At 44.0% G+C, this 72,089-nt stretch overlaps 1 protein-coding gene across 2 annotated transcripts; it reads right to left on the minus strand.

The window, feature by feature from the left end:
• Positions 1-23,832: 23,832 nt before the first annotated feature.
• TNFSF8 (TNF superfamily member 8) lies at positions 23,833-55,806 on the minus strand. 2 transcript variants are annotated; one of them, XM_065946908.1, is made up of 4 exons: positions 55,361-55,806; positions 43,381-43,423; positions 29,759-29,830; positions 23,833-28,277 (listed from the first exon to the last, which is right to left on the minus strand). In XM_065946908.1, the coding sequence occupies exons 1-4, from the start codon at positions 55,553-55,555 to the stop codon at positions 27,883-27,885; spliced, it is 705 nt and encodes a 234-aa protein (XP_065802980.1). In that variant the 5' UTR covers positions 55,556-55,806; the 3' UTR covers positions 23,833-27,882. The 2 variants fall into 2 exon arrangements, with proteins under 2 accessions (XP_065802980.1, XP_065802981.1); XM_065946909.1 differs by lacking the exon at positions 29,759-29,830.
• Between the last annotated feature and the right edge of the window lie 16,283 nt (positions 55,807-72,089).

Consider the following 72,089-nt stretch of genomic DNA (forward strand, 5'->3'; position numbering starts at 1 on the left):
TCTACTAGCTTTGTTCATAGTGGTGCTTCCTAAAGCCTACTTGGCTTCACATTCCAGGATGTCTGGCTCTAGGTGAGTGATCACACCATTGTGGTTATCTGGGTCATGAAGATCTTTTTTGTATATTCTTCTGTGTATTCTTGCCACCTCTTCTTAATAGGTTCTACACTGTATGAAGTTTTAAGCAAACCTTCGTTCAACCACACCCCACATGGGCCTTCAAAGGCATCTTTGCTTTTGCACGCATCACTTTCCTGAGCTTGCTGGGCTCTGCGGCATTCATCAACCAGCCTCTGAGTGACTCCATCCACTGGGACTTCCTCTGTTCTGTCGCCTCAGCTGTCACTCCACCATCCCACACTTCTCACCAGTCAAGATTCTGGTGATATCGCATGCCTGTTGCTGTCTCCTCTGCCACTTCCCTCCTCCTGTGGGTTTATACTTTGTATCTCTCTTACTCTTATTTTGGGCTTCCCTTGTGGCTCAGCTGGTAAAGAATCTGCCTGCAATGTGGGAGACCTGGGTTTGATCCCTGGGTTGGAAAGATCCCCTGGAGTAGAGAAAGTCTCTGTTCTGGCCTGGAGAATTCTCAGAGTTGGCCCTGACTGAGTGACTTTCACTCACTGAGAGAATAGCACTGTTACGTACACACTACCAGGTGTAACATAGATGGCTACTGGGAAGCCGCTGCGTAGTACCGGGAGCTCAGCCTGGTGTTCTGTGATGACCTCGGTGGGTGGGTGGGGAGGCAGGGAGGAGGCAACCAACCAAAGAGGAGAGATGGCTGGTGTGTGCAGGCAAGGATGAAGTGGGGGGGGGGGTTTATGGGGAGAAAGTTGAGGGCATTTTCTAGGAAGTAATTAAAATGAAACCCAGGAAATCTAGGATGGCCAAGACAGGAAGTGAAGTCAGAGGAGACTAAGAAGTGATGAACATGGTGGGGATTGAAGGATAAGGTCAAAGAATTGTTTGTGTGTGTGTGGGGGGGGCGATGGTCAGGAGGCTGTGATTTGAAGCGATGGGAGGTATGTTCAGAGTATGAGGTGTTTCAGTTGACATTTCACAGATGGTACGTGGTTTCTTTTGGTGGGGAGATCCAGGATGTAGCTGAGAATTGGTAGCTGAGATAGGGTGCAAGAAAGAGTGAAGGACCTGAGCCCAGTGAACATGATGCAGACCTTGGGGTGAAGAGGAAAACTGAGCCAGGAGCTCAGGTCATTCAGGACTAAGTGCTCAGGAGGTCAGTAGATTATAGCTACAAGGAAAAGGTGTGAGTTCCCAAGAGCCTGAGTGTTTTATAAGAATAAGGGGAGGAAGGTGGGAGAAGAAATGAGGAATGAGCAGGACACCCACCCCATCTCAGGACTCAGATGGTTTTGTGGGGTATAGGAAAACAACGTGTATCCACTGTGAGGGCCATGGGAGGAATGTTGTCTCAAAGAATAGCCAAAGAATAGTTTCAACAAAAACAAAAAGATCTAAAGGGCTCACCAAGAAGAGCCGATAATTTATAGATGTTTGCTGACCCCAGAATAGGGTTGCCAGGGGGTAACAGTAGAAGGGTTTGTTGGGGAGGGATTGGGTTAAATTACGGGGTATGGAGAGCAGCACAGCGGTCTGCACCCATCTGCTCCCCACTGTCTCTGTGGAGCCCAGTCTGCTGCCCAGGTTCATCACAGGTAACTGACCAGCCTGCAGGCCCGCCCAGGGGTGACCTACCCCTGGCCAAGCCGTCTGCCGTCAGGTCGCACAGACGTGGCTACCGAGTGCAGATTCTTGCGCTGAGAAGCCACCAGCTTCCCTCCGCAGAGCCTGCTAGGACTGCGCAGGTGCTCTGCGGGCAGGAAAGTCCTGTAAAACCATGACCCATCCCGACCCTTCTCAGGACAGCCGTCTTCTCAATAGCATGGTTATCAGTAACTTATTTTTAAACATGTTAAATCAATATGGTAATATTGTTGGCAGTTTCCGTCGTAGATATGTGGTTATTTTTAAATGCCAAAGAAATTGTCAGTGAAATGTCATCTAATCCCCTTTAGGTTAGCCAAAATATCTAAGACTGGTGGGACCCATGATGGTGCAAGTGTAAGAGGTGGGCAGCACTATGCCTGTTGGGGGAATAGTGAACTGGTTACCTAGGGGTGATAATTTAAGGTACGTGTTAGACTCTGAAATGTTCACATCCGGCGACATTAAATTCACTTCTAGGATTCTAATCTATACAAATTTCTCACTGTATCTTAGGCACATAAAGATGAATGTTTTTAGGGGTGTTGACTGTAATACTGTTGAAACAGCAACAAACTTCAATCTGTTTATCAATGGAGAAATGGTTTGAAAATTACCTCTTTATAAAATATTAGACAGTCATTTAAAAGATTGAAGAAAAACAACAACAAAGACAGATCTGGAATGTAAATTGATATAGCCACTGTGGAAGATGGTATGAAGATTCCTTAAAAAACTGGAAATAAAATCACCATATGACCCAACAATCCCCTCCCTAGGCATATATACCCTGAGGAAACCAAAATTGAAAAAGACACATGTGCCCCAATGTTCATTGCCACATTATTTACAATCTAGAACATGGAAACAGCCTTAGATGTTCATCGACAGATGAGTGGATAAAGAAGTCGTGGTACATATATACAATGAAATATTACTCAGTCATAAAAAGGAACACATTTCAGTCAGTTCTAATGAGGTGGAAGAGCCTAGAGCCTATTATACAGAGTGAAGTAAGTCAGAAAGAGAAAGATAAATATTGTATTCTAACACATATATACGGAATCTAGAAAAATGTTACTGAAGAATTTGTTTACAGGGCAACAGTGGAGAAACAGACATAGAGAATAGACTTATGGTCATGGGGAGAGGGGAGGAGAGGGTGAGATGTGTGGAAAGAGTAACATGGAAACTTACATTACCATATGTGAAATAGACAGCCAATGGGAATTTGCTGTATGGCTCAGGAAACTCATACAGGGGCTCTGTATCAACCTAGAAGGGTGGGATGGGGAGGGAGGTGGGAGGCAGCTTCAAAATGGGAGGGATATATGTATACCTATGGCTAATTCATGTTGAGGTTTGACAGAAAACAACAAAATTCTGTAAAGCAATTATCCTTCAATAAGAAATAAATTAATTAAAAAATAAATGTAAAATTAAAAAAAATACAGATCTGTAGGCAATGACTTGAGCAAAGGATGTCTTTGGCATATTATTAAAGAAAAATATAAATTGCAGACCTATATATGTATATGTGGTGTGTATGTGTATGTATATATATATATATATATTAGCATGATTGCACTTTTTGTAAAAGAAAATATATGTATGTATATGTATTATATGTGTGTTTGTGTGTATTTCACCAACTCTAAGGTAAAGTAATGCTCAAAAATCTCCAAGCCAGGCTTCAGCAATACGTGAGCTGTGAACTTCCAGATGTTCAAGCTGGTTTTAGAAAAGGCAGAGGAACCAGGAATCAAATTGCCAACATCCGCTGGATCATTGAAAAAGCAAGAGAGTTCCAGAAAAACATCTATTTCTGCTTTATTGACTGTGCCAAAGCCTTTGACTGTGTGGGTCACAATAAACTGTGGAAAATTCTGAAAGAGATGGGAATACCAGACCACCTGACCCGCCTCTTGAGAAACCTATATGTAGGTCAGGAAGCAACAGTTAGAACTGGACATGGAACAACAGACTAGTTCCAAATAGGAAAAGGAGTACGTCAAGGCTATATATTGTCACCCTGCTTATTTAACTTATATGGAGAGTACATAATGAGAAATGCTGGACTGGATGAAGCACAAGCTGGAATCAAGACTGCCAGGGGAAATATCCGTAACCTCAGATATGCAGATGACACCACCCTTATGGAAGAAAGTGAAGAGGAACTAAAAAGCCTCTTGATGAAAGTGAAAGAGGAGACTGAAAAAGTTGACTTAAAGCTCAACATTCAGAAAACTAATATCATGGCATCTGGTCCCATCACTTCATGGGAAATAGATGGGGAAACAGTGGAAGCAGTGTCAGACTTAATTTTTTTGGGCTCCAAAATCACTGCAGATGGTGATTGCAGCCGTGAAATTAAAAGACGCTTGCTCCTTGGAAGGAAAGTTACGACCAACCTAGACAGCAGACATTAAAAAGCAGAGACATTTCTTTGCCAACAAAGGTCCATCTAGTCAAGGCTATGGTTTTTCCAGTGGTCATGTATGGATGTGAGAGTTGGACTGTGAAGAAAGCTGAGTGCTGAAGAATTGATGCTTTTGAACTGTGGTGTTGGAGAAGACTCTTGAGAGTCCTATGGACTGCAAGGAGATCCAACCAGTTCATCCTAAAGGAGATCAGTCCTGGGTGTTCATTGACAGGACTGATGCTGAAGCTGAAACTCCAATACTTTGGCCACCTGATGCGAAGAGTTGACTCATTGGAAAAGACCCTGATGCTGGGAGGGATTGGGGGCAGGAGGAGAAGGGGACAGTGATGGACAGGGAGGCCTGGTGTACTGCGATTCGTGGGGTCACAAAGAGTCGGACACGACTGAGAAACTGAACTGAACTGAACTGAAGGCTTACATTTTTTTGTATTTTCATATCTCTGAAATCAAGATGTGTCTTATAATGTGTGGTGTGTTACAGTTTGGCGATAGTATTTTTTTCTCTTTTTATTGGTGTTACATAAATTAATGGTGCATTTTACAATCAACAGAGACCTAGACATGACAAAGTATGGTAGATGAATAGACGAATAGAGAGAAGGAAAGATAAAAATGTATGGGCATAGGAAAAAAAATACACATCAAATAGTTACTAGAGGTTATCTTTAGGGAGAATTTAAATAGCAGCAAGTGGGTGTTTTTCCTTTTTCTTCTTTGAAATATTTCTAAATTTAAATTTCCAAATGATTAGAAATGCCCACATCTTCAGTAAACAAAGTAAACAGTTTGATGAGTTTTGGGGGGTGTATATAACCTGTATAACCATCACTCAGAATAGATTTAGGTATTTTCATCACTCAGTCACCACCCCTCCACCATAAATGTTCAACTTCTATCAACAGATAGATTTGGCTGCTCTGAACTTTATATAGTTGACCAACCCAATAAATATAATGATATATGAATGTATTGCATTCATCCAATGCAATGAAATGGAATGGATTCTTTTGGCTCTGTCTTCTTTTGCTTAATAAAATGTCTGAGATGCATTCATATTGCTGTACATGGCAGCAGCTTCTCCCCCACCCCCCACACCATTTTTTTGGTGCCTAAGTACATTGTATGAATATACCACTATTTATTTATCCATTCTTCTGTTGGTGGACATCTGAATTCTTTTTATTTTGGGACTTATGAATAAAGGTGCTACATTCTTCTACCTGTCTTTCTGTAGACTATGACCTCAGTTCTCTTAAGATTAGGGCTATGAGTGTAACGGTTAAGTCATAGGACAAACATATGCTTGGCTTTAGCAGGTATTGCTATACAGTGTTCCAAAGTGCTTGTACCCGTTTCACTTCTCCTAGCAATTTATGAGATTTCCAGTTGATCTGCACCCTCACTGACACCTAATATCATCAGTCTTCTTAATTTTAGCAATTCTGATGCATGTGGTATCTCATTGTGGTTTTAATTTTCATATCCCTGACCACTAATGATACAAAACACCTTTTCATATCCTTATTGGTGGTGTGGATTTTCTCTTTTTTTGAAGTCCTGTTCAATTCTTTTGCCTATTTAAAAGTTAGACTGGTTTGTCTTTTCAATTGATTTTTAAGAGTTTTATGTATTGTGGATGTGAATTCTTTGTCATATATATGTAGCAACAGGTGAAAGTGAAAGTCACTCAGTCGTGTCTGACACTTTGTGACCCCGTGGGCAATACAGTCCATGGAATTCTCCAGATCAGAATACTGGAGGGGGTAGCTGTTCCCTTCTCCAGGGGATCTTCCCAACCCAGGGATCGAACCCATATGTAGCAAATGTCTTCCCAAATATATGTGGCATTTCTGTTCACTTTTATAATGTCGTCTTTTGATGAAAAGAAGTTCCTAATTTAAATGAACACCAATATATCAATCTTTTGTGGTTGTGTCTTTCATATCCTATATAAGATGTTTTTGCCTACCTCAAAATCATGAGAATTTTCTCCTATATTTTGTTGCAGAAATTTAATGTTTTATTATTTACATCTAGAGCCATGGTCCATCTCAAATAAATTTTTATGTACGGTGCAAGGCAGGGGGTAAAAAATTCATTTTTAATACCATTGTTTCAGCATCATTTATTAAAAAGAACATTGTTTCTCTACTGAGCCTTTTGTCACAATTCAGATGACCGTGTATGTGTAGATCTATTTTTAGACCCTTTTTTGATTTTTGATTACCTTTTTTGATTACCTTAACCTTATAGCAAATTGAAGTCTGATGGTGTAAGTCTTGCAACATGCTCATTTTCTTTAAGACTGTCTTGTCTATTCTAGGCTCTTTGCATTTCCAAATAAATTTCACAGTCTGCTAATTTCTATACATAAAATACCTCCAGGCATCTTAATGAGGGTAAAATTTATTCTTATAGGTCCATTTGAGGAGAATTTGTGTCATAATATATTGAGTCTTTCAATTCATATACCGGAAATATCTCTCCTTTTAAGTCTAATTTCTCTTAGCCATATTTTATAATTTCTAATGCAGAGGTCTTGTACATCTTTCATTAGATTTAGTCCTATATATTTGATATTTCGGGGTACTGCTAGAAAGGGTGTATTTTTGTGAATTTTGTTTTCTAATTGTTGATAGTATATAGAAAGATAATTGATTTCTATATGTTGACTTTTTTTTCCCACAACTTTGCTAAGTTTGTTTATAGATTATTTGTAATTTTATAATTATAAGATTTGTATTATCTATTAATTAAGATAGGCTCACTTCTCATCTGATGTCTGCACAGCGTTTTGTTTTTCCTCCCTTACTGCTCTGGCTAGGATTGCAGGTTCAGTGTTGCAAAATGTGGTAGTAATGGACATGCTTGTCTTATTGCCAACCAGTGAAGGAAGGGTCAGTGTTTCACCACTGAGTATGGTTTCAATTGTAAGCTTTTGTAAAGATAACTCTTCTGTTACTTAATATGAAATTTTTAACATAATGATGAGTGTTTATGAGAGCACTTCTCTTTTCCAGATGATTCTTTCACATGAAGGAACCTCACAGTGTAGCAGCTCCTTCTGTTCTTTGGTTCGTTCCGCCACAGGAATGGAGTGGCTTTATATGCTTCGTAAATCTGAGAAGAATATAGTGAACATGTTGCTCTCAAGTACTCTCTTTATCTTCCTCTTGGCAGACCCATGCTCTTGTCCAGGGTTCAGACATGCTAAAACAGGCAACTTTCTTTAGATAAGGTATTTAGCTAGAAGAGATGACGTACTTGACTCTGAAGCCAAGTGACATCATCTGACTTGGCCTTTCACAGGAACAGAGTTTAATTTCCCAACTGCCTTAATTTTTGCTTTAATTTTCTATTTGTCCCAGAGTCTGGGTGCAAAAACAAAGGTCTTGCTATTTACTGTCTCCTCTCACCCCTGAAACTTAGACAGGACCATCAAGGGATTCTGATACTTGTTGCATTATTTTTATATTTTTTAGAATTTTATTTGTTTATTTTTGGCTGTGTTGGGTCTTTGTTGCTGCACAGACTTTTCTCTAGTTGCAGCGATTGGGAGCTACTCTTCATTGCAGAGCCTGGGCTTCTCATTGTGGTGGCATCTCTTGTGGCGGAGCATGGGCTCTTGGACGTGAGGGCTTCAGTGGTTACGTGGGCTCAGTAGTTGTGGCTTCCAGGGTCTAGAGCCCAGGTTCAATAGTTGGCGGCTCATGAACTTAGCTGCTCCGAAGCATGTGGGATCTTCCCAGATCAGGGATTGAACCTGTGTCTCTTACACTGGCAGATGGATTCTTTACTACTGAACCACCAAGGAAACCTACGCTATTTTTAAATACAACAAGTTTGTCATGAAGAATTAAAAAAAAAAATCTGTTAAGACAGGATGTTTACAAGGTCTGATCTTCACGAGCCATTTGAGCATCCTTCCTCTTTTGCTTATCCTGGCCCTTTTGCCTTACCCTTCCCTTCTCCCCAGTCTTCCTGCTGTGCTTTGGTGAAGTTTCAGCCTCAGACAGAAAACTGCTCAACACCCTTCCCTCTTTTTTTTTTTTTTTTGGCTGCATCAGGTTTTAGTTGCAGCAAGGGGTATTTGTTGCAGCTCATGAACTTCTCTGTAGTTGTGACTCCTGGGCTTAGTTGCCCTTCAGCACGTGGGATCTTAGTTCCCCAGCCAGGGATTGAATCTGCATCCTCAGCATTGCAAGGTGGATTCTTAACCACCGGATCACCAGGGAAGTGCCAACACCGTTTCCCCCTTGAAGCCCTTGGTTTCTCCCTCAGAACCACCATACCTGCACAGCTGATTTACCTTGTGGATTGCCTTCTTCCCCGTGGGCCCGCAAAGTCACATCCACAGTGATCACAGAAATCCTACCCTCAAAAGGCCCTGAAGTAAATTAACCTCTCAGGGCTTCATTTCCATATCTTAAATTGACGATCATCATAGGACCGATCTCATAGGATACCTGTGAGGATTAAAGGGTTATTTGGATGCAGAGCACTTCTACGAATGTCTGACTCACTGTGCTCTCTTTAGAAGTTAGATATTATCATTAGCTGATATTATCACATTCGTTAGGCTTTTTAGTATATCATCTTTTACTTCTGTCTGGATGTTTTGGGTATGTATAACTTATTTTCCAAATTAATTTTTTTAAGCTCTATAAAAGCACATCTGAGTCTTGTACTTTTCTTACATTTCTTTGTGCCAGTCAAATTTACTGTCTGTAATAGAATAGCAAAATGGTCGTATGGGGATTTCAGTACTTTTTTTCCACCTGTATTTTTAAAATACCATTAACATGATTCTTTTTGAAGTGGTGATATTTTGGGAATAATGGATGTATCTCTATTATGCAGAGATTTTACTTCTTTAAGTATTCAGAGAAGGAGATGAAGAAAGCGTCTCTCAAGAAATAGCATAAAAATTAATTTGATTCCTAAAAATCTGGGTTAGAGTCCTGGTTTTTCTACTTAGTATTTATTAACTAAGTGATTTTCATCACTGATTCTTAATAAAATAGGGACAATAAGGCCTACTTTTCAATGCAGCATTTACCTTTCTTCTGTATTTTACTGTTCAGATTAAAAATAGCAAAAATAGCAAAAAATTTTATTTATTAAACAAAAAGACTACTTAAAAATAGCTGGACTACAAGAATGCTATAAATCTGTACCACAAACACTAGTACATGTACACATTTGAGTATGAGATATACATGTATTCATACATGTATCAGTTCAGTTCAATCACTCAATTGTGTCTGACTCTTTGTGATCCCGTGAACCGCAGCACACCAGGCCTCCCTGTCTGTCATCAACTCCCGGAGTTCACCCAAACCCATGTCCATTGAGTCGATGATGCCATCCAACCGTCTCATCCTCTGTCGTCCCCTACTCCTCCTGCCGTCAATCTTTCCCAGGATCAAGGTCTTTTCCAATGTGTCAGCTCTTTGCATCAAGTGGCCAAAGTATTGGAGCTTCAGCTTCAACATCAGTCCTGCCAGTGAACACCCAGGACTGATCTCCTTTAGGATGGACTGGTTGGATCTCCTTGCAGTCCAAGGGATTCTCAAGAGTCTTCTCCAACACCACAGTTCAAAAGCATCAATTCTTCAGTGCTCAGCTTTCTTTATAGTCCAACTCTCACATCCATACATGACCACTGGAAAAACCATAGCCTTGACTAGATGGACTTTGTTGGCAAAGTAATGTCTCTGCTTTTTAATATGCTGTCTAGGTTGGTCATAACTTTCCTTCCAAGGAGTAAGCGTCTTTTAATTTCATGGCTGCGATCACCATTTGCAGTGATTTTGGAGCCCCCCAAAGTAAAGTCAGTCACTGTTTCCCCTGTTTCCCCATTTATTTGCCATTAAGTGACGGGACTGGATGCCATGATCTTCATTTTCCGAATGTTGAGCTTTAAGTCAACTTTTTCACTCTCCTCTTTTACTTTCAACAAGAGGCTCTTTAGTTCCTCTTCACTTTCTGCCATAAGGGTGATGCCCTCTTCATATCTGAGGTTATTATTTCTCCCGGCAATCTTGATTCCAGCTTGTGCTTTTTCCCACCCAGTATTTCTCATGATGTACTCTGCGTATAAGTTAAATAAGCAGGGTGACAATATACAGCTTTGACATACTCCTTTTCCTATTTGGAACCAGTCTTTTATTCCATGTCCAGTTCTAACTGTTGCTTCCTGATCTGCATAAAGGTTTCTCAAGAGGCAGGTCAGGTGGTCTGGTATTCCCATCTCCTTCAGAATTTTCCACAGTTTATTGTGATCCACATAGTCAAAGGCTTTGGCATAGTCAATAAAGCAGAAATAGAAGTTTTTTCTGGAACTCTCTTACTTTTTGGATGATCCAGCAGATGTTGGCACTTTGATCCCTGGTTCCTCTGCCTTTTCTAAATCCAACTTGAACATCTGGAAGTTCATGGTTCACGTATTGCTGAAGCCTGGCTTGGAGAATTTTGAGCATTATTTTACTAGCGTGTGAGATGAATGCAATTATGGGTTAGTTTGAGCATTCTTTGGCATTGCCTTTCTTTGGGATTAGAATGCCAATTGACCTTTACCAGTCCTGTGGACACTGCTGAGTTTTCCATATTTGCTGGCATATTGAGTGCAGCACTTTCACAGCATCATCTTTCAGGATTTGAAATAGCTCAACTGGAATTCTATCACCTCCACTGGAATTCCATCACCTCCACTAGCTTTGTTCATAGTGATGCTTCCTAACGCCCACTTGACTTCACATTCCAGGATATATGTATATTCATATATGTATGTATATATATATACACATATATATGTTCATATATATATTATATATGATATATATAATGAATGTATATGTTCATATATATGTATATTCATGAATATATGTGTATTCATATATATGTATATATATGAGATAGGAACAGTAAAGGGACAAGGTAGGTGATTAAGTAATTAATCCCACTAGGGGACTGTAAATAGAAAAATATGGGAGACCCCTGTAAGTTGACGATTACCCAAGACAGCAGGTTTTTAAAACACAAACCCAAGGAGACTTGCTTAGCAGCATAACCACGTGACGAAGGAGACATGCCCCAGAACAATTAAAAAAATGATGGCATGAGACTCACATGCTGCCCAGTGAGCTCAGTAAATTAGGACACACTCTCTGTAAACATAAAAACATAATTTGTGGACCTAGCTTGACCATGTAGGGACAAGAAAACTCCCCTCCTCAACCTGGAGGAGGAGCTGATGATGGAACCATGAAGTCTACTCAGGAAAGACAAAGACCTTTTTCTCCCCCTCTCCTCTTTTCATTTGATTATAAAACTATAGCCCAGTGAGTTTTCAGGGGATGCATTTCTCACCTGCCCACTTGTAAATCTCACATGCATTCTATTCTAATGAATCACTTCTTATCTGTCACTTTGTCTCTCACTGAATTCTTTTCTACCCTGAGATATAAAGGACTGTGGTACTGGCGCTCTTCAGAGCCCCTTCCCCAAATGACACCCAAAAGGGTTTCATATACATACATACATAGCCACAGAATGATAATCAGTTGCATTGCATGGAGCATAATTTGCATTTTTATGGACAAAAATTATTTGCATTATTCTCATTTTTCTGCAGCTTTAGGGGTTGTAAAAATAACAGAGACTGTTATAGCCAAGATTTCCGGGAAACAGACTCACTCAGAAGGACAATAGAGATAGTGGAGTGCAGTTTATTACACCGGCGGGCCCAAGGCAGAGTCACCTCTTAGCCAAGGACCCCGTCCAGCATTTGTGAAAATCTTTTATACCCCCATGTGTACGTGTCCAAACCCACCACCTCAATTCTCTTGAGACTTACATAAACAAAGGTAGGGTAAATACAACTACAATAACCCCATCATTCAGGTGTTATGTGTTCAAACAGTCAATAATCAATAAGCCCGTAGTTACATTCCAACCAGTTAATAATCGATAAGCCTGTGATTACATCCTGATAGATACGGAAAAAGTTTATGACCTGTCCGGAGACAGGGGTGATTACGGTATGCTTCCTCTTAGGCAATGAGCAACCTGGATGTGATCTTCAAGATTCCCCTGTCTGGAGGGGGTCTTATCCTTCCATTGTCGTTCCCACAGGCACTAAGCAGAGAGTTCAGAGTCCACTGGAGAGGCAGCCGAGCACGATCAGCACGGACAGGCCTGAGATGGAGTCCAGGCCCTATTAATTCCTTCTTCAAGACTACAAAAGCTTGAAATAATTCAAATTTAGAAGCTAGTTTTAATTTCACTAAATTTCAATCTTTCATAATTTTTTCCTATACCATGTTTTCTGAAGTAGAAGGCTATACTTGCCAATCATTTATTTAAAAGGAGACTTGAGTTAATTATTTTTTAAAAATATATGAATATAGAACTTAATGAGCTTTTGGATAGAATATTTTCAGTTTAAAAGAGATTATACTGAAAGAAATTGAAAAAATTCAATATAGGTAGTTTTTTTTAAGGTGATTTCAGCTTCTATTCAAGTCAATAAATACTTCATAAGTACCTACCGTCTGGTTCAAAGAGGAGTAATAATGATACCTTGTCTCTTGTTGTTGTTCAGTTGCTAAATCATGTCCAACTCTTTGTGACCCCATGGACTTCAGTACGCCAGACTTCCCTGTCCTTCACCATCTCTGGGAGTTTGCTCAAACTCATGTCCATTGAGTCAGTGATGCCATCCAACCATCTTATCCTCTGCTCCCCCCTACTCCTTTTGCCCTCAGTGTTTCCCAGCATCAGGGTCTTTCCAATGAGTTGACTCGTTGTATCAGATGGCCAAAGTATTGCAGCTTCAGCTTCAGCATCAATTCTTCTAATGAATATTCAGAGTTGATTTCCTTTAGGATTTACTGGTTTGATCTCCTTGCAGTCCAAGGGACTCTCATATTGGCACCAATAATATTCCACTACCCACAGTGTTGGGTTTGGCCCCATGTTTGAGTAGGACCTTATGTCTAATGGTTTATTTCTGCAAGTCTGGATAATTCAGTCAAGGAAATAGCTACATGTGAGTTTCTGTGATTCACATAGAACTCACTTGAGTCCACGTTACTAGTGTAAATTGAAGGTATGTTCTCCTGTCCTCCAGTTACCTGTTACTAGTTACATCTAGTCTCTGTATCCAAACTCCCATTGGTAGCTGATTGAAGAAAAATACACACCTCTAGGAGCAAACAACCATTTCCCTAGAAAGGTGCATTCTGAATCCCTATTTTAGAAAGAGACATCCATTTAAAAATTCTTTTCAAGAAACGTATCCCTGACTTGTTTAGTGTTCTTTATTCTGACAAGGTATAAAACTGTTCAGAACCATGATTTTTTGGAGCAGTTTCTCAGACTAATCTGGGAAGTAGGTGTCCAGACAAGTCCTTAGTTTGGCTCAAATACAACTCCTTTCTATTAAAAAAAAAAAATCTTTTCATTATTATAAAGAACTTTAAATCTTCACATCTCAATCTTCTTTTAGTTAGAAAAAGATCTTTGCTTTGTTTTGCAAACTAAATTGCTATTGTTGTTCAGTCTGGCTCTCTGCTGCCCCATGGATTGCAGCACTCCAGGCTGCTCTGCCCCCACCATCTTCTGGAGTTTGCTCACATTCATGTCCATTCAGTTGGTAATGCTATCTAATCATCTCAAGGGCTTCCCTGGTGGCTCAGCAATAGAGAATCCACCTACAATGCAGGAGATTTGCAGAAGACCTGGGTTCGATCCCTGGGTCTGGAAGATCCACTGGAGAAGGAAATGGCAACCCGCTGCAGTATTCTTGCCTGGAAAATCCCATGGACAGAGGAGCTTAAGCAATTAAACATCAAACAACAGTTTGCAATATCTAAAAGTCCCCATCAAATGTGTTTTTCCCAAAACAAAAAACTCATGGTCCTCAAAGGTTAATTCAGACTCTTGACTTAGAAAGCTCCTTGGCAGCTTTTTTTTTCTAACTGAAGTCATCAAGATTTAATAATAATTAGAAATAAGAATAATATAAGAAATATTTTTTAGCATCAGCCATATTACTACAAGACTGAACTGGGTCACTTATAAGAGTGTGTAAGGTTTTCACAAAACCGAGAGCTAAAGAGATCCAAGTTGTGATTTTAAAATTCTTCTCTTTTTTTATGGTTTTGTCTCCTCTTACTGGAAGTTGTTTTAAAATTCTTCTCTTTCTTTATGGTTTTGTCTCCTCTTACTGGAAGTTAACAATATTGAGAAGTTCAGATGGAAGCAGTGGCCAAATGGTTCTCTTTGTGAGTGAATTTAGAAAGTGTGTGTGTTGTATATAAATATGTACACCTGAACAGATATGGAGTCACCAGCAGTATATAGCAGAGTTGGCACACATTTTCTATAAAGGGCCAAATAGTAAATATTTCAGGTTAGCAGGTCATAGAACCTCTCTTACCTCCTAGCTTAACTGAAACCAACTGGTGTCATTTCAGGGGCTCTGCAGACCTCTGGTACCATAGTCCTTTATGTCTCAGTGAAGAAAAGAACTCAGCGAGAGGCAAAGTTATAGATAAGAGTGATTTACTAGAATAGCACACTCCTGAGGTTTACAAGTGGGCAGGTGAGAAATGCCCCTTACTGGTACACAGTTTTATAATCAAAGGAAAAGTGGAGAGGGGGAGAAGAAGGTCTTTGTCTCTCTTGAGCAGACTTCAGGATTCCATCATCAGCTCCTCCTCCAAGTTGAGCAGGGGAGTATTCTTGTCCCTCATGTAGGGACAAGAATTATGGTCCACGAATTATTGTTTCTTCTTTTCTTTTAATGTGTGCAGAGAGCACGTCCTAGGGATCATGACCTTACTGAGCTCACTGGGCAAGATGTAGGTCTTATGCCACCATTGTTTTATTGTCTTGGGGCATGTCTCTTGCTTCTGCTGCATAGTTTTGTTGCTAAGCAAGCCTCTTTGATTTTGTGATTAAACAAACCTGCTTTCTTGAATAATCATTAATTTACAGGGGTCTCCCATATTTTTCTACTTAAAAGCCCCTAGTGGGATTAACTATTTAATCACCTACTTTGTCCATTTATTCTGTCCTTGTCATAACTACTCATTTTGTCATCATTGTAGTACAAAAGCAGTAATAGTAATAGACTGTATGTAAATGAATGGACACAGCTGTTTTCCAATAAAACTTTATTTACAAAACATGCAACTGCCCCAAAGCTATTGTTTGCTGACCCCAGAATATAGTATAGTCTGGGCAAGAAATCAGAATGCCAGGGGCCCCCTACTCTGCCCCTTACCAGCTGAGTGCATAAGTTAGTTCCCTCAACTGTGACTTGAAAGAGTGGTTTGTAAACTCAAAAGTACTGTGCAGACACCTAAGATGGTATTCACCAAACCTTTCATTTAGTCAACAAATATCTATCATATGCCCATTGTGCGTCAAGAACTCTCCTCGGCTTTAGTAATGTGCATAAATCATCATTGTACAGCTCAGCAAAAGTTTAAAGTGAATATACCCCTGTATGCATCCCCTCCAGGTTGAAATATATGCATAATATGTACATAAATATTATCTTCGCTAGTGCCTCTCTCCAAAGGTTTAATAGCCTTTTGGATGCTCAAGTTGTTCTACCTTTGGTTCTTTCCTTTTTGGTTTTTGACTCCTATGTCTAATAAAAACTACCCCCAAAATGGAAAGAAAAAAATCTATCCTAGAACAACAAGGTGCTAGTAGATAAGGATGAGTTAGATAAACTTTAGGGGGGATGAGTTAGATAAACTTTAGGAGGGTACTGATATTGAGCTGTTAGGTGATTGTCAGGTTGGGGGTCACAGGATAAGATGACAGCCTGGTGGGTGGGGGTGGGGTTTTCCCTTGAAGGGAATGGATGTTCAGAGAGTCATTCATTTTTGGGAAGTGGTTAATTCTGGGCAGGAAATGAGTTGGCACTTTGGGTTGGGGGTGGTCACACTTTTCTCTGTCTCTCTCTGGGTCCAGGAAAAGTTGGGTTAGGATTCTCAGTCATGAAAAGGCCTGGATAACTCTGATAGTGGGGAGTGAGACGTTGCCTGACTGTGCAGGGTTAGGCCTAGAGTGACTGGTACCTTCAAGTTCATGGTTCTCCGCCTAGTAATGACAGTGATCAAGAGGAGAAGCAGTCAAAGTTTCTAGAGCAGCCAGAATGAACCATAAAGTTTCAGTGATGTAGAGTGACAGGCTTCAAGAATCCAAAGTAGGGTGTGAATGCTGGAGGATCATGCCAAAATAATTTGGAAGCAAAAATCACTTTATTTTGTAGACACGGGTGGGGGCATGTACTCTGTTTAAGCCTTTTCTTATTAAGAGGCCTACAAGCTTAACAAGTGAAGCAAGCACATAATCATACAGTTATGGTACAAGGTGATAAGTGTTTCTGATGAAGATGAGATTACCAAGGCCCAGGTTGGAATGCCTAACTTAGCCTGGGACTGGTTCTTGAGAAATACTGCTTGGGTTGAGATTGTATGAACGAGGTCAGTAAACCAAACTGAAAAGGAAGGGCACAGATTTTGTAGACAAAGAAATCGCATGTGTGAAGTCAGGTGGCTTCGCAGTAGAGCGGTGTAGTATCCTTTGGGCTGCGGTTCTCGAGCCAGGCTCTGGGCACGTACATCCTGACCTGCGTAAACCTGGACTTTCTGATGCGTTTCTTCGAGCCTCAGTTTCCTCATCTGTAACATGGGACTGGCAGTCTCTCCTAAGCTGGTATGAGAATGTAAGAGCCTGCAGTCTTTGAAGCCTTCCATATGATGTCCAGAACCTGGTAAAGGAGCGTTCAGAAAGTGTGATCAATTACATAGATTCGTACACTATTAAGCTAGGTGTGAATGAGGAGCGTGGACAAATCAGATCCAATTGAGACTGTGTACTCGAGGGTAAGACTGTAACTTTGGCTGTAGAAATTAAGCCTCCGTCAACACTTTATTGATTTTCCTCATCTTGCTGGGTCAGTCGCATGACAGCTGAACCCTTTCTTCGTTTGTCTTCTGTACACAGTGCTGGGTGCGTCAGGCCAGCTGGTGCAAGGAAACTCATTGTGAGAGCAGAAGGCAGAGTCAGGTCACGGCAGTTCTGTCTCCGGTGCCCGTGCCCCTGGTAGAGGGAACGGAATGTTGAAATACTTGAGCTGATTTTCCCTTGGAGCCTTCCAGTGGCAAGAGGCATAAAGCTTCAATTCAGCATTTTCCTGCTTCAAACCAGCTGCACTGATAGCCTCATCCGCTGATTCCCTGTCTTGCTGTGGGTGAAATCTGCTTTTCCAACTGCTGGCTTTGTGGCAGACACAGATCTAGGTACTGGGGGTTCGGAGAAGGAGTCTGGCCTTCCAGACGCTCTACGCTCAGCGGGGGATAAGACATGCCAACACCAGTAGTCCAGTGCTGCATGAGGGAGACCAGGGGAGGGACCCCCAACACTCTGTCTCCCAAGTATTCCTTGGGCTTATGCAGGCCAGTTTTCCCTGAAGCAGCGGTCCACAATCTTTTTGGCACCAGGGATTGATTTCATGGGAGACACTTTTTCCATGGACTGGGGGTGAGAGGAAGGTTTGAGAATGATTCAAGTGCATCATGTGTATTGTGGACTTTATTTTTAATCTAACGCCGCCACTGATCTGACAGCAGGTACTGGTATGTAGCCTGGAGATTGGGAACCCCTGCCCTAAAGTATAAAAGTGCCCACCAGCTGTCTGTCTCACGGATACCTTTGTTGGTCATCTCGCCACAGATGAGAGATGGCTTTGGTGAGTTTGAGGAACCTTCATTCACCTTCATTCCCCATCAGCATTTCCCCCTGCTCCTCTCCCCACCGTCAGACTCCCCCGTGAATGTGAAATACAATACAATTACTTCACGTCTGTGTACTTTTCAAGCTTGTGGTGTGTTTGTTCTCCCACAGCTTTGGGAAGGATTATGCTTCTCATTTTTCAGCAGAGGAAATTTCAGTTTAAAAAGTGTTTGTGACTCATGAAGCTCCTCATGTCAGTGATTGCCTGAGCCAGGATTCACACTCAGGTTTCTAAGCTGTCCTTTCCCACCTGCTGACCTCAGATTTATTTGCTGTGTTCCTTGGCCACAGGGAAAGTACGTACACCCCCGTCTCTCTACCGTGCCCAAAGCTTTCGACATATTGGCCAGAATTTTGTCCCAACTCTTGCCTAAGCTTCTCAAAGGAGAGAGCTGGGCCAGAAAAGCAATCTGAAAAGCTCAGTGAGAGGCATTTCACATGAATACCGTAGCAGTGGCTTAATGATGCCCTTGGCAGTGTCCAGACCCTCGCATTAGTATGTACAGCGTAAGGGAAGGGAGAGTTCGTTTCCCAAAATCAATTTGGGGGAAACTGGGAAGCATAATGGGTTCCGAGTATTCTCCACTGACTAGGGAAAGTCATGGAAACCGGTGTTGCTCAAACCATTATGTGCCTGTGAATCTTTCGGATCTTATTAAAATGCACATCCTGTTTTAATAGGTCTGCTTGAGTGTGAAAGTCTGCATTTTAGTAACTATCTTGTGATGCTGAGGTTGCTAGTTAGGGGCACAATATGGACATCATGGATTTAAACCACAGACTTTTAAACTTACTGTACACTGTGGGAGCTCAATTCTGGGGCCTGGGGCCTAACCCTAGAGATTCTAATTTAACAGATGTGAGATGTGGCCTGGGCATGAGGAGTTTAAGAAATCTTTCAGTTGACTCTAAGGTGCACTAAAATTTCATTTAAATTCTCCAGGGAGTGTGTTACCAGCTATGACAGGATTCCAATAGCATATAGTCTTATAGAGATAGTAAGAGAATAGCAAGAAGAGATAAGAAAGCCTTCCTCAGTGATCAATTCAAGGAAATAGAGGAAAACAATAGAATGGAAAAGACTAGAGATCTCTTCAAGAAAATTAGAGATGCAAAGGGAACATTTCATGCAAAGATGGCCACAATAAAGGACAGAAATGGTATGGACCTAACAGAAGCAGAAGATATTAAGAAGAGGTGGCAAGAATACACAGAAGAACTATACCAAAAAGATCTTCACGACCCAGATAACCACAATGGTGTGATCACTCACCTAGAGCCAGACATCCTGGAATGCAAAGTCAAGTGGGCCTTAGGAAGCATCACTATGAACAAAGCTAGTGAAGGTGATAGAATTCCCGTTGAGCTATTTCAGATCCTAAAAGATGATGCTGTGAAAGTGCTGCACTCAATATGCCAGCAAATTTGGAAAACTCAGCAGTGACCACAGGACTGGAAAAGGTCAGTTTTCATTCCAATCCCAAAGAAAGGCAGTGCCAAAAATGTTCAAACTACTGCACAATTGCACTCATCTCACACGCTAGCAAAGTAATGCTCAAAATTCTACAAGCCGGGCTTCATCAGTACGTGAACCGTGAACTTCCAGATGTTCAAGCTGGATCTAGAAAAAGCAGAGGAAACAGATATCAAATTGCCAACATCCGTGGGATCATTGAAAAAGCAAGAGAATTCCAGAAAAACATCTACTTTTGCTTTATTGACTATGCCAAAGCCTTTGACTATGTGGATCACAACAAACTGTGAAAATTTCTTCAACAGATGGGAATACCAGGCCACCTGACCTGCCTCCTGAGAAATCTGCATGCAGGTCAAGAAACAACAGTTAGAACTGGACATGGAAAAACAGACTGGTTCCAAATAGGGAAAGGAGTATGTCAAGGCTGTGTATTGTCACCCTGCTTATTTAACTTATACACAGAGTACATCATGAGAAATGCTGGGCTGGGTGAAGCACAAGCTGGAATCAAGATTTCCAGGAGAAATATCAATAACCTCAGATATGCAGATGACACCACCCTTATGGCAGAAAGAGAAGAAGAACTAAAGAGACTCTTGATGAAAGTGAAAGAGCAGAGTGAAAATTTGGCTTAAAACGCAACATTCAGAAAACTAAGATCATGGCATCTGGTCCCATCACTTCATGGCAAATAGATGGGGAAGTAGTGGAAACAGTGAGAGACTTTATTTTATTTGGGCTCCAAAATCACTGCAGATGGCGATTGAAGTCATGAAATTAAAAGACACTTGCTCCTTGAAGAAAAACTATGACCAACCTAGACAGAATATTAAGAAGAAGAGACATTACTTTGCTGACAAAGGTCTGTCTAGTCAAAGCTATGGTTTTTCCAGTAGTCATTTATGGATGTGAGAGTTGGACTGTTAAAGTAAGCTGAACGCTGAATAATTGATGCTTTTGAACTTTGGTGTTGGAAAAGACTCTTGAGAGTCCCTTGGACTGCAAGGAGATCCAACCAGTTAATCCTGAAGGAAATCAGTCCTGAATAATCATTGGAACGACTGATGCTGAAGTTGAAACTCCAATACTTTGGCCACCTGATGCAAAGATCTGACTCATTGGAAAAGACCACAATGCTGGGAAAGATTGAAGATGGGAGAAGAAGGGAATGACAGGGCATGAGATGGCTGGATGGCATCACCGACTTGATGGGCAGGATTTTGAGCAAGTTCTGGGAGTTGGTGATGGATAGGGAAGCCTGGCATGCTGCAGTCCATGGGGTTGCAAAGAGTTGGACACAACTGAGTGACTAAACTTAACTGAACTGAAGAGATGGATTATATAGCAAATGTTACACCTGACTTATAGAAAAGGTTCAATGAAGTAAGTCAGAGTTTGTCTTTTTCCACATTCTCTGATGGCAGAGGTGAATTTTGTTTTTTGAAAATTTGTCCTCTCTTTAATCAGCATTCATTACTCTCCTCAGTGCTGCAAAACATTCATAAGAGAAAAGATGACTTTCAATCTTCTTAAGTTTTAAAAAAATTTTGTGGCTTATTTGATATCTTGCCTCTAGAATAAGGCCCATGTTTACAAAGATTTTCTTTGGTTACTTATTTAAGAAATATAACTATAGAACAGCTGTCTGATATATCAGGAACTGTGCTAGACTGTTTGGGCTGAGCATTGAATACAACTGATGGGGTCCCGGCTGTTGCGGACTTTGGATGTTGGGGAGGAGCTCTAGGGAGAACCGGGGTGGACAGTGAAATGTCATGCAGTTAAGGATGCGGCAAGAGTGAATGGAGACCGCAGGGGATTAGGTGGGACCAGAAGAGCCGGAAGGACTTTGTTGAGGAGCTCAGAACAATGATAGGAGTTAGTAAGTAAAAGAGAGTAAAATGAGCATTTCAGGAAGAAGGAAAAAGCATATGCAAATATTTGGCAGTAAGGCTGAACACAGAAGGTTTGAGGAATTGGGAGAAGTTCAGTGTCATTTGAGCAGAGGACGTAGGAGGTGGGAGGTGGGTATACAGGTGTGAAGCTGAAGAGAAAGGCAGGATATATAGAGAGACACGGCTGGTTTGGAAAGCCTGGATTTTAGGGAGGCTGGGCTCATAGCAGCTGGTGCATGGATGTTGAAATGTGGATATTCACACACCAGGGCTTGAATCCCAACTCAGCCACCCCTGGCCTGTGTGATGTTGACCACACCTCTGTGTCTCAGAATCTCAGTGTCATTGCTGCCGGCAGTGTGGGGGTAATAATGCCTCCCTCCTAGGGCTGATTTGAGGAATGAGTGAGTACATGGCAAGTGCATAACATATAAGAGCTTGATAAATGATCATTATTGCTGTCAGTTCCAAGAACAACGGAAAGCTGTTCTTCTGTCTGGAGGTGTAATTTGTAAGGAGTGAGACAAGGATGTGAGTTAAGAGGGGATGGGAATGGTGCACACGAGGTGATGGTGGCTGGGACCAGAGGACTGAGAGATATTGGACAGATATTTTTGGGTGGGAGGTAGGAAACAAGGGTCATGGGAGTCTCGGGTAGTCCTTGGGATTTGGACACAGGGATGGTGACAAGTGTGGGATGTGTATCATGAGGTCGGTTGTATACATGTTGAGTTTGTATCCATCAGGGATCAGTTGCAGGGAGCAGACTTCACTCCAGCTCGTTTAGCAGGAAGGCATTTATCCCAGTGTATTAAATGGCTTGGGCTTTCCAGATGACACTAGGGGTAAAGAACCTGCCTGCCAGTGTAGGAGACGTAAGAGATGTGGGTTTGATCCCTGGATCAGGGAGATCCCCTGGAGGAGGGCATGGCAACCCACTCCAGTATTCTTGCCTGGCGAATCCCATGGACAGAGGAGCCTGGCGGGCTACAGTCCATGGGGTCACAAAGAGTTGGACACAACTGAAGCAACTTAGCATGCGTGCATTAAATGGCTTACAGATTATCAAGAGGGCTGAGGAAGCAGAATCCAGGTTGAGCTCTCAGGAGCAACCTCTAAGGCTGCTCCTTGGAACTGAGCCTCTGTGGTCCCTGCTGTCTCTTCAACAGTCTTGCAGTCAGGAAGTTGCCCCCTCACAGCCACAACACCACCGTCTCAAACAGGAAACCACGCCCAATAAGGAAGCCGCTGCTACTGCAAGCTCTAGAACCGACGTGAATCTGCAACAGACCATGTCAGCAGAATGGATGCTCCTCTCCTTACAGCCAGGCTCGCCACACCTGCTTATCTGGACACTGGAACCCCGGCAGACCCCTGCAGCTACAAGATAACCACAGGCCTCCACAGCTGTGCGTGCCGAGTGAGTGGATGAACATTCCAAAATCTAAGACCAAGCCATTCTAAAGCCTAAGCTGCAAGGGAATAAGGAAAGTCTGTTTTTCACTTTCCCACCTGTGGGACAGGGAAAGGCAAACTTGAATAGTTGTGGGATAGGACTCATGAGAACATCATAAAATCAGTTCGGGTGGTCACAACAAGAGTATTTCCTTAGTCACAGATAAGGGCAAGTGTTGCTTAATGAAATGTTTGTCTTCGGTGTGTGTGTGTTGTTTGTATGTGCACGCACAAATGCATTGTTTGCAAAGTAGGGTTTTCTTTTTTTCTTTTCTCCCCCTCGGGGTCACGGTCAGAAAGTGAAGCAAAGCTTGCGAGCCACTGCACCAGTCCCTGAGTTCAGGCTTCCACTGCAAGGTCTCAGAGAGAACTCGCGCACAATGGCTACTGAATGTATTGGACTGGATTTTCGGAAAAGAACCAAACTGAATGTAGAGATGATGCAGTCATTGGCATGAAAATGTCATTTGAAGGCAAGGGGGTTGGTTCACTCACCCAGGGAGACAGTGTGGAGTGAGAAGAGAAGAGAGACCTGAGCCCAAGGAACATGGATGTTTGGTCTCAGGGGAGAGATTTCCTTCTGGTGTTGCGCTTACCCCTCTTGCAGTCTGGATCTTTCATTCATTCTCCAGAAAGAGAACCATGTCCAGGGGAGCCCTGGAGTGCTTTGGCAAGACGTTCCAAGCACACGCTAACTGGAGCTGATTTCTCAGCAGCCTGGTGGAGCCGTGGCACACAGGCTGGCACCTGGGCTGGGGCCTGGCACCACACTGGCACCCAGGACTTTGTGTGGGATGGCAGCACAGAGCAAAGCGGTTCTTAGGAAATACAGAAATGGCTCTTTAGATTCCAAGGCTCCAGCTTGTGAGTTGTGACCTCAGAGGAGTCTAAACCCTCACTGGTCAAGGCGAACTTAGTAGCTTTAGGGTACTATTTCTAATTTTAAAGAGAATTCTTTTGCTGTATTGAAAACTGGCAATAAGGGATGGGAACTATGCAGGAAGATCCTCATTGCAGCAAGATCAGAAGGCAAGCTACATCCTTGTCCATAGGAGAATGAGCATACTCTGATGCTCATTCAATGAAATAGTATAATGAAATAGTATAATAGCAGTTAAATGAATGAGCTATTAATAGATCTGTGTGTGTCAGCTTAGATAAATCTCGGAACCTTAATGTTATATGAAAATTTCAAGTCACAAAATGCCATATAAGGTAGGATATCATTTATTGAAAATTTTAAAATCACACAGACTTGTACTATGTATTCCTATGGGGAAACAAATATAAAGCCATATAAGTGAACGTGTTTATCACTCAGTTCAGTCATGTCCAACTCTTTGTGACCCTATGGGCTATAGCCTCCGTCAGGCTCCTCTGTCCCTGGAACCCTCCAGGCAAGAATACTGGAGTGGAGATTCCCTTCTCCAGAGAATCTTCCTGACCCAGGAATCGAACCCAGGTCTCCTGCAGAATTGCAGGTGGATTCTTTATCATCTGAGCCACCTGGTGATGGGGGCATGCAGACGCCCAGGCTGTGGTTAGCTCTGGAGAGGGGGCAGGGAAGTGAACATACTGGGGCGGCTTCAGCTCTGCCTATACTTTTACTGTTTAAAGAAGCAGAAGCAAATATACTAAAATATTAATAGTTATTAAATACTGGTGAGTCATGGGAGAAATACTACTTTTTGTTCTTTTCATAATTAAAAATAAATACAAAAATATATAAACTTTGCAGTGCCCAGAGCAATAATCAGGCTTCTTCCCCTGACCCCAGTTTAAGCAGATGACCTGTAAAGCAATTATTAGGGGACAGTGTATATACATACATACATACACATATGCATATATAGAGTATACGTATATGTACACACATAGGTGCATACCTACTTACACACACACATATATATATACACTCACCTATCTATGTAACCTTAAATAAAACAAGCTTTTAATTTTTTTACTGCAAAACATTGTTCATATTATATATTTCTTCATTTTCTGAGCAATGAAACATTTACGTCATGGGACCCTAAACTTTTTCCATGATTTGACCATGTACAAAAATCTACAGACCACCTGTCTCACATTAGAATGATGATCCGGAATTGTTTTGAGAGTCAGGGAGAAACAGAGGAATCACTGATGATTGAGGCCTGCTTCAGGGCAGTGCTGGACGGATGTGACTTGAGGAATTATGAAAAGGCTAGAAGGAAATGGCAACCCACTCCAGTACTCTTGCCTGGAAAATCCCATGGACAGAGGAGCATTGTAGGCTACAGTCCATGAGGTCCCAAAGATTTGGACACGACTGAGTGACTTCACTTTCACTTTCACAGCGGGGGCAGAAGGGTCTGGTGGGTAGTAATGGGGTCAGGAGGCTGGGCTTAAATCCCCACCTCAATCTCTGCCCTGTAGTGGGCTTGCATTCCAACACTGGCTCAGCTGATCTCTCAGTATCTTTCCAGAGATGATACTGACTAACTCCTCTGTGCTCTTAACGGCTTTGTCCCCCAGGACAGTCAGCGGTGTTCCGGGGATTCTAGAAGGCTCCCTCGTTCGGTGAATCCTGCCCAGTTTCTCCTGCACTCCTTTCTTTGGTGCCTGATCCTATCAGCCCCCCTGGACCTGTGGGGCCCTTCTCCCTGCTAAGAATTGTGTGATGTGGGGATTCTGAGAAGGAATTGGATGAGGAGGCATCCATGTGTGATGGAGAAATGGGTGAGGAAGAAGTCCCCAAATGTGGAAAAAGGCAGTCCTGTGAATTTTCCCAAGGGCAGATATACATTTATCCTCGCTTGTTATTATTCATCAACTCGTCCATCACCCTCCTCTGCAAGTTCTACAAGTATAGTTTGTGTGTGTGTGTGTGTGTGTGTGTGTGTGTGTGTGTATTTATGTGTTGGGGATGGTAGAGGGCAGAATGAGTGAGCACCAGATGAATTTTTACCAAAGAGGCATAATTTTAGGCAGCCTGGACTCCCAGTTTGAAAAATGACTTATTTTACTTGCATAGATGGTGTCATTTGCTCACAGCATTTCCAGGGGCTTGGTAACCCTCAGGGAGTGGCAGAATTCCATTTTTAAACTTTCTAGGCCATCCACTCCCTATGGTTGCCATTTCCTTCTTCGGGGGTCTTCCCAACCCGAGGATTGAATCCAGGTCTCCTGCATTACAAGGCATATTCTATATACCATCTGAGCCACCAGGGGTTCCATATTATCCCCATATTGGGTTATTAATGATTATTAATATGATTATTATTCTCTTATAATTGTTTGTCTCACTACTGGATTCCTTTAAATTCTGTGTCTTCAGATGCTGGCTTTCAGGCCATTGCTCGACAGAGACTGAGATTAGGAACCCCTCAGGAGGTAAATGTCAGGTACCTCTGCTCTGGCGTGTTGGTTAAAAATGAAAATGGAAACTTTCTCAAGTTAATATATGAGACAGTAGAAAATTTACTTGGCTTCCACATGCTTAGGTTGCAGATACGTTTCCAAGAATGCAGGAGTTGGTTTAATCAGGATTAGTTTGTCCTACAGAGTTAGGGTGTAAATGCCAGGTGCCCCCTTATTCTGTGGCTTTGGGTCCTCAAAACCTATCTATGTTTTCTTTTTTTTTTACCACAGACCACTTGACTTGCTGAATTCAACATCTCTTCCAATGCCCACTCCTCCCAAAGAATCTACTCCAGAAAGTGTTGAAGAGAAATGTAGACTTTACTGAACATTTCTTAGTGGAGACCTAGGAAGCGGTCAGTCTAACACCTGGCTCAGCAAATTAATCTTTCCCTTAGCCATTTCTATTCTCTGAAGTCCCTCTCACCCATACCACCACTGCTGTTCTTTTTCTTCCCTTCTTTGAAACCATTTCTAGTCCTTCTCTGACAAACTCTCCTGAGTTCCTACTCCTTTCTCTTCTTTCCTCCTGATTGAGAAAAATGCAAATTTTACTCCCTTCCTTTACATAGCAGTTAAGGCATTCCTTTTCCCTCTGAAGCATAACTTCACGAGCTTATATTTCAAGTCAGTGGTCCTTCTCTCAAACAAGGTGCTCCCTCGCAGACGGACAAATGTAAACCTAGGTTGAAATGTCCTGACCATCCAGATCAGGAGAGGGGGCGGCTGTTCGTCAGAAGTCCTCACCATTTTCAGAGTCATTGTCTATCAACAACACAGTGAGGCCTTAAAAACCCTCCACAGAGTGGTTTCCTGAGAGCTGTTTGAAGTGGGGAAAGAGTTCATGTGGGAGACAGCAGCTGCTCTTCTCTTACCAAACGGCTGATCACCGTGACGGCTGCACGCGGGCTGAGTACCTGCCGAACTCACGGCACTTTCCTGACGGGAATCAAAAGCTGTGTGTCTTATTGTCACTCTCGGTTCCGGCGGAGTCAAGCCTGGCCGGGTGGTTTTCCAAATACCCGCAAGGCAATAGATGCAGGATGGTCAGTTTCGCAGACTTTAGATCCTACTGTTCAGTCCGTTTGTCAAGCAAGGTGTCCTGCCCCTCGTCCCCAACTCGCGACTCTGCTGAGGTGACGTGACAGCCGGAAGGCTACGAAGTGCCGTCACTAAGTGCCAATGTGGGGGCCTTTCCTTTGGCGGGGGGCTTCGGGAGCAGCGCCTGGGATCTTAGTTCTCAGGTCTGTGGCGAGAGAGGCTGCTCTTCTGAGATGGAGCAGACTTGGAAAGATTAAAACTCAGCCCCGTGGCTTTTCTGACATGAAATCCAAGTTCCAGGGGAGGGAAAGGACTGGCTCCGGGTCACAGAGTGAGTTAGTGATGGGGCTGGGCCTAAACCCATGCCTCCTGCTTCCCATGTGTGGCTCTGTTCACCATGCCACATTGCGTCCCTGCCTTCTGTCTGGAAGATACTTCACTCAAAAGTCTCTTTTTAACCCTGAGTTGGATCTTCCCGGGGGATGGAAGTGTACTATTTAATTCCCTTTGTGTTTTTCAGTCTTGGCCTAAAGTTTTCTTTTTTTTTTCCCCAAGTGTCTGGAAGGATAAGTGCTGTGTGGTAGGGAGTTGCTTTCTTCCCAAAGGCCAGGAGGGGTGGTTCAGTCTGAACTACTGTATAAGAAGATGGACAGCACGTTCTCAAGAGGAAAGGTGTTTGTATCCACATACTGGAATTTATCCACCTCGACCGATATGGTGGTGTTGACCTGAAGGTGTTCCAACAAGAACTGGGAGAGGTTCTGGTATATGTTCTTGGTTTGCACTCCAGACTCACACACTGTCACCAGCGTCTGCTTTTTGACATCTTTGTTGATGAGGAGCTCCAGCTTCAGGTCGACCGAATGCTCTGGGCACTTCACGAGAAACTGCAGTTGGCAGATGATGAAGTACCAGCCTGGGAACTGGATCACCAGGTTCCCGTCCTGATATCTGACTCCGTGGGTGATGCCATCTTTGTTCCAAGACAACTTGGTTTTGTTTATATGCTTTGACACTGGAAGGAGAAAGACAAAAGGACCTCAGAGTCATTAGGCAAATTTCAGATGCAGATTAGAAAATTTGAAATCTTTATTCAAGTTTCCCAATTCAAGCCCCATGTTTTCTGTAATAATGCCTGCTGGTTCAGCCATCTGGAATATCTTGCATGTGAGTCCCAGGCATTGCTGAGTGTTTAAGGTACAGGTAGAAAACCATCCCTCTGCTTTTTCTCTAAAGCATAAAGCTGGAGGGTCAGAAAACACACAGTCCTAGACCTTTATCCCCTACAGAGGTAATTGTTTTCCACTTAATCATTTTATCACTCTGTTATTATTATTATAAGTTCTACTTTTCCCTTTTCAGACCATAAGTTCCTGGACTGTTCTCCTTATAAGTTTTGGACTATCCTGGACATATATTCAATCAATCAATGAACAGTTGATCAATAGGGGACTGCTATTGGGTAAGCATTGCACAAAGTATCAGAGAAAAAGCATTCAGTTTTGTTCAATTAGTAACCAGTTCAGGCATCAAGAAGTCTAGGAGAACCTCAGTCTGTTCTTTCACATTCAGATGCATCCCTTAACTATTCATTTTCTGAAGTTTTAAATGTCTTCCTCTCTCTAAAAAGGGCAGCCAGACACCATTGTGTAGACCTCTCAAGTTCACATTATGGGATTCCTCCCAGCTGGGATTTATAGAGGAGCAGAGAATTAGCAGGCCCTCCAAGCAGACATGTTGGTGTCAGAAGCCAAGGCTCTTGAGTCTTTTCACTGACAAGTCAAAATCAGCCCTGATGGGTCCAGGTGTCTTTCAGAATTGGGAAGCTGGCATGTTCATTTTAATTGCTTTCCTTTAAACCTCGTTGCAATTCCACTGAAGAATGAAAACTAATCTAACTGCCAAATTGAATTTTGAAAATGAGCAGGATGGCTATTGCAGAGAATCTTGGCCATCTCTGCTGTACCTCATCTATCCTAGCATAAATGCCTGTTGTTATTTCGTCTCTAAGGGATCTCTTACCTGAAGCATGCTGCAATATGCAAGTGGGGCCTGTGCCAACATGGTCATTAAGCTATCAATCTGGACACCAGGAAGTTTTGTGGCTCTCTTGTGAATGACTTGATAGAGGCAGAGATTAAGAGCCTGCTTCCCACATATGAGGGAAAGGACAGTACCCTTGGCCTGCAGCCCATAGATGAATGAAGATGGGTGGGGGTGGAACACCAATTCCCTCACAGGCCAGGGAGGCAAACGTAAAGGAGTGAATGAGGTTTAGGAAGCAGGAATCTTGCAGCTTTTGAGAGTGATCCTCTCCCCTCTCCCCCTAAGCCATTTAAATTTAAATTATAAAAATGATCACACAGGTTAAACAGAATACACATGCAGGTCACATTTGGCCATGAGCCTCTACTTGTGACCTCTGGCTTAGAAATCTGAGAAAGGCCATAGGAAGTGACCCTCATATGGTTGGGGTTCCTGGTTTTGGTTACTGACCTTGGAGGTAGGCCCATGACTTCTTGAATGGAGCCCTTTCCAGGATACATGAGATGTCCTCTGAGCAATTCCCTAAAAATAAGAACGCAGGTTAAATGCCTCTCTCCGCTCTGGGAACTGGAGACACGAGATCTTTTCCCATGACCGTTTGATGGAGACAATTGCTATTCTGTTTCCATTTGGGGGATAAAAGGAAAACCTGTTTTTTTCTCATTTTGCCATCAAGTACCTTAGGAGTTTTGTTTTTTTTTTCTTTAAATTTGATTGCTTCCACATGGACTTTTACAAAAGATTGTGGAAATTGGAGGAAGGAAATAAACAGGGCCTGAGTTCCTGTATGTACCTGGTGCCATTCTTGTCACTTAATATACTCCACCTCACTGGAGTTTTGCAACAGCTCTGTGAGAGAGGGCTGATTAAATCCCTTTGAGAGATGGAAAAAAGCGCGGGCACTATACAAGTTCAGTGCATTGTCCTGTGTGACTCAGCCAGGCAGTGGTGGTTAGAACACTAAGGCTGGTAGTAATTATTGCCATCCTTCCTTTAAGAGTGTACTTCTGTGCTGATTGAATTCTCAGAATAGCTCTGCAAGGCTAATGCTGATGTCTGATGTGGTCAGCAATACAAGGTCATTGCAAGTTGGAGGAAACCCTGATAGCCACTCCCATGTCTATCTGATTTCAGAGACCAGGCTTCCTCCTCAAGGCCATTTTGCCAGACAGAAGAGGTAAACACATCCTAGTGTTCAATTTTAAAAGGATATTAGAGTGTATGCCTAGAAGTGGTATTGCTGGGTCATATGGCAGTTCTATTTCCAGTTTTTTAAGAAATCTCCACACTGTTTTCCATAGTGGCTGTACTAGTTTGCATTCCCACCAACAGTGTAAGAGGGTTCCCTTTTCTCCACACCCTCTCCAGCATTTATTGCTTGTAGACTTTTGGATAGCAGCCATCCTGACTGGCGTGTAATGGTACCTCATTGTGGTTTTGATTTGCATTTCTCTGATGATGAGTGATGTTGAGCATCTTTTCATGTGTTTGTTAGCCATCTGTATGTCTTCTTTGGAGAAATGTCTGTTTAGTTCTTTGGCCCATTTTTTGATTGGGTCGTTTATTTTTCTGGAATTGAGCTTCAGGAGTTGCTTGTATATTTTTGAGATTAATCCTTTGTCTGTTTCCTCATTTGTTATTATTTTCTCCCAATCTGAGGGCTGTCTTTTCACCTTACTTATAGTTTCCTTTGTTGTGCAAAAGCTTTTAATTTTCATTAGGTCCCATTTGTTTATTTTTGCTTTTATTTCCAATATTCTGGGAGGTGGGTCATAGAAGATCTTGCTGTGATTTATGTCGGAGAGTGTTTTGCCTATGTTCTCCTCTAGGAGTTTTATAGTTTCTGGTCTTACATTTAGATCTTTAATCCATTTTGAGAAAGAAACACGTGCACCCCAATGTTCATCGCAGCACTGTTTATAATAGCCAGGACATGGAAGCAACCCAGATGCCCATCAACAGATGAATGGATAAGGAAGCTGTGGTACATATACACCATGGAATATTACTCAGCCGTTAAAAAGAATTCATTTGAATCAGTTCTAATGAGATGGATGAAACTGGAGCCCATTATACAGAGTGAAGTAAGCCAGAAAGATAAAGAACATTACAGTATACTAACACATATATACAGAATTTAGATAGATGGTGGCGATAACCCTATATGCAAAACAGAAAAAGAGACACAGAAGTACAGAACAGACTTTTGAACTCTGGGGGAGAACGTGAGGGTGGGATGTTTTGAAAGAACAGCATGTATACTATCTATGGTGAAACGGACCACCAGCCCAGGTGGGATACATGAGTCAGGTGCTCGGGCCTGGTGCACTGGGAGGACCCTGAGGAGTCGGGTGGGGAGGGAGGTGGGAGGGGGGATCGGGATGGGGAATACGTGTAACTATATGGCTGATTCATGTCAATGTATGACAAAACCCACTGAAATGTTGTAAAGTGATTGGCCTCCAACTAATAAAATAATATTAAAAAAAAAAAAAAAAAAAAAAATAAAAGGATATTAGATCATAGAGACCTGCTATATGGAGCTTCCTTGGCAGGGAGAAAAGACAATGTTTATGTCATTGTGGAATTTAAGAAATCAGAATATTTTAAATGTATTCACTGGTGATGGCAGCTTCATTTCTTAGTATAGTAACTATTTTGTATGCACAGAACCAAGCTATACATTTCCTGGAACAACTCAGGAATTCAACTTATTCTGGGCATTTTTTTTCTTATCATTGGGTCTTGGTTTCCCTAATCTATAGAACTGGCAGATCCAGGATCTGACATTGACATCTTTTGGATGATGTCACCAGAGATGACAGAGATGACCGATGAGTCCATCTGTCAGAGACTAGGCAGCCATTCAGTCAAAGTGACCACATCCTAGCAGGCTTGCTCACGGGGATTTTAGAGTAGCATCTGTTGGACTCGCCACAATCTTCTACATTGCCCTCTGTCCTGGCCTGGGAAAATCCCTCCTGGCTTTCCTTACAGTGGGGGCTTGCAGTGGTAGAAAGTTAAGTGAAGAGTTCCCCCTGCTGTCTGAATGAGCTCACTGCTAGAGGCACCCCCAGCAGAAGCAGGGGTCTGTTTTCACTCTTATCTTCCCTGGAGGTGTAAAGAGGCTCGGGTCCACAGGTCTCTTTGGTGAGGAGGGCTGGAGGGCTAGCTGCCATTGTTCTTTTGATTTCATCTCTCACTCATCCTCCAGCTAGGGATCTTGTCCTGCCTGCAGCCCACTCCTGGGTTGTGTACAGTCACAGCAAGGAGGCAAGGAGGACTGCTCATTCTTTTTTTTTTTTTTTTTGAGCCATGCCCCACAGAGCTTATGGAATCTCAGTTCCCTGACCGGGGACTGAACCTGGGCCAAGGCAGCGAAAGCCCGAATTCTAGCCAGTAGGCCAGCAGGGACACTGAGCGCTGTTTATTCCCAAATGTGCGGTGGCTGTGAGCAGAAGGCCCAGCCTTCTTTCCTGGGGGGTGTGGGACATCAGGTCAAAAGGGATCGCAGACAGACATGTCTGGCTGTGTTTCTTCGCTTGCAACCCCTTTCTGACCCCGCTGTGACTGCAGGATCGGGGCCAAGCTCCTCCCCATGGCACTTGCGTTCCGTTGTGCTCTAATCCCTAATGGACAATGCCGTCTCCTCCCGCACCTCCCCTCCTCCCCTTGTCTCTTGTACTTGTCCCGGCAGCAGTGGTGGTGGTGCTGGGAATGGTAATACCAGCTGACGCACAGTGACTAATGGCTATTTTCTTTTTACTCTGCTAAGCCTGTTACATGCATTATTTTATTTCGTTCTCACCATCACCCCACCAGAAAGGTACTCTAGACACTTCTCTCTTGTACATAAGGAAATTGAGTCTTTAAAAGTTACGTGGCTTGTCACATTTTCATAGCTAGTCAGTGGTAGAGGAGCAATTCAAGCTGAGGCTGTCTGACTCTAATGCCCGAGTGGATTTTTGACCATTCTACTGGAGGTTGGGCCCTTGGGATGCCCCCACTTATATTATGTTGGTTTTCCATTTCATCTGGAATCCCCCTCTTCACTGGCAAGCTGTGCCTTGTTTAAAGCACTGCCTGGCAGCCACCCGCTCTGGGAACCCTTCTCTGACCCTCCCTTCCGTTTGCCTATTTGCCCTCTCCATTGGAGCATGCATCCTCAGGGCAGAGACTACTGTTTCCACATCCCCACTGCCAGCCCAGAAGATACTGTGTAAATGTTTGTTGAGTTGAATCATGTAGTCTGTCTGTGCTCCTTCCCGTGGATGTCAGCTCAGTTCTCAGGGCTTGAGGAAGGGAATGCGGATGCTTCGCCTGACCTCGCCTTCCAGGCTGGACGACACCTGGCCTCATTCTCTCTTTGGTCCTGCAGGTCAGGCTAGATTACACGGGAGGTTAAGATTCAAGCCTTTGGCTCAGGCCAGCACATCACACCGTGAACAGACTCTCCTCCTCGGCCAAGACCCCTCCCACCTTGTCACTTGTGGCATCTGTCAGTTGAGCCTCTCTTAACACGTGGATGTAGAAGTACAAGCCTGGACTTGCCTCTCACACATGCAGGTTCTTTTTTTTTTTCTTTCCCCTTTGGTCTTTGCATGTTTGTTGGGTTGACCTCAGCTGTAATTCTGAGAAACCCAAGGATGGAAAAAAAAAAAACTTATTTTGAAGCTTTTGCATTTCCTGAAGTCAAATGCCATGGTGTATCTTAGTTTTTCTTAAAGAATCTGTTAGATGTTTCAAAAAGAAGGATAAACAGAGGCAACTCTCTTGAAGAATGACATCACTGAGTTGGCCAAGGGAAGGGACTGGGAAGCAGGGCTCCGGAGGAGCTCTCGGTGGAATGGAACTGCTGAACGTGGAGAGGAGCCTGGAGAAGGCACACTGCTGGTCCTAAGCATCTTTCAAGGCTGTTAGGAGGGCCAGGGCTGATGGGGGCTGGCGCTGTGGGCCCAAACAACATGGCTTCTGGAAGTTTAAGGAGATAATGCACTCAGCTAACAGTGAAAACCGCTCTTGTCCCCATTTCCCGGATGAGTCAGTGGGAAGACTTTCATTAAGGACATACAACATACACTGCAAGTCACAGTGCTGGCAGCTCAAATATTGGACCAGTCAGTGATGTTCAGAACTGTGTTGGGCTGGTGCGAGAGTCGTGTGACTCTTGTCAAGACCTAGACGAATATTCCATGGGTCGTCGGCCATGTGCCTTTGAGTCTCGTTATTGCTCTCTGAGCCCATGATGTGACCTTTTTTGGTTATGAGACAGGAATCCTATAGTATTCCTGGAAGTTTGGATTTGGGGAGCATTGGGAGCAAAACATACCTCTGTTTCATTTTTTCCCAACCGAATTAGCTGCACCTAGGGGTTTAATTTGGAGAACTAAACCCTAGGGAGGGGAAGTGAGAACAGTCTGCACATCTTGGCAAGTAGATGGCCCGGGAGTTAGAATCCAGAACTTTCCTTTGTCTGGGTGGTTGTGTCTCAAGCTAGATGAAGAGCAGGGTGGATCAGATGATCCAGAAGGGTCCTTCTAGCTGATTCTAGCTGGCTGTGTAGACTCAAGTGTACACTGCGAAGCCTGCTGCAGAGACACAAAGTCAGTCCCAGCTCCAACTGTCTTATCTTTTGAGCATGTTTCTCTGCCCCAGCTAGGAGTCTGTCTACACGTTAAGATTTCCGGACACCTGCAGCAGTAGAACAGAGGGTTTTAGGTCTGGGAATAACCTAAGTTATGAACAGCCTGGTTCTGTAAGGGTTTTCATGGTTCACAGAACTGGAAGTTCCTTGAGAAATCATTCGTCCCAGCCTTGGTAACTACAAAACACACGTGCTCCCCAGTGTTGCCCCCACAAGCAGGCTTGTCCGAGGTCACCCCGAGTCAATGGTGGGGCTGGGCCACAGTCTGGACCCCTTGCTTCTGTTGGGCATTCCATCTTCCAGGCAACTCAGGTTCTCTGTAGGTACTCCTGAGAACCAAGGCCTTCAGGTGGGCAAGACTTGTAAGCCATCCTCTCAAGCTTCAGTCTCCTCTAGAAGGATCATGAAATTTTCTTGGACTTTGTTAGGAAGCCTGGAGAGAAACATTTGCCAACAAAGCCCTCCTGGCCAGGTGCATCGAAGACAGAGACAGGGAGAGAGATGTTGCTTTAGGTGGTTGGAAGGGTCATGTTCTAGATAGAAGTCAGAACAATGCAACATGAAGATGGGAACCCTTCTTCAGATCTCGAAGTATTAGACCCAAAAGGACCATTGGATGCCAAGTTGACTGTGATGCTAGGTTTACGAGTGGAGAGGCTGAATCCAGAGGGACTGGCTCAAGACCGCACAGCAGGTCAGTGGCAGAGCTGGGTCCAGAGCACAGAGTCCCTGACTCCTAGTCCTGGGCTCTGCTCTGATTTCCAGTCTTCCCATGCAGCAGAGAGGCTTAAATGTAGGGATAAGTGGGTTTGCAGCCACCATATACACTGGCCTGAAAACTGACTAGACAGCTATGGGTGCCTGGAAAACAAGCACTGATGAGCCATCTGGACTTCCTCTTCCCAGGGGAATGCCAGCAGGTGACTTCAGATTCATGGGCTGAACCCTGCCAAGTAATAAGTCAGGGGCTGTCAGGCTTCCACTAAGATGCAACAATGCAATGGGGCAAAACAAGCCACACCTACCATTCCAGCCAGAAAGTATGTGGTCTGAGTGCCAAGTAGCTTCCAGGTTAACACTGGAGCAAAACAGACACAGTGCATCTCAGAGAAAGCACCTGGGTTCTGGTCAAGGCTTCTAACGTCAGACCTGTCACTTCCCATTGCTGCTGCTGCTGCTGCCAAGTTGCTTCAGTCGTGTCCGACTCTGTGCGACACCATAGACAGCATAGACGGCTCTGCCGTCCCTGGGATTCTCCAGGCAAGAACACTGGAGTGGGTTGCCATTTCCTTCTCCATCACTTCCCGTTACTGACCCTCAATCACTGCATCTGTTAAGTGGGGTTAGTAACGGTCAACCCCAACATGTGCATGTTGCGAAGATGCAATGAGGTTATGGGTGTCAAATGGCCTGTACAGCGCACGGCTTGGAGGGGGTACCCAGCACGCGGTAGCCCCCTCTTGTCCCACTCCTCTTTGCTTGGTTCTTAAGTAGCACAGCTTAGCAGCGCTCTTAGCAGACTTGTCTGGCCAATGAGACGCTCATTAAACCAGAGCCTGTGACGTTATCTAGTGGACTCAGGTTTCTTAATTATGTACCTAAGTGTTTGAGGCCATTGGATGCTCTCAGGAAAGTGTGAATAGCCCTTCATCCGTCTGTTGAAACTATTTTAATCCTTCCAAGAAGGAGAGGAATCATCCTCATGACTCTGCATCTACCATGTCCTGGCTTCTGAGTTCCACCCTTTTGGCGCAATATCCAGGAGAGTCGCAATAGTGACATCTAGGGGAGAGCCTCGCCATTATCGGTGGAATTCGGAATCAAAGTGAATCCTTAACCTAAGGGTTATTTCAGCTGACTTCAGTTTCCTTGGCTAACTAGCCATGGGGAAACTCCAGAATAGGCCATTTGTTAAACAAGGGACTAAGTAGCCTTGGGTTTGCAGACAGCATTTGAGGAGTGGCTATTCTGGCATGCTCAGTATTAAACACATAGAGAGTCACCAGTAAATACAAGTTGAGATCAAGTGAAAATTCATTTGAATCCCTTGAAGGTTCCTTGGGATTTTGAGGGTTTTTTTTTTTTTGCCACATGCCACAGCTTGTGGGATCTTAGTTCCTGACCAGGTACTGAACAGGGCCCACAGCAGTAACAGCACAGAGTCCTATCAACTGGACCGCCAGGGAGTTCCCTTGGGGTCTCTTCAATCCTGACCTGTTGCAGAATGTAAGATAAAGCTATCTGACTTGCTGTGTAATTCCTTGAAATTCACTTACACTAAGTGCAGACTGAATTGATATTATTGGAGGGTATTTAAGAAGCACCTTTAAAGTCTGATTGAAAAGGCAAAGAGAGATCTGCTCACGTCTGGCTCCCATTTCCTGGCCCAGGGCTTGCACAGCGGGGCTTACAGAAATTTAAGACAACATGTGTGGTGTCCAGAGAGCTTGGATGAAACATGTAGTGAAGCCAGTTTGAAAAACAAACTTGCTTTCCTTTCCTCTTTCCCATCTTCCTTATGTCCTTCCCTCCTTCTCCCACCTCTGTTTCTTTTTTTCTCCTCTTCCCCAAAGTGAAAGATGGGGTTTTTCTCCTGGATTTAAAGACTTGTGACACGTGTATGTGCAAAATTCAAGTATAAATGTTAATATGCGCCTTGATGATCTGAATTCTTTTCCTTTCTCTTCCCTTCCTCCTGTCTCCCCCCCCACCCCATCTTCCCTTCCCGCTCCTCTCCTCTGGGTGACAAGGGGCAGGGATTAAGCACAGACGGCTTTGGCACTCTGACGGCCTCTCCAGGACCGTGTCCCACCGTATGCTCTGTGGCCCATTTTCTCGTTTATTTCTGTTAGAGAGATTCCCTGATCCCGGTTAGCTCTGCCTTAAGAAAAAGACAGTTTCAGAGTGAGCTCTGAGTTAATGGGTTTAAAGTGAACATAAAGGCAAGTAAGTTCTTTGAGGCCTGTGACTACGTGAAAAGCAGTGACCGCTGAGCAGTTGTATCCCCGCTTAGTGTGGGGGAAAAAAAGAAAAAAATATACGACAACCAGCGGACTGGGCAGTTAGATCCCACTCTGTCCATCTGACAGATGCGAGGTCTCCATTTGCTGTGTTCAGCACTTCTAGGGGAGGAGGCGGCTGCAGCTCTACCTGCCTCTTGTGCGGGCCGAAGTTCAACCCAGTTCTCGGCCCTTTGCACCTCTTCCTCATCTGGGGATTGAATTCGGGTGGGGGATGGGGCACACACAAGAGGGGTTCGGGACTCCTCCAGGTGGTCTGTTTGCACCTCCTCAGGGCCCCCAGGAACCTCTGGATATTAGGGGGCACGTGACACTCACAGGGAAGGCGGATTCTCTTAACTGGCTGGCAGTGGGGGTGGGGGGAGGATCCTCCCAGGTCTCAGGATCCTCCGCTGCCAAGCTGGGGCCTGAATTTGGCCTCCAGATCCCCTGGCTCTGACTCTCGTGCGGATCCACGTGTGGAGGTGCCCTACTGGCCCCCTCTGGCCCGGAGCTCCACACCAGGGAGCACGCTCCAGTGCCCGGAAGGCAAACAGCTTCAGGAGCAGGTGTGGAGGATGTGACAGAGAGCCCTGGGGGGATTCCTGGCCTTGGAGCGCTGGTGGGGACACTGAACGGAAGCACAGTCATGTTGCGCTCAGCATCTTGACCCTGACATCCTGGATAAGCCAAAGGGCTCCCAGGCACGTCAGCCTCGACTTTGAGGTCAGGCCCCACTCCTTGCTAGCTGTGCAATCTTAGGCAAGTCGGTAAACCTCTCTGTGCTAAGTTTCCCACTTAAAAATATCAAGGGGCTAATAATTATCCTGGGGTTTGTTGTGAGACTGCACAAGTGAATCACGAAGCCCTCGGCCCAGTGCTTGGCCCAAAGCAAATGCCCCATCAGTGTTTATTATCTTCATCCCATCACATCCTCACACCTGCCTAGCTGGGGAATAAAAGAAAAACTGATTTACAAGTCATCTACGAAATTCCTCCAGTGCAGATAAGAACTGATACTTGGTTGCTGGGATGTTGGAAATGCCTGGGACTGAGACCAAGGTGACCAAAATTATTTTGCAATGAAGTCAGGAGTTTGACTTCTGCCGAGTTTGTGAGGGGAAGTGATGGGTGATGAAATTGGGAAGAAGAAGGGCATGGAAGCAGGTGGAAGCGGGGTGGGTCAGTATGTGTGCTAAAGGGCTGAACCCAAGGGAAGAGCGCTGTCTCCTGAGAGTGCTCTACCTGCTGGGTGGGGTGCAGAGGCCTCGCAATCGCGTGGGATCTGAAACTCTGTTCTGCCTCATCCTCCGTGTTGGAAGGCACCACCCCACCAGCCTCTCCGCATTCCCTGAATCCTGATGTCAGCTTTGCTGCACACAAACGTGGGTGCTTCTGGAACTGGGGAGATCAGGCATGGGGGCTTGTTCTGGGGTTGGGGCGAATACGGCACAAACAGGAGAACATGTGAGATTCAGAATGTGGGGGAGGCAGGAGACAGAACAAGGATGACGAGAAGCGGCACAGCCCCCTCTCGCGGCCCCCCCGGACCCCGTGCCCAACCGTGTGGCGGACAAGGGTCGTATCTGTGGTCCCGTCCTGCCCTCGGAGCGGCTCTGTGAAGGAGCCCTTAGTGACTCTGTTTGCTAGAGGAAAGGAGAAGGTTCTCCGCCCGGGGCCTGCCTGGCTGCCCACAGTCCCAGCCGAGCCTCCGCCCAGGCCCCCGAGTCCTCAGCACGAGGGAGGGGGGTGAGGTGGCGGTCTGCCGGTGACAGGTCTCCTGGCCGGGAGTGGGAGGTGAGTGCTGGGACTCAGACACCCTCTCCTTACAGAAAAGGCCTGGCGTTCTGCGGTTTCCCTGCAGCTAAGCGTCGTCCTGTGTGAACGTCGCTTTGGTTTGCGTGCTTGGCCCTGTTTGCCAGGCTCGGGGCTGCTGCTGGCTTCCTGGTGGGCAATTTCCATCGGCCGGTGCCACAGGGCTCCCTGGTAAGGGTCCAGCTTCTGCGCTCATCCACCCCAGTGACAAACCACGTGCTGCCCCCGGAGCCTCTGGGAGACGTGCCCCTCTGCCTGGGGAATGGCCTTTCCAAAGGGAGTTCGTGGCCTCGGCTGTTTACAGGGGTTTGTTGGGGACGAGGCTGTGCCTCCTGCAGGAAGCCTGCAGACCTCCTCAAGATTATTAGGAATCATCTTTTTAGACTTTCTTTTTTCTGTGTTTACATACTGAAGGAAAGGTTAGAGTATCGTAAAGCGTCACAGCTGGAAGGACCCTTCCCGTTCATTCAGTGCACCGTCTTTTTATGTTTCAGACCTGCCCTGAGAAATGCAGCCTGCTAGTGTGGGGTCAGCTCTGGAGCCCAGGTCTTGCTCAAGGTGGGGTTCTTTCCACCTCATCTGACCACCGTGTCTGTAGGTGGCCAAGTTAAGACAGGTGGAGACTTGCATTAAAGAGCAAGAGAAAGCCAAGGACCACACACAGTAGTGGGTCACTGACATTTTATGGCCGAAGCACACCATGAAACTGTGTACAAGCCCCTGCGTCTTTGCCTTAAAATGCTGACTCAAGAGTCAGTGATTGGGGAATGGGAAGACGTAGGAGCAAAGAATCGCTGTCGGGCTAAGAAACTGGTAACAATCTATAGACTATACTTCTTCCAAATAACAGAATCACAAACCCCCAGTTTCCTGAAAGATACAGATAAAGGCCTGACACATATCCCTAAGTTGTTTTTTAGGAAGCAGACCCCCCACCTCTGCGGATGAAAACTGCTGACCACAAGAACATAGACACTAGACTGGTTGAGAGCAGAAGGTTGACCCGGAAGGTTGACAACGCTTGAAATTTCACCTTGTTGCCAACCGATCCAAGAACAGTCCGTGAGCCGATCACGCCATGCTCCTTGAACACAACTCCTTACTACCTCCTCCAGGATGGGTCACATAGTCTTCAGGGCATGAACCCACTGTGGCCTGCTTTACCCAGCAAAGCAATAAAAGCTTTTCTCCTTTCTCTTTTCTCTTTTCTACTTCACCCAAAACTCTGTCCCCGTGTTTCTATTCAGCACCCATGAACAGAGGCTGGGTTTCGGCAGCAATCATGTGGGGCTAGAGAGGAGCCCTGGATTCTGACTCCTGCTCTGCCATCAGTTCCCTAGACGACCTTCCACAAGTCACCTTGACTCCTTGGGCCTCAGCTCACCACCTGCCAAACAGGACTATTAATCCCCAAGTTGTTTGCCTATAGGATGGAGGCTAAGATAAATCCAGGGAAAGTGCGGGAAGGGCCCTAGTGAGAATTATTAGCATTTTTTAATCTGGTTGCAAAGACATTGAATTGTGAACTGTGGTTGGTTTTGGATTAGTTTGTGTTCTGATATCCACAGTGATGACCCATATAAGAAGCAGTCTGATAAGTGTTCTAGTCCATGGCTGCCAAAATTTTGAATTTCTGTGGACCAAAATAATTACTTCAAAACCAAAATGAATGACTCCAAAATGTAAATTCAGTGACCAGTATAGAATGGGCAGCTTCTTATTTTGCCTGTTGCTGTTCAAACGAACAGACAAAATAACTCTGAGTAAAAAGCAAGCCAACCTGATTCCCATCTGTATCAACCTTGTGTTGTAAAAGAAAGGACATTTTCACACCAAAGCAACACAGAAAAGGACGTGATCTCAGAGAAAAGGATAGTTGACTGCAGGAGAAGGGGGTCACTTGTGAGACTCCCTGTAGTTGACAACCTGCAATGATGGAAGTGCAGTAACCAAGACCCAGCATGACTGAGGTCGCGCTGCCTGGTCAAAAACTGTCCTTGTCATTGAGGTCATGCTTTCCTTAAAGAGCCACCCCCCTCCCCCCACCTTGAAAAGTGAAGCTCTTGTCAAAACTTGGAGAATCTGGATGGATGTGAAACAATGAGTCAGGGAAAGGGAAAATGACATTTACTCAGCGTGTTTGGTTTCTTGCAAGGCTCCGTGTTCTGATTCCAAAGCCAGTACTGTTTCCATGAAGGTGGGCTGCAAACCTTGGCCTGCGGGTGGGATCCTGGCCATCACCTCACTCTGTGAATGAAGCCTGATAAGCCCGCAAACGTGCCTGCTCATTTGCACAGCGTCTGTGGCCACTCTCCTCTCCAGCAGTGGCCTCATTGCAGCAGGGACCTCGTGGCCTGCAAAGCCTAAAATGTTTACTGTCTAGCCATCTACAGAAGAAGCTTGCTAGCTTCTGCATTATGCCATGCTCCCTTCACCTTGATGTGAGGGTCTACAGAGGCTTGGTGGGAATCGAGGTCACACGCTAAGTAATTCCAGCCAAAGTTCAGCTATTGTTGACAAAGCTGTAATTATCGGTCTGCCTTGAAATACCCAGAGTGCTGCTCCCTTTAGGGGATTCTGCCCTTGTTGCCAAGTCTCTGGGTGGCAAACAGGAGAAGCAGGGCTCAGGGTGTCCTGAAGGAACTCCAGGTGTGACTGCTCTTGGTGTGAGGAACTGTATGCACACACATGCTGGTCCCAAGCATGCCCTGGTGTGTCTGTCCAGGTGCCTGTGATGACCCACCCTTTCTGTCTTAGTTTTTTCCTCTGAGCTGTCTGGTTGCCCAACTGTGCTTGCTCTCCAGGTTCTAAAGGTGACAGGACTGAGATGGGGTTAGTGTTCTGGGTTGAAAGAACACTGGATTAGAGACGAGGACATCTGGGTTCTAAGTTTGACTCCATAATACCCTGAACAAGACCCTTCACTTGGTCTTACTTTTCCTTTTTTTGTGCAATGAAAGCATTCATCAGATGTTCTCAAAGTTTTTCACTTTTCCATATTAACCTAACTCTGCATCTTACCACTCTGGGGCTAGTAGAGACAACTCATTGATTAGTGACTTTAGTGATAGAAAAATATGGGGCGTGGGAAGGTCTATTTGACAAACCAACTTCGTTAGGCACTTGGGCTGTAACCAGTTACTTAATGACTACTATATGTTGGTCACCACGCAAAACAATTTCCAGAAAAGATCTAATCGTTTCTCCAATACGTTCGTGAGGTTGTAGTTATTACTCTAATTTCATAGATAAGGAACCGAGTTTCTCAGGTGGGATGTAGAGCCAAGATTCATATCCACATCACCTGACTCTAGATTTTAAACTCTTAACACAATACCGCTTTGTGTTCCTCTCTGTGGGCCAGCCTGTGGGCCAACCTGTACCAAAGCCAGAATTTTCACTAGTGGGAGGGTTGAGGGCTGGTGGGAGAACTTGGGGACGTGAGTACAGCTCAGGAGCCGCTCAGATGAATGGAGATGCATCAGCTTGGCCCTGACAGCCCACCTCCGCCCCCACCCACTCTGTTGGACACTCATGATGTTTCTGATGGTTAATCATCTGTGATGTGATATGGACTATCCCCTGCACAGTTACTCCTAATTCCAATGTCTTACCTCCTTTAAGGGGGAATTGGCCCAGCGGGTTGGGAATGGAGTCCTGGAAGAGAAGAAAGAGAAAAGTAAAAAAATCAGATGAGGATGTCATCAGATTGAAACAGCTAGTCTTTTTCTTTTCCACTTTGGTTGCCCTCAAAGTGTTGTATAATTTAGAATTTGTGTTCCATCTGACTCTAAGATTAAAAAAAATAAAACCCAGAAACTAATTCACTGACTCAGTTTACATGAGCTTTACAACCTGTTTATCAGAAATAATATTGGAGGATTACTATCCATGTTTCACAGGTGAGGAACTGGAAGCTGAGAGGTAGAAAGTTTATGACCATCAGGGATGAGAATCTGCAACTCTTAACTTTCAGTCCAGTGCTTTTTCTTTTCACCACCACACGTACTATTTTTTCCTACTTTGGTTAACATAAGGCAAACAACTGTAGTGTATAAATATATGTGGGCTCTTTTTTTCTATGTTTGATTCAGCAAACAGTGAAAGTATGTTGTAAATATACCTGGGAAGGTACTGTTTCTCCTGTGGTTGGAAATTCTGAATTGATAGAATGACTATGTGCCAAGCATTGTAAAGATACCATAAATGATTAAAAACTGGGTCCCTGTCCTTGTGGATTTATTGCAGATTTACATTTGACTGTAATATCTAAATACTTATATAACATAAATAAGCATAAATGTATATTATTTATGTTAATGTTCACATGTTTTCTATTAGTTTTTCTAGAATAAGCATAACTGTATGTATAAATAATCACACAGTTAAGTAAGAGGTTGCTGATAGCAGATTGTCTTCTGAAGGAGGACCTGCAGGGTTGGGGAATGGAGGGGAGGAAAGGAGGTCTTGCTCACATGCGCTGAGCTAGTAAGCAACAGAAGCAAACGGGCAGTATTTCACCCCAATAAATTTTTCAGAAGCTCTTCTCTATGTCTGCGTCTCCACGTCTTCCCTGTAAATAAGTTAATCAGTGCTATTTTTCTAGATTCCATATATATGCCTTAATATGCAATATTTGTTCTTCTTTTTCTGACTTACTTCCCTCTGTATAACAGGCCCCATATTCATCCCCCTCGCTGCAACTGACTCAAGTGGGGGAAGGAGAGGGCAGGGCAAATTGAGAAAGTAGCACTGACATACACACACACACACACACACACACTATCACGTGTAAAACAGGCAACTAGCAGAGAGCTGCTGTGTGATACAGGGGCCCGGCCTGGCACCCCGTGACTGACCTGGAGGGGTAGGATAGGGAGCGGCGAAGAAGGCTCAAGGAGGAGGAGATCTATCTATCTATCTATCTATACGTATACATGCCAAGTTATTTCAGTCGCGTCTGACTCTTTGTGACCCTATGGACTGTAGCCCACTAGGCTCCTCTGTCCATGGGATTCTCCAAGCAGGAATACTGGAGTAGGTTTCCATGCTCTTCTCCAGGGGATCTTCCTGGCCCAGGGATCGAACCTGCATCTCTTATGTCTCCTGCATTGGCAGTCGGGTTCTTCACCACTAATGCCACTTGGGAAGCATATGTATATATGTATATATATTTATAACTGATTCTCATTGATATACAGCAGAGACCACCACAACATTGTAAAGCAATTAACCTCCAGTTTAAAAAAATAAAAATAAATGAAGTTAAAAAAATTCTTCAGAGACTAGTTTTCCAACCCTTGGGCTCTCTCCCCCTTTCTCCCACCTCAACCTTGGGGACACCCCTCATTGTCCTGCCAGTAAGGAATGAAGTGTCTTATTTATCTTTTGACCTACTCAGGTCGAGGTCTCCTGTAGTGTATTGGGTTGAGATATTAATAAAGACCTAAAGAAATGTGAGCATTTACATGGATGAAAACAACTTCCCAGCGTCTAATGGGGCAGGAAGTTAGTTGCTGCCTGCGTCTTATTTTCTTATTGTTGTGTCGGAACATCTAGGACCATCTAGAGTTCTCTTTTTATCCTGCCTCTGCTCTAGGGACTCTGCCCTTTACCTTCCACTGACAGCCCTTCTGGTCAGTGACTCTCCTCTCCAGCCCAAGCGGATGGTACGGAGTTGAGGAGGTGTCCTGAGGCACAGCCCTGCAGAGCACTAATCTAGAGGAGGAAGTCAGGATAAACTCAGGAGCTTCAGCTTATCAGGGCAAAAGAAATGAACTTGGCTTGAAAGGTCCTTTCCTCTTTGCTCCCATAGTCTATGATTTTATTGCCTTGGCTGAAAGCTCTTAACCTAGTTAACAGCGCTGTACATCTGTGGTCTCTCAGGGACACACACAGTTCAAAGGAAAATCTGATGTCATAAGATTCCCCTCCTGGTTGCCTCCTGAGACAACAAACAGCCTTTCATAAGTTAATAAACATCTGGCTTACTGCCAAGCATCTCCGTTGATTAGTGCAATGTGCACACAGGTGAAGAAAAACATGTACGTTTAAGTGTGGTACTAAGACGGTGGACTTCATTGGCTGCCCTGGAACATACCCAGGGACAAGGAGAGAATGCCAGAGCAACCACCCCAGAGAAGCCAAAACGGTGGCTACTGCCAGTTGGGAAATACCAGAGAATTGTACATTCGGCACACGTCGAATGGGCACCTGGGGTATGCCAGGCTCTAAGTCATTGGAAGACATCCTGCGGATTTTATGGCTCAATCATTAAAGCAGTCGTTCAGCACATACAGATAAATGTAAAACTAGAATTGCAAGTTGTGGCAAGAGCTACGAGGGAGAGAGGCAGCATGTTTCCAGATAGCACTTGAACATGTGTATGAATGTGTACGAATCACTTGGAGAGCTGTTAAAATGAACATTCTGATTCAGCAGGTGTGGGTGGAGCCTGAGAGTCTATTTCTGATAAGCTCTCAGGTGACAGCAGATCTCCTGGCCCACGGAACACAATTTGACTAGCAAGGATGTAAGACATACTATCTGAGAAGAGATCTAATTTACATGGGGAGTCCGGGTTGGTGAGATGGGGGTGTGGTCATTTGAAGGTTTTCTGGTTTTCTAGCTTCAGACAGGGGATGTCAAAAACAAAGTGTCATAGTACAGGGAAGAATCCTGTTGCTTAAACCTTGGCCCAGGACCCATGGCATCCAAGACAGACGTGTGACTATTGCTGCCTTGAAGAGCTCCTAGCATGACAACAGGTCTCCATAGGTTCCCTTAGCTACCCATAGCAGACAGGATCAAAGAATCAGGGCCAGAGGGGAACCAAGGTATCGTTTCGTCCATCAAGCCAATTTTTACAGACAAGGAGACTGAGATACTCGCGAGTTGGTGGCAGATCCTAGAATGAAATTCTCCAGTGCTCTTTCTATGCCCCAAGAGAGATGCTGTCTTCAGAAGCCAAGGATAGACCAACTCATTCTCCTTACCCACCACCCCCTGCCATGCGCCCTATTGTTAGTAGTCTTTGCATTTGTAGGTGGAGAAGTAGGGTATAAAGAGAGACAAATTAAATTTTGTTGAGGACCCTCTATGCCCTTGACACTATGCTGAGTGCTGTCCATTTATCTACTCCTCTTTAGTAAGGTACCTCCCAGTCTAAGAATTCTTTCCCAAACCTAGCCTGGGGATCTGGGTCTTGGCTGGAGAAATGTGAACCACCATGCTTAGCAACTTGGCTTTGAGGTATATAGTAAATGGGCCAGACGCAGACAGAAGCAAATGGGCCCTCCCAGGTTATCATTCTCAGCTCCATTGAGTAGCTCCCTCATAGCTCAGCTGGTAAAGAATCTGCCTGCAATGCAGGAGACCCTGGTTCGATTCCTGGGTCAGGAAGATCTGCTGGAGAAGGGTCAGGCTACCCACTCCAGTATTCTGGCATGGAGAATTCCATGGACTATACAGTCTCTGGGTTCGCAATGAGTCGGACACGACTAAGCGACTTTCACTGTCACTGGAGTAGCTCAGGAAACTTGGTTTCCATGGATACCAACCAGCTACACTTCCTTAAGTATGCTTCTCTCTCTCTCTCTTTTTCAGACTCTGAGTATCTCATGGGTATCCTCAACAATGTTTCTGTGTATGCAGGGAGGAACCCTCCCTACATTTAACCTTTTTGTTCCCAGGTGAAATGAGCTGTTCCAGTCATCTTTTCTGCCTAGGACTCTGTTTTCCCATTTCCTTTAATCACTGTGATTGCAAGGCTAGTAATCCCTCCCTCCGCTGGATTATTGACATAATAAGATATTATACATAAAGTTATGGACAGTGTAAGATATTATGCATAAATAGCAAGTGCTTGGAAATGGTGGCTATTTTGGTTACCCTCTTAATCCTAACCAAGGGTGTAATCTGTTTCAATACCTTTAAAGCTTCATTTCTTTTCACAGAGCAATCCTGTGCAGGGAAATCAGCTCCTAAATCTACTTTGACAAAAGATGCCCTCTCTTTTTGAAAATGGCCAAAGACAACTGATGTTTGGACTATGCCAGGTGGCCTCACATCTTGTAAGGTGGGCCATGGAGACCTTTACCAGGAATGCCTCTCTTATTTTTGAACTAATGTGATTAAGCACTTAATGAGGGTACTTCAGAGGGGACGACAGAGGATGAGGTGGTTGGGTGGCATCACTGACTCAATGGACATGAGTTTGAGCAAGCTCCAGGAGTTGATGATGGACAGGGAAGCCTGGCGTGCTGCAGTCCATGGGGTTGCAAAGAGTCGGACAAGACTGAGCAACTGAACTGACTGACTGAGGGTACTGAATCATCAGGGGCTAAATGCTTTACATGCATTGTCTTATTTTATCTTTACCCCAAGACTTAGTGATTGACTGAGACTTAGAGAAACAGCTTAGTGGCTATAGAAGGTCCCTTTGATAGTGAATAGGAGGGAAAGGATTCATAATGGGGCATGTTGACTTCAAAAGCAATGCTCTTCAATCCCAAGCTACGTCACCCCTCTAGGGTAGGGCAGGATGCAGCTGGGGCAGGAAATTCTCTTGAGACTCCATGAGAAAGTGGATTGAGGTACTAGAAAAATTTTCCTTGGTAGCCTTGGTTTTGCTAATGTTAGTGAAAGTGGTCATTGGAATACAGGGGCTTAAAGCAGTGCTTCTCTCACTAGGGGTCTTGTTAAAATGCTAATTATACTTCTGTAGGTCAGGGATGGGCCCTTAGGTTTTACATTTCTAATGAAATGACTTCTGAAGAAATCATCTTCCAGATGATGCCAATGCTTTGGGGCCAGGGACCACACTTTGAATAACAAGAACTTAAAGACATTATTCAACAGACAGTCTGAACCCTGAGGTCTGTCTGTCCACAGGAATGGGGGAAATGGCTACTGGAGGCTGAGTGTGGAGCTGAGCTTATGGATGGGTCCGGGACACCTTCCTATTCTGCTGATGGGGCTGCTTCCTGTCATCTTCTTCTATCTGTGCTTCTTGCCACCTGGCTGTAAGTCCTGCCGCTCCCTGGTGCAGTCTGGATTGAGATCTGTTCTGTGCCTCGCCTTACTCCAGCTCCACCTAGAATGCCTGGCGCCATCTCCTCTTGGAGAACTCTTCTCCACTGACGCAGACCAGCTAGAAATGGTTGGGTGGCATCACTGACTCAATGGATATGAGTTTGAGCAAGCTCCAGGAGTTGATGATGGAAAGGGAAGTCTGGCGTGCTGCAGTCCATGGGGTTGCAAAGAGTCAGACAAGACTGAGCAACTGAACTGACTGAGGGTACTGAAGTGCAGAAGGAGTGAAAGAATTAGGCAATCATCATTCCTCAACCCTCAGTACATTAGCTGATTCAGGTGAGGGTCATCACCAAAGAATGCCAAAACCATGGAATGAAGGATCTTTCAATGCCTTTGAAGTATTACCCTGTAGATGACTTAATAAGAAAGATTAAAGTGGTTTACTAAGAAGACTTCCCTGGTGGCTCAGACGATAAAGAGTCTACCTACAATGCAGGAGACCCCGGTTCAATCACTGAGTCAGGAAGATCCCCTGGAGAAGGAAATGGCAACTCACTCCAGTACTCTTGCCTAGAAAATCCCATGGATGGAGGAGCCTGGTAGGCTACAGTCCTTGGGGTCCCAGAGTCGAACACGACTGAGTGACTCACTATGAAGACAGACAGTGGTCATGCCTTGAATCAAGTGACTAAATGTTATTGCCAATATTGGGGCAACCTGACATATGCTTCTAGCCCTGCTTGAAAAAGAATATAACATTGCTTATGTCCTTTTCTTGCCAAAAATGTTTCATCTGAATATTATTGTGAGTAAACACCGACAGTCCCAAAACAAGACAATAGAACTGTCCTGGATCCTTTGAAAATGTCAATGTCGTGAAAAAACAACAGAGAGCAGAGGAGATTGTTAGATCATTGCTTCTCAAGCTGTAATGAGCATATAGATCACCATAAAAGAGTGAAGTTGCTCAATCGTGTCTGACTTTTTGTGACCCCATGAACTGTAGCCTGCCCGGCTCCTCCATCCATGGGATTTTCCAGGCAAGAGTACTGGAGTGGGTTGCCATTTCCTTCTCCAATAACCTTATTAAAATGCAGATTTTGATTCATTATGTCTAAGGTGGGGCCCGAGAGTCTGCATTTCTAATAAGCTCCCAGAGCCACCTTTTAAATAACATTCCAAGTTAAATCAGATGAAACCAACTCTGTATGTGACCTGAGAGTAGATTCTGGATCGAGAAACAAAAGGCACAACAGCTGTAGAAGACATTTTTGAAATTGGAGGAAATTAAAATAGGAACTATGTATTATTATAAACTGATGTTGCCAAGATAACGTTAACTTTCTTGGCCATGATAATGGCACAAAGTTAGTAGGAGATGGGTGCTGAAATACATGTGGGTGAAAGGTCACCCTGACTGAACCTTACTTTTGTATATATGGAAAGAAGCAGAAATATGGCAAGATATTAATACTTATTGAATGTAGGTGAAAGATTATATGCGTATTTACCATTCTATTTTTCAGTAGGTTTAAATTTTTTCAAAATAAAACTTCGGGAATCAGACATGATCTTTTTTAATTCTTGGAGGAGGTTCAGCTTCCCTTCTAACCTCTTTTGCAAACCCCTTCCTCACCCTGAGCAGAAATTGTCTTCCTCTCTTCTGGTTTATGGCATTGAGTGCAGTGCATGCATGCTAAGTTACGTCAGTTGTGTCTGACTCTTTCTGACCTTATGGATGTAGCCCAGCAGGCTCCTCTGTCCTTGGGGATTCTCCAGGCAAAAATACTGGAGTGGGTTGCCATGCCCTCCTCCAGGGGATCTTCCCACCCAGGGATCAAACCTGCATCTCTTGCATCTGCTGCATTGGCAGGTGGGTTCTTTATTGCGAGTGCCACCTGGGAAGCCCACATATAGTGCCATTCTGCCCCAAATTCAAGCACTTGAGGGTTTGGGCCTCCCCTCTCCCGCTTAGAGATTCTCAGAAAACAGGGCTCCCACCTTGTCCACTTGGGTTCTTCCCTTACAACTTAGCCTAGGGCTTTCCCTGGAGAAGTTGCTCAGTCGACTTCTTTGGATAAATAATTGGCTGCATTGGAGAGAGTAAGTTGGGTAGAGAGAAATACCACAGGGCATTCAGTTCATCCCTGTGTTTTATCTGCAGTGAAAGCAAACCTAAAACCTTACCACCATCACCACCAATCACTACCCCTAAATTCAACTCTTGGTGGCGAAGTAGAGTGGTATTGTAAGGATAATTTTTTTTTTTTAAATAAAAGGAGTTTTCTTTGTTTATAAAGGGAGGGAAGGCAGTTGCTTTCTCTTCTTTCTAGAATACATGATAATATTCTAGAATACATTTCTAGAATACATCTAGAATTTCTAGAATACATTCCTTACTCTAAAATTGTGAAATGGAAATAGATCTCTCCAGGGGCTAGACAAGACCAGGCTTCTGGTTTATAACAGAAACATTTCTTAAGATTGAAAGACTCCAAGCCACTTGAACTGTGAACACCTCTAGTGTCAACCTTACTGCTGTTGTTTAGTTGCTGAGTTCTGCCTCTTTTATGACCCCATAGACTGTGGCTCACCAGGCTCCTCTGTCCATGGGATTTCACAGGTAATAATACTGGAGTGGGTTGCCATTTCCTTCTCCAGGGCATCTTCCTGATCCAGGGATCAAACCCTCATCTCCCACTTGGCAGGTAGATTCTTTATCACTGAACCATGTGGGAAGCCTGTCCATCTTATAGCCTATATATGATCTATTTATAACCCTTTGTCTCTGGAGGAGATATGAGAAATTTTTTTCTCTTTGCTGTATAAGTTGTGTGACATTTCATTCTGACACAAATGCATGTACTCTGTTGTAATTACTTCATAAGAAATCAATTTTCTTTCTTTTCTGTGAAGATCTGTCTCTTTGTTGGTAGAACTTCTACTTCCTCAAGAATATTGAGTACAATCTCTTGAAAAGTACACATTATATTCCCACCTCCAGGGATTTATCCCACAGATAGACTTGCAGATGTGCACAGTAAGCAAAACTTCTGGATAAAAACTTGTGTCTTTCACCAGACACAGATGAAATATGAAGTACAATAGAATGCTATGTGACTCTTCAAAAGAATGAGATAGACTTCCACGTATTGACATGGAAGGATCTCCAAGATATATTAAGTCAATAAAGAAAGCTGCAAGTTTATGGGCTTGCTATAATGACATGCGTGTACTATATATTTGTACAGCATAGATTTTTGGAAGGACGTGAAAGAATCTGTCAATTTTCCTTATCTCAGGGAAGAGGGATTGGTGGTTGGGTGGAGAGGGTGTGAGAGATTTCTACTTTTTTCTTTACCCTTGTTTACTACTTTTCTTAAGCCACGTGAATATAGTATTTTAAATGAATATAATGGTTTAAAGGTAAATAAAATACAGCCACTGCAGAGACTTAAGACATCAGTAGGCAATAAGTTCCATAAGTAACTTGAAAGCAGAGATATTTTTGGCTTTGATCAAAGTTCTATATCCGTTACTTAGAACATTACTGTCCTGCACACAGTAGATGCTCAGTAAATCTTTAAGGGTGAAACCTAAGTTCTTTGCCTCTCCCAAGGAATTTGACTTTGGAGTTATTTGGTTTTCAAGCCAAATCTCAAGGCAATCTTTGTTGATTTTCCTACATGTCCTACACTTCTCACTTTTCTCATGCTGATCCATTGGCCGGGAATACTCTCTCCTCTGACCTCCAGAGACCTGTTTGAAATTGTGCACATATCTCAAGCCAAACTGAAACTCCAATCTCCAGTGAAGTTTTTCTTAGATCTGCCTGGGGAAATATTCCATCTCCTTAACTTGTGGTTTCATGGTAGCCCTCTGTGTCTACATTCCATCACTTATTATATATTTTAAGTTAATTTTGTTTCAATTTTGTCTGTACATGTGTCTTTTTATTTAGAACTGTGACTTCTGGGGGCTTCCCAGGTGGCTTAGTGGTTAAGAATCTACCTATCAATGCAGGAGATTCAGGTTCCATCCCTGGTCAGGAAGATTCCCCTGAAGGGGGAAATGGCAACTCACTCCAGTATTCTTGCCTGGAAAATTTCATGGAGAGAGGAACCTGGGGGGCTACTGTCTATGGGGATGCAAAGAGTCAGACATGACTGAGCACACACAGTAATGGTGGGGACTTCTTAGGCCAGTAGAACCAGCTCACGTTTCTCACCCTTGCCCCCATCCACCCTCACAAGACTGCTGGGTGGTCATCAATCCATTTCACTTTTAATAATTGAGATATGAGTTTAAGGTCCTTAGGTATCTCCCATTGATTTCTTTATCGGGAGTCCTGTTAAGAGTCGCTTCATTTGTCTAAGTTGTACCTGTACTAAAGCCTCTTCCCGCAGGAAGTCTTTCCTGATAACTCAAGTTCAAGGAGATAACTCTCTCTTCTTAGTTTTTCTGACAGTTAATGTTTGAACAAATTATTGGAAATGATGTGTGTAAAACACTTAACTTGTATATCACAATACTTTTAAGCAAGTAACTGATATTTCTCAGGCTAAGAAATCATAGTACATCAAACCCTAGAGTCAGATTGTGAAGTGAATCTTTTCATCTCCCAGAATGAGGGGAAGTCAAGGAATTGGATGCCAGGAAGGTCACACTCCCAAGAGAAGAGGAGGAACAGAGTTTTTTTTAGTGCTTCTGTGGCTGCCTGTGTCCTCAAAGGGAACAGTGTCCTCATTAAATAGCCAAGCAGTCTTGACTACACTTTCTCAGGACGACTCAGGTCAAGCCCTGTCCCCTTTCTGTTCCTCATTTTCAAAACTGAGGCAGAAAGATCCACTCCAGTTTCTTCATGGAAACAATCAATTCCACCAAATATGGAGCTTGCATTAGGACCATTCTGGAGCTCTTTCTAGCTTTATATGTCACCACCACACCATGTACCACTATCATGTCTTTCTCTCTCTCTTTTTCCCTTTTTATTTCCTTCTTTCTCGCTCTCTCACATACCAGTTCTAGCTACAACCTTTAACTAAAGACATTTTTGAAGGCCACTTTAATTTCTTTTCTTTGGCTCTTGCTGTAAAATTATACACCTCTGGTTTACTTCAGATTAGAATTATAGAAGTTACAGAGTCTGTACAGAATAAAAAGGGTCCTAGAATATTCTCAAGTGTGTTATTTCTAGTAGGTGTAGATGAGCCCAATAAATGACGAGTTTCATAAACTTTGCAGTCTAAGTCTCAAATGCTAGCAATTCTGTTATCTTTCACTTTTATGGAGGCATGAGTTTCAAAGCTTCATTTAAATGTCAGTTCTTGAGGACACTTGAGCAGATACCAAAGCCTTTTAAAGCCTGGTTCTTTTTAGCAATCAATAAGGTAAAGAGCATTCAACCTAAGACAACTGAAGGAAACCAGAACAAATTCTGCAGGATTGCAATACTATGAAAAGTAAGAGCTTTGAAGGAATACATAGAGATGTATGTACTTTGAAGGGGTGATAGTATTGGGGGTACAGTTCTTAAACTGTCAAAATTACTTCATTAAAAAATTCATGAGCAATATATACTATGAGTACAATATTTTCTCTAAAATACATCCTGGTGGATTTGCTGTAAACACCAATTTCCTAAAATATGAAGAAGCTTCCTCCTTCACCTCCTCTGTTTTCATAGTAATTCTTACCCTTTACTTTAAAAAGAAAAAAAGGTAAATTTCCTGAGACCGCTTAACTTCACAGTGTGTACCCATAATTGCTTGTAGTTTTAGAGTTCTGAGCAGTCTCCGAGGGAACAGGTGTGAAAAACATTTCTACATTCTGCTTCGGTGCGCTGTGTTTTTGTGACACGCTAGGCTCTTCAAAGCAGTGGCTCCGGAGGAAGCTTTGAACTTGTCTTGTGAACTTTAACACTGACATGCCCAAGCTCTGAAGAGCCCGGGTCTTCTCTCTGGCCTGCTTTCCTTGCTCCCTTTCCTGTTCTGGCCTCTGAAACTTAGCTCCTGGCTAAAAAAGTGCTCAGCTCTGGCCGAGGCCTCTGAAATCTCAGGAACATTTGGACTGAGAATACGGAATCTTGGAATCTGGTCTGAAGTCATCAAAGACATGATACTGGTTGTACAAATGTGTCATTAAGTTTCCTTATCTCTTCCATCTTTAATAAAAGTCTTTAGTTCAGCAACATTTATTATTATTTTTATTGCAGTTTAATTTCTTTAAAGTGTTGCGTTCATTTCTGCTATGTAATGAAGTGAATCCACTATATGTATGTGTGTATATATATATATCCCCTTCCTCTCGGAAAATTTCTCAAGGCTAATAGCTCCTCTCCCTTCTTTGGCTCACGTGTATATAGAAAGTTTGGAGGTGATGGCTCAACAAAATTTTCCCTCAAAAAGCCAAATTATTTGAGAGGATTGAGTTTCCTGTTTCTTTGTTCCCTCTCTCTCTTGATATCGGTTCTTTGTTTTGTTTATCCCCAAGTCTCTGTGGAGAAAACTGAACATAAATCAATCAGAAAGGAAAGGCAAAGAAGGGAAGTCCACTTACCGTCTTCTGAACTACCAACACCATTATGGTCGCCACAGCAAAGACGAGACACAGAGCCAGCGAGGCCGTGGTGAAGCAGAAATACCCGCGGCCCGTGGCTCCCCAGTGGCTGGTGACGGAGCCTGCGGGCACATGCATGGCTGTGTCGTGAGACGGGGCCAGTGGGTTGAGTGCTCGCGGCAGCCCTGCGTCCATTCTTATATAGGCTTCCCCTCATCACACCTTATCTCTCCTCATCTGATTCGGTTCTGGGCCCATCTCTGTTCCAAGAAGGATTCTCCCCCTGCATCCTGGATCATGTGACTTGGAAAAAAACCTTCACCGGCTGCCTCACGAAGAAACTCTTCTCTGGGGGCGTGAGGCGAAAGGCGGCAGGACGGGTGGGGGACAGGCTCATTTTTCATCGCCAGGGATCAGTTTGACTGAAGAGAAACTGTAGCTATAGAGAAGGTGGCTGATGTCAGAGGGCGAGTAGGAAAATGACGGTTTCCCTACGCTGCTGTGTGTGTGTGTGTGTGTGTGTGTGTGCGCGCGCGCGTACACACAGAACAACTTCTGTTTCAGTCAGACTCAGCCACAAAACGCCTTCCGGCTTGGGGAGCTGCACGTTCTCCTCAGCGGGGCCTGCGGCTCAGAAGTCCTCATCAGAAAATATCTCTCTGCTGGGCCTGGAGGGCATGGCGACCCCACTCCAGTATTCTTGCCTGGAGAATCCCATGGACAGAGGAGCCTGGTGGGCTACCGTCCACGGAGTCACACAGAGTCAGACACGACTGAAGCGACTTAGCACACACAGGGAGGCTGGATCCCTTGGACTGTGGTGGAATGACTCAGAGGGGTCGATGATATTGGCTCCTCTTAAGAACTGGAAATGCCGCCAGATCTCTGGCAAGGAAGAGCCCACGAATGTGGAAGTTTCTCCACAGGGAGACAAGCTTGACGGCAGGATGAAATTGGGGGACAGGTTCAGAGATACTGTCCGAGAGCAGCAAACTGGCAACACCGATCTTTTGAACAAAAAATCCTCCACAGTATATTGGGATCTGTTAAATTTGCATATAAAGTTGGGTGTGCTGTAACGCTCAGAAAAAGGGGAAGGAGTTGGCAGCGAGGGTGGGGTAGGGAAGTGGTGTGGTGAAGAGTGTAGGGGCGTGCGTGTCCTGTGTGGTGTGGTGGGTGTGTGGTACATGTGTGCTGTGCATGTGAGGTGTATCTTCATGCTGTGTGGCGCGTGTTGTATATCATATGTGCTGTGTGTGTGCGTGACTACTACAGTCGAGCCTCTTCTGTCTCAGATTGACACAATGCCTCACTTCACCCTCACCTCTGCCCTCTGAGGCAGCTTAGTTTTTTTTTTTTTTTACAGATGGGGGAAATTGAGAATCAGAGAGGATGGAGACTGTCTCAGTCAAAGTTGCAAATGTTCATCAGTGGAATCACTTGGGTATACAGTTAAACCCTGCTGGCCCTGGAATCCCTGCCACTGTCATTGTACGTGAAGGCTGAGGTCCGCTCTCAGCCTTCCCCCAGCCCTTATGCTCTTGGCCCCTCTTGTTTTTTCCCTGTCTGCACTGACAGCCACCATAAGGATCAAAGGAGAGCATGATATAAGAGTACTTCTTGAATGGGAAGAGACTTGGCAGAGGGTGTTGGACCATTCTGGTTAAATGTTCCAAATAGTCTGGAATTTAGACAGAGTGCATGGATTCTCAAGGCAGGCAGAGCTGGCCACATCTGTGGCTACTAATCATCTCCATTTCAAAAGACCATTTAAAAAGTAAATCACTGTATAACCGGTGCCTCCGGATGTAGCTCTTTGAAAAGTTCATTTGGAAGTACCCAGTCCTTTGCAGCGCCTCTCCCCTTTCTGCTCACTTTTCAGCTGCTGGGTATCTCTGCGAGCCCACAGAAATCCCAGAGCCCCCCAAGGAACTGTTCTGTGTCCAGAGCCAAGCTTGGATTACTGCGACTTTAGTCTTTGCAGAAACCTCACTACTGAGCATCACCTGACTTGGGTTACTCTTAAGAACTGGTCTGGATATTCCTTCCCAGTGAATCCATAAAATCATAGGGATCCTGGAGACAGAAGAGCCAAAAAGAGGTAAATTTTGGGAGGGGCTACGTAGAGTGGTATAAAATGTACCATCAGTTCAGTTTGGTCTCTCAGTCGTGTCTGACTCTTGGCGACCCCATGGACTGCAGCATGCCAGGCTTCCCTATCCATCACCAGCTCCTGGAGCTTACACAAATTTATATCCATTGAGTCGGTGATACCAACCAACCACCTCATCTTCTGTCATCCCCTTTTCCTCCTGCCTTCAAGTGTACCATAGACAAGGAAGATGAGGTCCCCTTGATCCCAAGTGGGACTTGGTTTTGAAAGAAGCGGCTGCACACATCCATTGGATCTGTCACTGAGGTGGGAATAAAGCAAGCCAGTATCTTCGGGGGTACGCACCTGGCTGATTCAGGGAGAAGACTGTGTCCCGTGGTGGGCCTGGGGCAGTGAGTGGGAAGCAGAGGGCTCTGTCGTCTGCCCAGAGCCGCTGAGAACGGGCTGCTCCCTCGGCCTTTCTCTGCAGTCTCTTTGATGAAAGTGGAAAACTTCTGATTGTTGAATGGAAGCTGTGGGTGTTGAAAAATAAAAAGACTTTGCTTGAAGTGCAGGTCTTCCTGAAGGCCTGCGGGGCTCAGAAGGGCAGTGGAAAAAAATGTTTGTCTTACAGTCACACGTTTTGCATACAGTGTAATGTCCTGAGAGGGAGGCTGACAAGGGGGAAAAAAATCTTTGTTTTTTATTCAAAGATTTTTATTTTGTTTTTATTCCAAACCTTCTGAGCAGTTGAGATTTTCACATCAGTCCGGTTCCCTGTCGGCCTGCGGACCCAGTTTCGCTCCTTTCCGCATGGCGCTGCTCTGCTGTTGAACCACCCGTGGTTCCCTGTTTCCCAGCCCCGTTGGTCTGAACTCCCATCTGCTGTCAAGCTGTGCCTGAAGCTAGCCCGGCCCAACCACCTGGTGGTCCCATCTCTTGGGCTAACTGGCTTTTTTCTCTTCTCTGTTCAGCCAGCCAGTGCACAAATGGAAAGAGCTTTTACAGAGCTTCTTGTTGAGTGATTTTCAAATCCTTTCTGGAAGCACAGCTGTAGAGTGGGTGTAAATAGTCATGAAAGTGGAGTTCTCCAGCTAGAGCAGAGTCAGGAGAAGAAGGGCTGATTGCAGACTGCTCATTCACCATGTAATAACCAGAGGTCTCTCCAAGGTGGAACAACATTGGGAAACTTGTGATTTAGCTCAAAACCCTCAATCCTCAAACCAGGAAACCGAGACAAAGGAATGGAAGTGACTGGGATGGAGTGGGGTGGGGGAGTTTCCCCAGAGAGGGGTAGAGACAACTTAGAAGTCTCTGTGCTCGGTCTCATCCTCTTCCTACTGATGTTTCAGGCACACTCAGTCTTGTCAGGTTCTTCTCACCCTTCCACAGCTTCATACCCTTCCTGTCCCTGGAGGCTCCTGCCAGCCTGGCTGCATCCTCTGGGAAAGCCCATCCAGACCTCTCAGGCCCACCAGCATCCTCACTCCAGAGCCCACTGTCTTCATGCCACGTAACGCTGCATCTCATTTACCTGCTTGTCTTGATGTTTGTCAAGTGCGTGAACAGTGTGAATTTTGCCTCCCCCATAAGATTAAGAGTTCCTGAAGGCAGTCTGCACTTTTCTAGTCTTCTGAATCCTCTCATCTCATCCTGTATTACTTGATGCAGGGGCTACCTATGGTCAGTGTGCACTCAATGATTGAGTTGATTTTATGTTTATAGAAAGAGAAAGTTCTAGAAGTTTGACTTATGCAAAAGAACTGTGTGATGGCATAGGTGTCCCTCACTTCTTCAGTGGTCTCACCTTTGCCTGTCCTGCTCCAGATGGCTCACCCATTGGCTTTTACGTCCCACCACAGCTGCATGGAAGTCACCACCAGCCTCCTTTCAGCCTGTAGTTGCTGAGGAGTGGCTGTAGCATCTGAGACTCAGTGAGCAAACAGACCCAATCTCTCATCCCTTCAAGAAGGAATCCCATTTAAAAACACAAATAGGAGCCAGCTCTTGGATCCTACCTCCCATTGTTTCCCCCATAAAAGAGACTGGGATTGCTATCGTGTAGACAACTAGTGGTTCCCAAACGTGGTCCCTGAACCAGTAATAGCAGAACTTAGTGGCTGGCACTGCAAATTCTTGGGCTCCACTCTACACCTACTGAGTTAGAAACTCAGGCTGGGGTGTAGCAATCTGTATTCTAACAAGCACCCAAGGGAATTCTGACTTCTGAAACCATTTTGAAATCATTGGTTTAGGGAAATAACTTCTTCAGTTTCTAGAAAGAACCTAGAAAGAATCTTGTCCAGACTCTGGCCTTCGGGCAGGTGAAATCCTACCCCTATTTTGTAGATGAGAATACTGAAGCTCATAACGAGGAGAATGTTACCATGAAGACTCATTTTTTAAACCCCTTGATTGAACCCTGTTTCTAACCCCAAATATGGCTCTACGCTACAGAAATACTATTGCTTATGCAGATGGAGATATATTTGTAGTACTTATCTAAACTTTTGTTGTGATGATCATTGTATGTAGTAGAAAGAAATCTTAAGAAAAAAAAAAGCCTCTTGATATAAAAATACTCCCAGGGTATTTTAAAGCAATAAAACTGGCAGTGAAACTACCTACTGAGGAGAGTGGGTCCTGTCCTGTTAACTGGAGTGGCCTTTATCTTGCTGAAGCTAACTAACTTGAATACATCAGACATTGGTGTTGGCCAGAGTGATTGTTCCCTAAGAAGATCCACTGATGACAGATATAGTCAGGGTGGGTTTAGGACAGGGTCAGCAAACTGTGGTCACTGGCCAGTTTCAACCTACCACCTATTTTAACAAATGCAGTTTTATTAAAACAGTCGTGCATGTTTGTTTATGCACCATCTGTGGCTCTGTTTGCATTGTAACAGAGATCTCAGGGCCCATAAAGTCTAAATTATTACTATCTAGCCCTTCACTGGAAAAGTTTAGTGATCCCTGGTTTAGTGTATTAAGCTCAAGGCAGAATAACCCAAAGAAAGGATCTGGAGAAAGGAATAGAAATGTGTTTCCCAAAATTCCTTTATAAAAGCTTCACTTATGTTTACATTATTAAGTCATGCTTACATAAGAACTGAGAGTGAGGTGTGTCAGAAAACATCTAGGAAATACAGAGATATACTTTCAGTATTGGATATATCCACATGTGTGTGTTTATAAATACTATGTAGTGTACATGTATACATGAATACACATATGTTACTTCTGCCTCCTTTAAAAAGGGGTTGAGGCAACTTGAAATAAATGAACAGATATGTAAGAACTGAAGCCGTTACAACAAGGCAAATAGTAGGAGCCAGGATATGAAGCTAGAGTGTAAGGTGAATGGATTAAGGAGCCCTGGCTGATGACACTGTCACTGAGCACAACACGCACACCCCGGAGCTTCCTGGTAACCAGGGCAAAGAAGAAAGAAGGCACACGGGGTTGCAGAACTCTGTGACTGTAAAAGGCAGAGGAGTTCAAACGGAGACGTGGACCCTTTGCTGCTTGTAAAGGTGCTTTGAAATATACACTCTCTGACTTAGGATAATTCAACTGACAACTTTTTGACTTGATGATGGTGTGAAAGTGATATGAATTTGGTAGAAACCTCCCTTTGAGTTTTGGATTTTGATCTTTTCTCGGGCTAGCAACACAGGTACGATACTTTGTCTTGATGCTGGGCAGAGGTGGCTGCAGCTCCCAGTCGGCCACAAGATCCCCAGGGGAAACGACAATTCTGTTCTGCACTTTCAGGGTAGTTTTCAATAAATTACATGAGATACTCAGCATTTATTATAAAATAGGCTCTGTGTCAGGTGATTTTGTCCAACTATAGGCTAACGTAAGAGTTTGAGCACGTTTAAGGTAGGCTCGGCTAAGCTATGATTTTCGGCAGGTTAGGTGTATTAAATACATTTTCAATTTTCAAATGATAAAAATTACTTTCAATTTACGATGGGTTTATGAGACCATAATTCTACCCTAGTTCAGAAAATGATTGTAACCTATGAATTGAAAGTATGACATGGCAACGACTTTGTTTAAAAGCCATTTTAACAAGTTGAAAATACTGGAACACTTTAAAAGACATGTTGTTTTATGATTTTCAGTGGAGCAGAACCAATGATAGGTAAATACTAGGGAAGAAGAGATTCAGGGGAAAAAAGAAGGAGAAGTAAATGGCAACCCACTCCAGTATTCTTGCCTAGAGAATTCTCTGGACAGAGGAGTCTTGCCGGCTACAGTCCATGGGGTTGCAAAGAGTCGGACACAACTAAGTGACATAACACTTTCGCTTTTACTTTCCTAACCTCTAGGGTCTTCCAGTAGAGTTGAAGGACTAGAAAGCTCTTTAATTTACATGGTGCTTAAGGACTCAATTATGGCCTGATGTGCTGCAGTCCAAGGGGTCAAAAAGAGTCAGAGGGGACTGGGCGACTGAGGAACAAAAATGACTCAGTTGTCATTCAAAGGAGAGAGGTGGGTCTGTACTTTTTTGCAAAACTGAGGAAATGTCTTTCCATATCAATAAAATAGACATGAGAAGATAAAGGATGATGTGGTACACATCATCCTTTGAGTGTACAGGATACTATGCTGCCTTCAGGAAGCTTATAATTGGGTGAGATGGCAATTAAATAAGTGATTAAAATATAACGTGGCTGATATTAATAACAGATGATTCAGGGCATTATACGTGCACAGTGGGAATACTCGAACTCACCTGTCCCTCTCTAGAAGACTTCCTTGAGATGACCTCTTTCATGTCCACATTAGTTTAATGAGCAAAAATCCGCCCAAACTCTACTAGGTCTTATTGCCTTTCTTTTCCAGTTTATAATCTTTTAGCATCCCTCCTGGCCTGTGGAACACTGGTTGTGTTTTCTTTGCAAGGCTTCCCTGGCCTTCCCCTAAGTTTCATTTTCAGCCTCTGATCCCAGATAAACCATCCCACCACTCCAGGTGTATGCTGATCCCCTGACCTGCTAATCTCTCCCCCTGAATCCATTTCTCTGCAGGCAACATACTCACTTCAACATCAAACTCCCTGTCTTATATCTCTTGCTCCAATAATTTAAGTTTTTTTTTTTTTAAGTTGCTGTTCAAATGTTATCTCTTCTCTGAGCTTCCACTCCCAACTTCTAGTAAGAAATATTAATATATTCATTTTTTCTCTGTAGGACTTCATAGCACACTTATACCTCCAAGCAATAATGATGAGAGTAATAATTATTTTATGATTACAATCACCACTTACATTTAATGAGCTCATATTGTATGCCACACACATTATATTAATAATCTCATATATTAGTTTTTACAACTATCCCATAAATGCCATTATTCCCATTTGGCAGATAAGGAAACAGATTTGGAGTTGGCATCAGACCTGCCTGATGGCAGAGCAAGTTGCTGTAAGCACTGGGTGATTATATTGCCTGCAGTCTAGGAAGCTAGGCTTCCCTGATGGCTCAGGGGGTAAATAATCCGCCTGCAGTGCAGGAGACATAGGACATGCAAGTTAGATCCCTGGGTCGGGAAGATCCCTGGAGGAGGAAATGGCAACCAGCTCCAGTATTCTTGCCTGAAGAATCCTGTGGACATAGTAGACTGGCAGGCTACAGTCCAGAACGGTCACAAAGAGTTGGACACTGACTGAGCATCTGAGCACTCTAGGTAGCTGCGGAAGGCTTTGTTCCCCTAGATGCCCTGTAATCACCTTGAGAACACAGCATGTCCCTGCAGGAAATGACTTACACGTGTCCACAACTAGCAGGCACCCAATAAATGCTTAAGCTATAATCTACATACCAAACCCGTTTAAAATACATAATATTGGTGAAAAACACCATTTTAAAAGTTTTTCGTAAAAGAGGTCTAAACATGAGCCTGTCCCAGAGAAGAGATCTCAGGCCTGATCCGCTCCCCAACCCACTCTCTCTTGTTGCCTTCCATCTTCCAGATTCCTGTCTCTCTTCCTACCCCAGTTCTTGCTTCTAAGCATATGTGTTCACCCATGTCTAGAAATGGAAGCAGAGAGAAACTGACAAAGAGATGTCAAAGGACATTAGGGTGTTCTTGGAATGTACTCGGTGAACGAAGAATCAGATGAACAGATGTTATTTGGAGGAAAGGAGAAAGAGAAACTGTGGAGAGAGAGCGGCAGAAGTTTGGAAACTTTTCAGAAGTTCAGGATCTGTTCTTTTGAAGAGAAGAATGCCTTGTTTCTGAGATATTCAAACTTTTTTCATGTAAAGTCCAGCCCCTATTCTCTGATTGTGTTAGATTTTCGGACTTCACTGAGGGTGGAGGTTGACACTGAAAGATGTCCCATAGTGTTGTTTCCTGATGTTAACAAAACCAGGAAGTGACCTTTTCTTTTCTCTTTAAAGTGAGCTAACTTTTTTTTTTTCAATTTCTACGAAATCTGAAGCTCAATGGGTCTTTGTTTTGAAGTAAAAATCTATTTATCCCTGGAATAAACAGTTCAAATTAAATAGGCCCTTTAACCGTGCAGTGCTGCATATTTTTAGTTGTAAAGAGCCAAGCAAAGGAGAAAGATGTGAGCCACAGCAGAAGGCACCAATCCATTTTTTGTGGCTGTTATTTTTACTAGAAAGGAGAGCAAAGACGTCCCAACCTAATCTAACTTCTTAACACCAACTTTTCAGTTGTGCAAAGAAAGAGGGTATTGGCAGATGACAAATGCCAAAATGTGAGTGCTTGCATAGGGCCTAATCCAGGAAGTGGGGCGATAAGGGCGTGAAAAACTAGAAAAGCGGGTAGAGGAGCACTCTCCGGGAAAGGCATTGACAGTGACGCTGTAGAGGAGCACAGATGTTTGCAGAGGGTTCAGAGAAGTGTCCTGAAAACACGGGCCCGACTTCAAAGCCCCTTCCCCTTCCTTCTATTCAAAAATGAATATCTGTTGAGCACTTGCAGTAAGATGCTTGTGATTTTTGAGAGAGAGCCTACTTAGTCACCCCAAGTCTCAGCTGTTTTTGTTGGTAATATGACAACAATCATTGTCACTTTTAGGATAGTTAAAAGATAGATCTTGTGTTTAAAAACACCTTAGAACACCTCCTGGTACACAGTGGGTACTTGGTTTACATTTGTTGGAAAGATCTGAACTTTTCTTCTGTTGAAGTGTTAGATGCTAATTTAGTGAAATACACCTCTGGGTGCACATTCAGGCAACAGAACTCTTCCTCCATCGTCCCCTATCCGTCACCAAAGATGCCTATTCTCTTTCCTTTCTTCCTCTTTCTCTCCTCCCAAACTCTTTCCCTTTATTTTCTCAAATGTCCTTGTGTCCTTCTTGGTTTAACTTCCCAGCTGCAATTTCACCAAGTGTATTTATCTCTTTTATTTTCATGTTACGTGTCTTTTTGTTGGTCCCTAATTGTTTATAATGAATATGTATTGCTTTTTGTAAAGAAGATACTAGAAGCAACTTATAATCCACATCCATAGGGAGATCACTAGCAGTACTTGGGATAGTACTAAATATATGTTATACTATTGTTTGCTTTTTAAAAGTGTGTAGTTTCCCATAGGTCATAGGAAATATGTCATTTTCTTGTCTGAATATCATACTATCTTTCACTACCTCTTTCCAGGGAATGTGGCATATATAAGAAATAAAATTAGGTTTCTCCCTCTGAAACCAGCCCACAAGGTGGTTAGCAAGTGCTGTGTGCCCTTTTCTTCCTGACTTGTAAAGTTGCTTTCTGGGGTATCCCATTCTGTCCTTCAGGCCAAGAAATGTAGACAGTAACTGACTACTAGCAGGACAAGCTGAAAATCTTCTACAGGAGCTGAGAACGCACAGCGCATCAATATAAGGGGGCTTCCCACGTGGCACTAGTGGTCCAGAACCTGCCTGCCAGTGAAGGAGACATAAGGGACTCTCGTTCGATCCCTGGGTCAGAAAAATCCCTTGGAGGAGGGCATGGCAACCTACTCCAGTATTCTTGCCTGGAGAATCTCATGGACAGAAGAGCCTGGCAGGCTACAGACCATAGGGTCACAAAGAGTCAAACATGACTAAAGTGACTTAGCACACACACACACATTGGTACAAGGGACTCATCTGCCAGTTTGGCAAAACCTTAGAAGATGCCCTGCCCTTAAAGGGCTGATACCCAGGTGTGGCTTGGCAAGGTGCTCTTAATGGCAAGCTCCTCCCATGAGCTCCTGCCTCTGATTTCCCTGTGAATCTCCCTTGGAGCATCCAGAGTGAACAAAACTGGCTCAGCTCTCCTGGACTTTCATGGGACCAGAGAAACCTGTACCCCGGAGACCATAGGGCTTTGCCTTTCTTTCCTCTTTTTCTTCTTTGAAGCAATGGAACTTGATAAGCACTTTTGGGGAGAGAACATAAAGCTCCAAACTGCATACATTTAAAACATCGTGGAAACTGTAGTCCCTGTTGCATTGGGCAAAGAGTTACTTAATTAGGTTAAAATAAAAGGACCTCATCATTCTTATAGGGTTATCTGGAAAGCATCATAATGTTGTGATTAAAGAATTACAGATAAAAGTAGAAACAACAAGGGGAAAACATGCATGAATATTGACTTGATCTGGGAATGTATAAGAGCTTCTTAGGAGTGGCAGCAATTGGCTAGTATCCACAGTTATGACTGTGCTATGCGACCACTGGTTCCAGTCCTGGGCTCATCTGTACTACTGCCTCTCAAACTTTAGTTATGCATAGGAATTGCCTGAGGATTTTGTTAAAATGCTGATTCTAATTCAGGAGATCTGGACTCAGGCTGACTTTTGAACGAGTTCTGGGGAATGTTGATGCTCTCTCTCCGAGGGCCATGCTTTGAATAGCAAGGGTAAATAACCGGATCTACACAACCACAGAGATATGCCTCACCTAGAATATAGCAGAGGACATATAGCAGGCCAAGAGGCAGCAGCAAGTGTGTCTCTTCACTAAGTCTTCATGGCCGTCCCTCCCCAGCAACACCGGTGTTGGCCCTGTAACGACTGCACAGTTGGGTATAGGGGCCACTCTGGTTTAAAAGCCCAAAGCTCCGCTGGAGCCAGTGTCTATACTCACAGTTTCCAGGTCTCACATGGTGAGAAGCCGAAATCTATGGCTTTCCACCCGGTATTCATAGTTTGTTCACAGTTGCCCAGTCTAGAGGCAGTTTATCATTTTAAGGATCATTTTTCCCATTCACAGTGTCATTCCACCTTCTTCGGGGAATGGCGCTTTGAAGTTAATGTGTAGCCACTTTCCTGTGGAGAAAACAAAGGCATTTTGTTAAACGATTGCTTATGCTCCCCATATTGTTGGGGGAAGTCATGAAGTCCATGACAGTCTGTTTCCCTTACTGAGAGAGTGGAGCCATGTGGCTGATTTGAAGCAATGAAATATGACGAGGAGGTATGAGTTGGCATATTTCTCTGAGCTCCTTCTTAGCTGCCGGGCTGGGGACAGAGGATCCCGCAAAGGACCCCCGGGAAGATGTTGGGGGTGGGGTGGAAGATGGTGGAGTCTCAAGGTGAAAGGAGAATAAAAGTTTGAACAGAGAGATGTCTGGTAAGTGTTGCTTTATGTTGTGTGAGATATAACCAGCTTACCCTGTAATGTATTGTTTAAACTGTCCTAGCCAAACCCCAGTACATGTGGTCTCTAGATACAATCCATTTTGTGATCAGCCAACAGATTTGTCAGTAAAGCAGTGTGGTTTACCATTGCTTTTGGAGCTGTGTGTATGTGTGGGAGAGAGGAATTTAATGAAATGCTGAGTTCAGCTTCCAGGTAATATGTAAAGTCAAGGACCATCCATGGTGATCTGTTCACATTAGAGAAAATGCAGAGCTAAACAGGTGAATTTCCTATGTCTTCTCATAAGCTAATGGTGGAGCTGGGCCTCAAACTCTTGTTGCCTTCATTTCTTTTCCTACTGTTCTGCTCTGCCTCTCTGTATTCGTCAGGATACTACTAGGATATGCAGCAGTAACAAGTTAGCCCTGACCTGCCAGAAACTTAATAAAATAAAAATTTCTCACTTAGGTGAAGTCTTATGAGTGACAGATGGCCCTCAGGCCTCCAAGTGCTGGAAGATGGCACATGGGGTATCGATGGGTCAGGCCTGGGAGTGCCTTATGCCCCTGCTGCCTGCAATTCTCTTGGTCAGAACTCAGTCACAGGACCGCAATCTGAATACAGGGGAGGCTGAGAAGTGCAGCCTTTCTGTGTGTAGAGGAAGGAGAGTGGTAAACGAAAAGCCTTTTCTCCACACACTGTCTCAGAACGACGCTTTAACAGTTGGTGTTAACAATTGCACAGGAAACTATATCAATGAGACCGAAGGCCTCGTGAGTATAGCACGGTATCCCCCACTTCCACTCCTGCTCACCACAGAAGACTGTATTAGTCTGCTCCGGCTGCTAAAACAAAACCCCATAGACTTCAAGGTTTAAACACCAGGCATCTATTTCTTACATCTCTGGAGACTGGGAAGTCCAAAATCGGGGTGCCACCAAGGTTGAGGTCTGATGAGAGCTCCCTTCCTGTATTGCAGATGGCTGCCTTTTCGCTGTGCCTCACATGGCAGAGAGAAAGAGAGAAAGCCCTCTGTTCTGCCTTAAAAGATCACTACTCCCATCATAAGGACCCTGCCCACATAATCTCACCTAAATCTAATTACCTCCAAAGTTCCCATCTCCTAATAGTATCACACTTAGGATCAGGTCTTCAACGTATGACTTTTGGGAGGACATAAACATCCAGTCCAGGGCTTCCCAGGTGGCTCAGTGGTAAAGAACCCACCTGGCAATGCAGGGGACCCAGTCCAGGGAGATCCCTGGAGAAGGAAATGGCAATCCACTCCAGTATTATTGCCTGGGAAATCCCATGGATGGAAGAGCCTGGTGGGCTAAGGTTCATGGGGTAGCAAAAGAGTCAGATATGACTTAGTCACTAAACAACACCACAACAAATATTCAGTCCGTAACAGAGACCTTCTGCCAAGACCCAGGACTCTCTATGGTTGGAACCAGAGATACTTGGGTTCTGGCCCACTTGTGACTGGGCACTGGGTTTTCTGGTCATGTGGCTTCTCAATGCATCAGTTTTCTCAAATACTTACCTTTAAAGCTCTTGAAACATCAAACATGAAAAAAGTGTAAGGAAAGGGGTGGTGGTTAGTGTGCACAGAGGAGGTGAGGTTGTCTGTTCATCTTTTCATTTAACATGTATTTTGACCACTACATGTGAAACAGTTTTCCTAGAAACTAGAAATACAATGGTTGATCAATAACAAATTCTCTTGCTGCTCAAATCCTCACAAAATTTTTTTTGCCTATTTAGAGCACAGACATTGTTTTGTGATGACAGTTGACCCTTGAAAAAGCCAACTTTGGACTGCACGGTCCACTTACATGCAGATTTTTAAATACTACAGTGCTACATGGTCTGTGGTTGGTTGACTCTGAGGATGCAGAACAGTGGATATGGAGGAACTGGATACCAGAGGGTGGACCACAAGTTGTACTTGGATTATCAGCTGCTCAGAGGATTGGTGCCTCTAACCCTCCGTGTTGTTCAAGGGTTAATGATATTTGAATGATGTGGATTGTAGTTAGTGCACTGAGAGAAAGTTATATGTACCCAGTTACATGAATAGGCGTGCTTGGGTCACTTGATCTTGTTTAGGGGACATAAAATCTTCCTGGAACAAGTGATATATGATTAGAGATCTGAAGATAATTTGGAAGTAATCATTAATGATGATGATAACACTTCTTGAGCTCTCGCTGTGTCAGGAGCTATTGTATGTGCCTTGCATATATGATATCAATTATTTTACTGCCTTGATTCTTCCTCCAACCAATTTAGGATTCAGGTGTTAACTTTAGCCTGTTTTTTTACAGAACAAGTTGGAGAAAAGAGGGGTGCGTCTTCCAGTAAAAGGGGCCCCAAACACAAGAGTCTTGTGGTTGCAGAGAATAAGCACATGAGTCATTTGAGGAGCTGAGAGAAAGATGAAGTGTTTGGAATCATATTGTGTAAAATGCTATCAGGAAAAAGACCTCCCCTCTTCTCATCAAAGTGTGAATATGTTGGGGCATAGGGGAGAGAAGCAAATGTGAACATTTGTGTTTTAGCATCAGATTCAACTATCAATAAAAGACACTTACCAGGTAATATGTAGAACTCCATTTAAAAGTTTTGTCTGTGTTCTTCATAATGGGACTGCAAGAGCTCAGAGGAAATCGAGGCTTTTGGAAGATGCAGAAAACCCTTAGGCCAGGAGGAGGGAATTTAGGGTTTGCTACCACTTACCTTCTTTTGAAGTTATTAAGCTGGATATGGGAGCTACTGAGTTTTATCGAGAAGAAAGGGTTGCAGGGGGGAATTCTTCCACTTGACCTTATTTCAATCTGTAGTGTGGATTGGGGGTGATAACAATTTTGTATAATACAGCGATAGCTTATCTAGTCTGGCTCAGCTTGTTTTCACAGCAAGTTAATAGGAAGGACATTTTTTCTTCTCTTCTTAGAAAATGATCAGCTCTTTTTGAAGTTAGAGTGATTTTTCTATGCTAGGCAGCATTTTGTTTTCATCGAATTGACTTTGATGTGAAATTTCCTGGCATTTCTTAATTCTGTAAAGAAGGTTTCTCCCTTTGAAATTGAAATGTGTACGTGCGTAATTATATGTGCTACCATGTCTCTGGCTGATGAATGTGTTCAAACATTCACTAGCAAGTATTTATTCAGTACCTCCTATATGTTAGATCCTGAGAGTGCTGCAGTGGGCACATGGGATTTCCGTGGCCGTGGAGTTTACCATCTGAAAGTGCTTATAGACAGTCAGCAAAAAGATATGAAAGTGAAAATCGTATCAAACCCTAAAAAGGAAGAGAATGGATTTCTATGAGGCAGAATGAAATAGGAGGGTCTGCCTGAGAATGGATGGCGTGCTGGTTAGCTTCTGCCCATCCCTGCCATCCTTTATCCCACCCTTCTTCATCCTTCTGGGGAGGCTGGCCTTCAGGGACTGCCTTAAAAGGCTCCTCGCTCCCAGTGGGAGATTGGCTCTTTGAATGGTGAGAGAAGAGTGCAGCTGGGGTATTTACTTCCTTAGTTGCTTTCTCTACAGATCCCCTTGCTTAGTTGTGACGCTGTACAGAGGGCCACCAAAACTTTAAGGTAACGTTCTCCTTCACTACTCTCTCCAGGTTCTGGTACATCCTCCCTTCCTGCTTCAGGCCTGAGAGAGGAAATAGACCCCTCCTGTTGGTCCCTAAAGCCTGTCCAGACCTCTTGTTCAGTCACTCTGTCCTGTCTGACTCTTTGCGACCCCATGGACTGCAGCACGCCAGGCTTCCCTGTCCTTCACTATCTCCCAGAGCTTTCTCAAACTCATGTCCATAGAGTCAGTGATGCCATCCAACCATCTCATTCTCTGTCGTCCCCTTTTCCTCCTGCCTTCAATCTTTCCCAGCATCAGAGTCTTTTCCAGTAAGTCAACTCTTTGCATCAGGTGGCCAAAGTATTGGAGCTTCAGTTTCACCATCAGTCCTTCTAATGAATATTCAGGATTGATTTCCTTTAGGATGGACTGGTTTGATCTCCTTGCAGGCCAAGGAACTCTGTATAGAGCCCCTCTATCACCATTTTAGCTGTCTTAACATGTGACACCTGCTTCCTGCCAGGGCCCAGACTGATAGGTATCCAAGAGGGTCTTTCTGAGGATGTGGCTTTTAAGTTGAAACCGGAAATGCCAAAAATTGTGGACCAGGAAATTAATGGGAGGAAGTGGGTTTTAGAAGAGGGAAGAGTGTGTGTGAAAGCCCTGAGTCCAGACAGAGCTTTATATGCTCAAGGGACTTATCAGGGAGAGACACACGTGTAAGGCAAAGGCAAGGTACTACCAGATGAGGCTGGAGAAGTGAACAGGGACAATCACTCGTGGCTTTAGAGCTGCTATTAGGAAGTTTGGGTTTAATCTGAGTGCAGTGGAAGTCGTTGATGGAGTTTAGGCAGGGACCAGATATGTCAGGATCAGATATGATATACTTGTCTGTTAGTTTGCTTAAGGCCATTAGTTGACACTAACACTAACTGTATGTCAGGACCTGTGCAGAGGGTGGGGGTGAGGGAGACAGGTATAGAGGCATAAAGAATAACCCTTCCATCATGTAGGAAGAGGACTGGGAACACTGGGAGAGTGAGAATATGTACATGTTCGTGAGTGTATGCTGAGTCGCTTTAGTTGTGTCTGACTCTTTGCAACCCCATGAACTGTAGCCGGCCAGGCTCCTCTGTCCATGGGATTCTCCAGGCAAGAATACTGGAGTGGGTTGCCATTTCCTCTTCCAGGGATTCTTCCCAACCCAGGAATTGAACCCGTGTCTCCTGTGGCTCCTGCCTTGCAAATAGACTTTACTGCTGAGCCACCAAGGAAACCCAGAATATGTACATACAGAACTCTACTAAGAAGACATGATTTAAGTAGTGTAACAGGGAGCACCAGTGACAGTGGAGATGAATAGAGAAGACTTCCTAGGGATGGTAACATTTGAATGGAGCTTTAAAGAATAGATAGATCTTAGATATTGATGATGAGGAGGCATTCCAGGGA

This window comes from Muntiacus reevesi, chromosome 10 (assembly GCF_963930625.1).
Source record: "Muntiacus reevesi chromosome 10, mMunRee1.1, whole genome shotgun sequence".
Taxonomy (NCBI): Eukaryota; Metazoa; Chordata; class Mammalia; order Artiodactyla; family Cervidae; genus Muntiacus; species Muntiacus reevesi.

Coding starts and splice junctions, on each gene's coding strand:
- TNFSF8 (XM_065946908.1), bottom strand. CDS start 55,555: ATGGACGCAGGGCTGCCGCGAGCACTCAACCCACTGGCCCCGTCTCAC. Junction 43,424..55,360: donor TGTTGGTAGTTCAGAAGACG/GTAAGTGGACTT, acceptor CTTCTCTTCCAG/GACTCCATTCCCAACCCGCT. Junction 29,831..43,380: donor CCAATTCCCCCTTAAAGGAG/GTAAGACATTGG, acceptor TCTTATTTTTAG/GGAATTGCTCAGAGGACATC.